The sequence below is a fragment of the Rutilus rutilus genome, assembly GCF_951802725.1.
Source record: "Rutilus rutilus genome assembly, chromosome: 1".
Classification (NCBI taxonomy): Eukaryota; Metazoa; Chordata; class Actinopteri; order Cypriniformes; family Leuciscidae; genus Rutilus; species Rutilus rutilus.
Genome location: NC_140209.1, coordinates 52,719,091 through 52,780,038, shown reverse-complemented (window position 1 = coordinate 52,780,038; position 60,948 = coordinate 52,719,091). Strand labels below are relative to the sequence as shown.

The 60,948-nt window shown below is 36.9% G+C and overlaps 4 protein-coding genes and 1 long non-coding RNA gene across 5 annotated transcripts; 4 read left to right on the top strand and 1 right to left on the bottom strand.

The window, feature by feature from the left end:
* The first annotated feature begins 270 nt into the window (after nt 1–270).
* On the top strand, nt 271–11,794 carry kri1 (KRI1 homolog). The gene is made up of 19 exons (XM_084434975.1): nt 271–655; nt 1,239–1,315; nt 1,407–1,512; nt 1,611–1,713; nt 1,904–1,964; nt 3,742–3,791; nt 5,982–6,072; nt 6,208–6,285; nt 6,406–6,518; nt 6,688–6,823; nt 6,952–7,047; nt 7,350–7,520; nt 7,660–7,735; nt 8,299–8,417; nt 8,507–8,681; nt 8,849–8,979; nt 9,881–9,945; nt 10,164–10,259; nt 11,078–11,794. The coding sequence occupies exons 1-19, from the start codon at nt 580–582 to the stop codon at nt 11,607–11,609; spliced, it is 2,352 nt and encodes a 783-aa protein (XP_084291101.1). The 5' UTR covers nt 271–579; the 3' UTR covers nt 11,610–11,794.
* Nucleotides 11,795–12,137: 343 nt separating this feature from the next.
* spc24 (SPC24 component of NDC80 kinetochore complex) lies at nt 12,138–16,733 on the top strand. Its single transcript, XM_084430530.1, has 6 exons — nt 12,138–12,303; nt 13,313–13,506; nt 14,086–14,230; nt 14,845–14,949; nt 16,129–16,205; nt 16,299–16,733. The coding sequence occupies exons 2-6, from the start codon at nt 13,332–13,334 to the stop codon at nt 16,403–16,405; spliced, it is 609 nt and encodes a 202-aa protein (XP_084286656.1). The 5' UTR covers nt 12,138–12,303; nt 13,313–13,331; the 3' UTR covers nt 16,406–16,733.
* Nucleotides 16,734–17,825: 1,092 nt separating this feature from the next.
* s1pr5a (sphingosine-1-phosphate receptor 5a) lies at nt 17,826–21,713 on the bottom strand. The gene is made up of 2 exons (XM_084386013.1): nt 21,559–21,713; nt 17,826–20,508 (listed from the first exon to the last, which is right to left on the bottom strand). Exon 2 carries the CDS (start codon nt 20,277–20,279, stop codon nt 19,080–19,082), a length of 1,200 nt encoding a protein of 399 aa, XP_084242139.1. The 5' UTR covers nt 20,280–20,508; nt 21,559–21,713; the 3' UTR covers nt 17,826–19,079.
* Nucleotides 21,630–43,216, top strand: LOC311276387. The gene is made up of 3 exons (XR_014625064.1): nt 21,630–21,755; nt 23,071–23,325; nt 39,665–43,216. It is a non-coding gene; the product is annotated as an uncharacterized lncRNA (long non-coding RNA).
* Nucleotides 43,217–58,182: 14,966 nt separating this feature from the next.
* On the top strand, nt 58,183–60,167 carry foxd7 (forkhead box D7). The gene has a single exon (XM_084425856.1). The coding sequence runs from the start codon at nt 58,991–58,993 to the stop codon at nt 59,900–59,902; it is 912 nt and encodes a 303-aa protein (XP_084281982.1). The 5' UTR covers nt 58,183–58,990; the 3' UTR covers nt 59,903–60,167.
* The last annotated feature ends 781 nt before the right edge of the window (nt 60,168–60,948 follow it).

Here is a 60,948-nt window from a genome sequence, read left to right as displayed (position 1 = left end):
TTATTCCACCCTCAATATAGGCTATATATGAGGATTACACAAAATCAGATTAAGATCACACAGATTATAGAAATTGATAAAACGAAACTTTAACGACATCGAAAAACTATTTCTGTCATAGACAAACATTTCTTTGTTAGACTGGTTAGTATTTCACACATAGACAGTAAGATTTCACATTATATACTGCCCTCTAGAGGTCTGAACGTTGTATTGGACATGGGCGTGGCTTCTGACATCACACTTGGATATGGGCGGAGTTGGATGTCCAGACCTATTTCCGCAACGAAGCCACCGGAAGAACAAAGACGCACGTTTTTAGCCAGAATCCAAAATGTACGTTCTAAATCTGTGACAAAATAGATGGTTTAATTTCTACGAAGAAATAAATTGCTAGTTTTAAAAAAAATCCACGATCGGAGAAGATATTTGATCCCTGAACTCTATGACGTTGGCGGGTCATAGGTCACGTGCCCATGCTGTTCAACAGAGGAACATGTTTAACGTGAGAATTACTCGACTTATTGAGATATTAATCTGATCTCAAAAAAGAAGATACTAATACAGGTGTAAACGATTATGTCGCACCTCAAGATTAATAAGAAGTTCGCAGAAAAATATGAGAAATATCGTCAGAAAGAAGAACTGCAGAGACGTAAGCTATCTAAAACTCCTACACTTGAAACACAAGCAAGGGCTGTTTACTAGACCTTCAGATATTAATAATCTGCATTATATGTATATTTTATGTGTTGAATATGGTGAACACTCCTTATATCAATCTTAAACCTTAAATGTGCAATCATTTATATTTTGTCTCCGTATTGTTGTCGAGTAGGTTAATATATGTTTATAACGATTAGTATTAACATTTGTTTATCTTCATAAAGATAATCTAAGTAGACAATTCTTTGACTTTTAAAATACGAAAATCCACCATGGTAACCATAAAGGTACAGTCAAACTGTGGTAAGTTATTACCCACGAATGTTAATAATCTAGAAAGTATATATTTTGAAAGCTTGTTTTATGTATTAAATATTTATTTACATATCATAATTTTACAGTAACAATGAACAATGTAGGTAGTATTTTCACAGACACTGAGAGACACAACTTAAACTTCCGCTACATATCTCCTTTTGTGTCATACAGGCAATCATACATTTCAATTTTGGAGTTAACTGTGCATTTGAATCTGTTGATTCAATAAAGTGTGTTTATTTTGAATGTTCCAGTGAAGGACCGTTACGGAGACCAGGATGAGGAGAATTCATCTGGCTCGTCCGACTCGGACTCTGATGAGAGCGAAGTGGTAAAATATTCAGCACTTTTTTGTTTGAAACCCCTTTGCCAACATCATACCCAGGTTTCCATGTCTAATACTCTGATAAATGATTATATAGGAGCTGGACCCAAAATTGGACAGGGATTTTTACAGAACGCTCTCGCTTCTGAAGAAGAAAGATCCAAAGATCTATCAGAAAGATGCAAAGTTCTACACCGAGGACAGTATGTAAAGTATCTTCACTTTATGATTTTCTACTCTGGTTAAAGGATACTGTACTGATTTCAGCACACTGTGATCTCATCTGTGTCTTAATAAACAGCATCTGGATTAGGCAGCGATGAGCAACCGTCCACTTCGAAAAAGTCAGAGAAACCCATGTTCTTGAAGGATTATGAGAGGAAGATCATCCTGGAGAGAGGAGGGTAAGAAATCATGTGTTTATAAATGATGAAAGCTGTGGCTGTATTTATATATCTTTCAATAATTAAATTAAAGTGCAAATGGTGGAAGCATTATGACAATCAATTATAGTATTTAGATAACAGATAGTCTTTTTCATGTTCTGATTGGGTGTATATATAATAAATATGATTGAAAATAATTAATTTTTAGAAAATATGATGATGATGAGGATGACAGTGCTGATGAAGAAGTCTCCAAACAGATGCAGGAGGTAATTATACTTTAGATATACTATGTTAAAAGCCAATGCAGAATGAAAATTGACCCTGTTTACTTTTTTTATATGAAAATGTTACTGGTCTTATTGAGCACAATTAATCTATGTACATTATGTCATGTGAAAAAAAAACAAAAAACTTAAGTCTATCATTTATTTTATTTTAATTTGCAGAAGCAAAATGGGTTGCAAATGTAGTTTCATGTTGACATTCAAATTTGTGTTTGGATGTCAAAGGGTCTGTGCAGATTTTAAGTGTGTTAGGATCTTGTAGAATGACAGATAAAATTAAAGCTGCAGTCCGTAACTTTTGGCGCGTCTTGCGGAAGAACATTGTAGCCGGAGCTACATCTCTCTGTTTATGTCTATGACGAGTCACGCAGGCACTGGGCTACTCCGCAGTAGTACGACCCGTACCAGTCTAAATAGTCTGAATATAAACACTTATTATAGGTGTACCCAGGGATGTAGTGGAGGCTAAACGCACGTAAACGCCGTTTACGCACCTCCCAAAATTTGGAAATAGCGTTTGCCCACCTCCAAAGTGTGTTTATCCACCTCTACATTGCGTTTATCCACCTCTAAATTTCACGTTATTTGAGCGGACTTTGCTTTTCCAGTGCGTGATCGCCGATCGGCACATGATTCGAGCATTTGGGCCGTTAACGACTGAGCAGAACGCGCAGCGCGCAAACACGGAGCAGAGAGCGCAGCGCACCGACACACACACACACACACACACACACACACACACACACACGGAACAAAGAGAACGGCGCACACACGTAGCAGAAAACACTCGCTCGTGAAGTTACTAAACAAGCTGCGCGAGAATGAAACTTGATCGCAGCCGCAACAGGAAATCATTAAAACGATGGGAAAAAAAGGTGATTTTTTTTTTTTTATTCATTACAGGCAGCTGGTTTAATGTAGGGAGCATGTCAAAACCCAACTGTACAAGAGATTCAGAGGGAATCAAGCCTGCACCAGGTTAAAGACTTTTCCCTCTACAGGGAAACACTGATCCACATTTTTCTGATAGAACAAACAACTAATCAATTAATCGAAGAAATATTCAACAGATTAATCAACTATGAAAATAATCCCAAATCCCTATCATTATGCACAAGTGCATTGCATTGGAAGCCCTGGATATAAGCCTCCCTCTCGATCTCTCGTAAATATTTTTGTTCTCTCTGTTTTGTCATTTAGTAAACTTTATAGATTTCAACCATATTATTCCTTTTTGAGTCTCTTTAACAAGAACTTAGATTAATGCATGAATTGAATAGTGATTGTGTGACCTATGATGAGGGAGCAACCAGTGATACCCTTGGTAGTACCATCAAATGATAGCCTATAGCGATGTCATCAGGATACACATACACCGGTAGGCAGTGGCCCACCTTATCGGGTGACCACGTCGTGGTCCACCAGAATTTATAGTTTACCCACCTCTTTTTTTACCACTACACCACTGTACCGTAGTGATTCAGGATAAGACAAAAACACCGTTTGGAAAATGGATGATGTCATGTCTATGTCAATGAATGAGTTATGATGTACTCTCTTATTATATACATTTTGTACATTTTTAACACAAATTTACGGACTGCAGCTTTAATTAAAATGGAAATTTGGACTTTTTAAAGGGATAATTCACTTAAAAATGAAAATTCTGTCATAATTTACTCACCCTCAAGTTGCTTCAAAACCTGCTTCATGTCTAACATATAATACATAAGTGAATGTGTTTGCGTTTGTATTACAGAGAGCTGCATCTCCCACCTATATCCAAGAACAGAAGGATCTGCAGGAAAGGTAGATTGGAGATTGTCTTTGCACCATTATCTGTTTGGTTCAAGTTGCTTAATGTATACAATATGCAATTACTATTGCCCTATCTTGCACCCAGCGCAATTGACTTTGTACACCGACGCATGTATCATTCCTATTCTGCACCCGCGCAAGGCGGACTTTTCCCTCCACAGACGCACGTCGGTAAACTAGGAAATACACTTGCGCTCCCCGGGGCGGTTCAGCGCAAAGAGGAGGCGTGTTCCGGCGCAAACGTTCCCTCATGCTATTTTACAGGTTTAGAAAACAATTCCGCCACTGACCGAAAAAACCTATTTTAAAGTCAGTCGCGCGTTGCGCATGTTATTCATATACTATTTTAAGGGCGCATGCTTGGCCATAATCAATGTAGCGTGTGCACAACGTGCATACACTTCGATTCTCTCATCTACACAGAAGCAGCAGTTATCATTTTTGCAAATCATACATTATTATGATAGATAGATAGATAGACAGTTTATTATAAAAGCATACATCTAGCTTACACATTAACCCAAATTATCATACGCCTGTTTAACCGAAGTTAATTTGGGTGTGTTTCTCCATCCCCAACATCCCTGACGAGAACGTCGGTCTCCTCGGCCTTGAACCGCTCCTGTCGTGCGCCTGGCAAATCCGCTGTTATAATAGGAATCCGCTATAGAACAAGCGCGCCTGCTCTTAAAGGGAATGTGAGATGACGCTCTGATTGGTTTATTTCACGTTACGCCCAAACCACACCTATGAATAATGAAGCTACTTCAGACCAACCCATTTTAGATTTGCGTCGGGCGCAAGAGTCATTTATCCCGCCGGTATAATAGCAACAGCGCCCAAGACCCGCCCACAAAGTTACTTGCGTTTCGCGCTTGATACTTGCGTTTCAGATCGCTAAAATACGGCCCTATGTGTCATTTATCAATTTTCAGAAAGAGGGGTTGTTCAGTCAAAGTGAAAATTCTGTCACCATCAGTGTTTTAGGGTAACGCATTACAAGTAACGTGGGTTACATAATCAGATTACTTTTTTCTAAGTAACTAGTAAAGTAACACATTACTTTTAAATTTACAACAAAATATATGAGTTACTTTTTAAAATAAGTAATGCAAGTTATCCCATTTATCGACTGACAGCTCTCCTGTCAGAAATCATGCAGAGGCGTTGTGTGTGCTGTGTGAACATGATGGTTATTGTAGATCTAGATTTTAGACTAAATGAGAGCATTTACTCATCTCACTTGTACAAAAACAGATTCAGTATTCCTCAAAATGAATAAAAACGGTGAAATGCAAACTCAGAATATTGTATTGTGTTAATTTAGTATTTTAAATCCCGCACAAAAAAAAAAAAAAAATTATAATTATATATAAATATATATGTATATATTTATTGCTCTGCCCTCTACTGTACAGATGTGCATTTCTTTCAGCCTGAGGCTTATTCATTTCACTTAAAGCTACACTGTGTAATTTTTTAAGTTTATTCTTAGCAAAAAACACTTTGTTCTTTCAAAATGATATGTGTTCATTAATGTGTAATCACTTCTACCAACTAATCAAGCATTCTCGTAAGCGAAGAATCTGCCATTTTGAATACATACGAGCGAGTCGCTCGAATGGCGGCAGCCATGTTGCGCCTCCATCTTGAAAATACATTAGGGACATACCTGGAAATTCAAGCTTTGCCTTTCGCGTTTTGACACTCATTGGCACCGTGACGAATGCGAGGGGGAGATTACTCGCGACTGCCGGCAGATTTGAAATAATACGGCCACCGTAGGAGTTAAAACGCCCTCGGAATGGGAGGGGCTAGAAAGTAATATTCAGTTAGTCATAAACGATGTCACCGCAAAAAAAAAAAAAAAAGCAAGCCCAGCCCTGGTTAGAAAAAGTTACAAACAAGTAACATACAGCATTACTTTTCATAATTAGTTACTTTTTTTTGGAAGTAACGCAATATTGTAACATTACTTTTTATAGTAACTTTCCCCAACACTGGTTAGCATTTACTTACCCTCAAGTTGTTCCAAACCTGTATGAAATATTTCCTATATGAGAATGGAGAAAAGAATGACATATTGATTGAAACTACATGAGAGTGAGTAAATAATGACAGATTCATTTCATTCATTCCATTACAATATGTTTTACTTGAGTCTTTACTTTCATTTGGCAGTTTGCGCAAGTTTGTGCAAGACAGTGATGAAGAGGACAGTGATGGTGACGGACAGCTGCTGACGCGGAGAACCAAAACACAAGATGAGAAGGTGCTGAAACTGAAATTCACTTAACATGCTGTAGCTGATTTTCTGGATGTTAAAGTCGGATGTTGGATAACTGTGTAAAATAAAACAGTATCCAATCATAAACTTTTCTTTGTGCTCGTCTTTTCCTGCTTTAAGGACAAAGAGGAAGCCGACTATGTGGAATGGCTGAAGGGTCAGGCGGAGCTGGAGGGGCCGGAGGACGTTAAGGACATGGTCAGTGTCTTGTTCTGGATTGAAGATGTTTTTAGGATGTAATGGTTGATAACTATAGGCTTCACTCACTCTTGCTCTGTTTCTGATTGGATGTTGCCCGGGCTAATTTCCAAAATCCAGAAATACCTGCGAGATTACTGGAACAACCCCCAGCTGGATGAGAAAGAGTCTTTCCTGCGAGACTACATGCTCAACAAGAGATACCTGGAGGAGGATGAAGAAGAAGAAGAGAGGTGGGTTTTGTTTGTAGTATTACAGAATTGAGTCAGTAAGTAATGCAAATACATGAACAAATAGATGTGTAATTCTATGTAAATGTACAGTACACTACTGTTCAAATGTTTGGGGTCGGTGCGATATATATACGGTAGTGTAAGTATCTCTATCTGTGAATGTTTTTAGGATCCCCACCTACAATGAGCTGATGCAGGATGATGATATGGAGGACTCGGAGGATGAAGGAGAATCATTCCTGCATAAACAGGAAGACTTTGAGAGGCAATACAACTTCCGCTTTGAGGAGCCTGATGCTGGAAAGGTAGCAGGATGTCAACATCAGCCTGATTTGTCTTTGTTATGTTAAATGCCTTCGTTAAAAGTGTCTTCGTGAAGAGCAAAGCTCTTTTTCTTATGGTCATTACCCATCAACCCTCTATCCCTCCACAGGTCAAAACATATCCACGCAACATTGCCACATCTGTCCGAAGCAAAGATGACAGAAGAAAGAGGAAGAGGGAGGAGGTTAAAGAGAGGAAGAAAAAGGTAAACTCATTTTTATTCAACTATCAAGAAAATGCACTACCATTTGAAACTTTGGGGTTTATTTTTAGTTTCAAGCTTACCAAGCCTGCGTTTATTTGATCAAAAACACATTAAAAACAGTAACATTGTGAAATATTATTATAATTTAAAATAACTGTTTTCTGTTTGATTATCTTTTAAAATGTCATTTATTCCTGTGATGGCAAAGCTGAATTATCTGCGTCATTACTCCAGTCATTTCATTTAAGTAGATTCAGAATCAGATTTAATTCCGTACAATTCCCATTCCTAACATCCTGTAGGAGAAGGAACAGAAGCAGCAACAGCTGAAGGAACTGAAGAACCTGAAGCGAGCAGAGATCATGGACAAACTGAAGCATCTGCAGGAACTGACAGGAAATGAGAAGCTGGCCTTCAATGACGTCGACCTGCAGGGAGACTTTGACCCCCAGAAACATGACCAACTGATGCAGGTGGGGCAGAAATTACCCATAACTGCATGTCAAGAGTCATCCAAAGTCACAGCTTATGATGAAAATAATTAGCATTTACTTGCAAGCTGCATGTACTTTCATGGACTTGATTTCTCACATTCTTCATTCTCATCTGCAGAAGTTCTTTGGGGATGAATACTATGGAGAGGAAGAGGAAGAGAAGCCACAGTTTGATGCCGATGATGATTTAGAAGGTAACATTGTGTCTCTTGGATGGATGTGTTCACATACATATTTCCTTTTTTGAAAGAAATTAATACTTTTATATACATTAAATTGATCTAAAATGACAGTAAAGACATTTATAACTTTTCATAAAGGTTTATGAACTTTCTATTTATTTAAGAATACTGAAAAAATGTATCACGGTTTCCACAGAAATATGAAGCAGCAAAACTGTTTTCAACATTGATAACAATAAGATATGTTTCTTGAGCATCAAATCATCATATTAGAATGATTTCTGAAGGATCATGTGACACTGAAGTGTAAAGTAATGATTCTGAAAATTCAGTGTTACCGTCTAAGGAATAAGTGACATTTTACATAATATTAAAATAGATAAGTCATTTTAAATCAATATTTCATATATTACTGTGATTACAGTATTTTGATTAAATAAATGCAGCATTGGTGAGCATAAAAGTCTTCTTTCAAAAATATAAAAAAAAATTACTGACCCCAAACTTTTGAAACCGGTTTTGATGACGTGTTTTTTTTTGTTTTTTTTTGTGATGTGAATGTTGTGTTTTGTTAGAAAATTGGAACTGGGATACATGGATGGGAAAAGAGGAGAATGAGGAAGAGTATTTGGAAGAGGAAGAGAATACTATGGAGGAAGATAATCAGCCCAACTGTGAAGATCCTGACTTTATAGTAAGATTGTTTCTCACTGAGGCACAAATGCAACAGCAAACTATTGTATGCCGTCCGCTTCCAATCACACTTGAATTTTTTTTTAATAGATGGATGCTGACTATGACCCAAGTCAACAGCCCGTTTCTAAAAAGAAGAGAAAGAAAGTGAGAGAAAGTGAGAAGAAAAAGAAGACCAAAGAGGACGCCCCTCTCATGGGAAAGAAGAGGAAGAAGTCCCTCTTTTCTGAGATCATCAACAAAAACAAGCCCGTCTTTGATCCAAGTGAGTGTTAGATGTTTAAAACTGATGTAATGTCTAGTTTTCAAACAGGACACTCTGTCATTGGTCGAACAAAAACAAAAAAATCCCGCCCAAAATTTACACACTTGTATTCATGCATAATCCAAGGTGTAATCCTAAAATCGTATTTGTCCTGGTCACGTTTCCAGAGGAGAAGACCTTTGAGCAGTATTTGGACGAGTACTATAAACTGGACTACGAGGACATCATTGATGACCTGCCATGCAGATTTCGCTACAGAGAAGTTGTACCGAATGACTTCGGCCTGTCCACTGATGAGGTGAGGAGCTACGAGCATCAGTAATGCCTGGATGATGATTGACTCTTGAGTTCTGTGCTGATGAGCTGCGATTGTGTCTGACCTGGTATTGCTGTTCCTTCGGGAATAACTCTGACCAGGGTCTGAGGACTGTAATCTTCTCTCTGAGCAGATCTGCATTAAAGACCACCAGTGTAGATTAGCGTTCGTCTCACATTTAGACCGTAGAGGATTTGAGAGCTGTATGTTTGAGCTTCAAGTAAATCTTTCAGTGCTGGTGCTGGAGCTTTATATGGATTTTGATGAAGGATGCACAATTTATCTGGACCAATTGACATTGCCAAAACTATTGATTTAATAATAATTCATAATTACTGTGTTGTATTACTTATTACTACTACCATTCAAACGTTTGGGGTCAGTACGATTTATTTATTTTTTTGATGAAGAAATATATATATATTTTTGATGAAGAAATCAAAGCAAGTAAAGTGACAGTAAAGATGTTGAAAATTTTACAAAAGGTTTCTATTTCAATTATAAATGCTTTTCTTCTGAACTTCCTATTAAACAAACACTCCTAAGAATGTATCACGTTTTAACATTGTTGATAAGAAATGTCTCTTGATCAAGTCATCATATTAGATTGATTTCTGAAGGATCATGTGGCACTGAAGACTGGAGTAACGATGCTGAAAATTAGTAGTAATGGATTTATTTTAATTTTTTTATCTCTCATCTATTGGTAAAAAACATGAAAATAATTATAATGAGGCACAGAATCGTGTCTGATTTAATATAGATAACTTATCATAAATTATTCTCTGTGACTTATTTACTAGTATCTTATTGAGGGGGGAAAAATATTTCTAATTTATTTCTAATATTTCCATGTTATTCTCACCTGAACCTCTTTCCATAGGTCCTGAAAGCAGATGAAAAGGAGTTGAACCGCTGGTGCTCGCTGAGGAAGACCTGCATGTACAGGTAGCGTACGGTAGTTTCTGTCATTGATATAAATAGCCAGGAACTGTTGTGAAGTTTTGAATATATTTATAGTGATAATAATTATGTGGGGGAAATACCTTCAGCGAAATAAATAGGTCATAAACATTTTGAGTGCACTTTCCAATTATTTTCTTGTGATTATTCTTCTGCCCTGGAATACATTTTAATGCGTTTCGCTTTATTTTTTCCTTGTTTAGGTCAGAGAGGGATGAACATTGTGACGTGAAGAACTTCCAGATCAAAGCACGGAATATCAAGAAGAAACAGCAAGTCTTTGTGTCTCTGTACAAAGAGTGAGTGTCCCTTTAAACATCATAGTAAAAAAACTGCTCGTATACGTCGCTCGGGACAGGTGACGCACCTGTGGCTTGCCCGATTGGGCCAGTGCTGCATCACGAAAGTTTATCTGTGGCGTGTGCACGAACTGTGATTGACAGTCAGATCTCACACAGCCCTGCGCTGATTGGACCAGAAGAACCGAGAGCGGTGGATTTTTGCAAAACAAATAACAGGCTCCAGGTGGAGGTGGAAGCGCAGGGGTTTTTCTCAAACCGGCTGATTTATGTTGTTCTGTCGGTTTCAGTGAATATGATCAAAAAAATCTTGCCGAGTGCAGCTTTAATTTATACAGTGAAGACTCTGTATGCAGTACTATTTTACATTTGATTATTCATTTTCTCTACCTGAAAATTACTGTTAGACTTACCTTAAAAACATGAAAAGCAGTGTTTATTCGCTATTGCTCGTAATTTGATTATTTGTTCTTATTTTATTATTGACAGTTTACTTGTCTTTAACAATATTTGACATTTATATAAGTTAGGCTAGTAGTTTTTGGTGTCACAACCTTATTTATTAAGGTTATGGGTCAAAAACAATGAAGACAATAACTATTTTATTAACAACTTTTTTTGTGTTGGGGCAAGTAAAAATTTTAACCACTGGCCCGACTGGGCCATTAGAAAAAATCCTTAGTCTAGAGCCCTGAACCTCATACAAATGATACTGGGCATTGCTCCAGTTTACATTTGAAAATGCTTTTCTGAGACCCATGTTCTCCTCCCATCAAATAAGCACTTGTGTTTTAGTGTATTTATGTTTTATTACCCAGGAACGCTGGTGAGGAGGAGCTGATGGAGTCTAAGGGGAAGGTGGGTAAGAAGACGAGGGATCGTCTAAAGCAGTCCGAGGTCACGATGGAGAAGAGAGATCTGACAGACGAGACATCTGAAAGCCTTCCAGAGCAAGCAGACATCAAGGACCTCAAAGAAGTCACTGCAAAGGATGAAGGGGAGGATGATGAGGAGTTCCTGGTTCCTAAGAAAAAGATGAAGCGGGAAGAGACTGCAGTTACCCCGAAAGAGACTGCAGTTACCCCGGAAGAGACTGCAGTTACCCCGGAAGAGGAGGTGGCCAGTAAAAGGACTGCGAAACCTAATTGGCCTAAAAAGAAAACAAGGCGGCCAGGCGGACGCCTGCTTTCCAGATCCATGACGGTGAAGATGGCTGGCCATGAGTTCAGCAGACAGAGACTCCAAGCCTACGGGCTGAATCCAAAGAGACTCTACTTTAGAGAGCTGTACCGACAGAAACGGAAAGAACGAGAAAAAAAGGAAAAGCAGCAGAAAAAGAGCAAACCATGAGGCTGACAATAAATGCCATTTTGAAAAAAATGTGTTAATGAGTGGGACCATAAACTGTCTTTCTAATTTTAACACAGCTTTAATCTGGAAAGTTTTCAGTTCATCATTGTTACCTGGATGTTTTATCTATATTATTAAAAATGTATAAAAGGGAGTTGTTGTGGAAATAAAGACAGTTCTTTTCACATTTGTTTTCTTCATGTTTTGCTTTGACCACTGTACTCTTGCAAATGGAAAAATATTGCACTTTAGTCTTCGTCCTTAGTTTGTAAGTTCTGAGTTATTTCAGACCCCCTTTTAAAATAAACAAAATAAAGCTTTTTTTGGGTACGTCAAATAATAGAAATAAAACAAGTTTGGTTAGGGAAAAACGAAACCATGACTTTGTTGCCGGTTATCCCTAAATCGCTTTGACAGAGAAGAGGCTTTGGTGGTTTTGACTCGACAAGCTATATTTAGGTGTCGCACACAGTTGCCTGACTGAAATTCTAGAGTCGCTTTAAAAAAATAACCTTAAACGGTTTAGATGGGCACATAATGAATTTTATATAGGATGTGCTATATTAAAACAATGATCATGATGAGGTGAAACAAATGCTTGAGGTTTTAAAGCTGGTTTTTATTCAGGCGCGGCTCGGGAAAGCGCGCCAAACAGCCACCAGTTTGAAATCCGGATAAACAGCGCGTGCACTGGGTGAGACTATTTACTCTGAAATGCATAGAAGAACATCGCTATATTGTACATTTTAATTGATATTTGTTATTTGGGTCCGTGTTTAAAACGCTAGACGGACTGAATAAAGAAAACATGTATTTTTGAAAGCGTCATTAATTGTGTGGTTGTTTTAAAAGCAGATTTGTTTTTGAGTTGTTGTTTGTGTTTGCTCAATAACAGTCTGTGATTTTAATATAAATTATACACCATTCGTATTAGACTATATATTTTTACACCTAACAGAGCTACTAACTAATGATTTGCCGTGTTATAACCATTCACTGATGTTGTACATCCATTATTAATGCCTTGCTAACTTAAATGTTTGGTTTTGTGTGATATAACGTTAGGCTATAGGCCTACTACGTTGTTTTTGTAAATTCTAACGTAACTTATTTATGAGCGTGGTTTTGATATATTTATATATAAAAAAATGACACTGAAAGCATCAATAAGAGTATTTTGAGAGCCCTGTATGCCGTTTAAATACAGTTAAGTTACATTACAACTGAAGAATTTCCAACTGTAGCCAATTTTACGAAGAAACCTCGACATTTAATGAAAAATAAATAAAATAATAATTTCCAGAAAACTTACATCGCTAAAAGTAAAAACATAAATTGTGTGGTAATGCCATGAACTGTAAAAAAACACACACACACACAAAAAAAACAACAACTAATCAATATTGTTGAGCCCCGAATAATACTGTAGCCTACACTTTACGAGTTTATTGGTTTGGTTAAAAATAAATTTACTATAACTCAAACTTAGTCATTTTTTATTAATAGTATAACAGAGATCTTTTTTTGTATGTCATCTCTGCTCTAGTGTTTTTTTTTTACATGACTAATTGCATTCTACGTATAGTTGACTCTATGGCAAGTTGCTTGTTTTGCTCCTCATTTGCTTTGGATGAAAGTGTCTGCTAAATAAATGAATGTTCTGTCATGGCATCCTATAGCTTCACCTCTTCTTTTATCTGCAGAAATATAATTAATGTAGACATGTCACAGAACGAAGAGATGCAAGATGACGTCCTTGAGAAATCCGGGGAAACATTGATTGAGTTCATCAAGAGCAGCAAGGCAGAGAACGTACTTCGAGGAGCAAGAGAAAAACTGCAGGAGTTCTTTGACCACCACATCAAGACCAAGAAGACTACAACCGAGATCTTAAATGGTATTACTTAAGTACTAATATTAACTTTTAACTTGCTAATCAATATTAACTGATACAATTAGCATTAAAAAGCAATTAATGACTATATTGTAGTCACTTGACCATGTTTGTCACATGTCCCAATCATGTTGCATATTTAATTCCACAGGTGACATCCAGTTATCAGAAATAAATATGGTTATTTTGTGTTTTTAAAGTCACCATGAAATCAGATGACTGCACATGAGATCGACCAATAGCAAACTATAACCATCCAATCGTTCCAGAAGCCGTTTCACTCGTATTTATGTAAAAATAAGGTGGAAAAGTGTGCTGCGTTTGTCTTTCCATGCTGACTTTAATCTAGTTTTGATCAAAATAAAATAATAAATCAAGGAAAAGATTAATATGCTGCTAATATTACACCTCACTGGAAATGGAAGGTTTAGGCATGTTGCATTGTGGGATACTGTATTGCGCAATCCCAGTACAGTGCTGAACATTTAGGCAAATGTAGGCATTCATCGTGGTTTTTAATGCGCCCTAAACATTTGGATATAAAAAAATGTTAAACTTGAAATGTTTCTCTCTGTGTTTAAGATCTTGTGCATACAGAGGAAGTGGTCGGCCACAAGCTTCTGGATTTAGAGCGGCAGAAGAGCCAGATGGTGCAGGAGATCGAGAGGATGGAGCAGGAAGTGCAGCGGAGTCTGTCCAAAAGCCAAATCCTGGACTCAGAGCAGGAGTATCCTTCCCAAGACCTGAACCAGAACCTGCTCTCAGTATAACCACTGGCCATATTTACTATACATGTCAGGTGACCAAGAAACATTATACATTTGATGCACACAGACTTTCTGGCTGCTGAATGTGTAATTCTAGCGCATCACCAATCACACGCTCTAACTATGAGTTTTTAGATAAAATAGGGGATAGTTCACCCAAAAATGAAAATTCTGTCATCATTTACTCTCCCTCAAGTTGTTTCAAACCTGTATTAAGTTCTTTCTTCTGCTGAACACAAAAGAAGATATTTTGAAGAATGCTCGTAAGCAGACAGTTGATGGACCCCATTGACTTCCATAGTATTATTTAATTCCATACTTTGGAAGTCAATGGACCCCTGGGTTATTTGGTTATCCATATTTTTCAAAATATCTTCATTTGTGTTCAACAGAAGAAAAAAACTCATACAGGTTTGGAACAACTTGAGGGCGAGTAAATGATGACATTCATTTTGGGGCGAACTATCCCTTTAATAAAGCATGAGTGTTGTTTCAGTTGCTTTTCCATCATGCACGTGGTTGGTTGTTTGTTTGGTTGTTTCGCTGTGGTTTTTCCCCTTAACTGTTGGGTCAGATTCTTACAGAAAGAGTTGGAAAAACTCAGAGATGCTGAGCAAGAAATTCAAACCCTGCAACAGGAAGTGGACGAGGACACAACTGAGGTCATTCCTTCAGCCATGTAAGCACTGGACTGGCTTTAGTTCACCTTGTGAGAGTGTATCTCTCAAGATCTTGGTATAGTCTTAAAGATGTGTGTTTATAATGACAAAGGACTAGATAGTACAGGCTCTACCTGCTGAAATTGTCCAGTTCTCAACCCTTCAAAAGTGTGGGGTCGGTAAGATTTCTAACATTCACGGAGACTGCATTTATTTGACCAAAAATACTGTAAAAAATTATAATGTTGTGAAATATTATTACTATTTAAAATATTTTGAAATATAATTTATTCCTGTGATCAAAGCTGAATTTTCAGCGTCACATGATCCTTCAGAAATCAGTCTAATATGATTTGATGCTCAAATCATTTTTGTATTATTATCAATATTGGAAATGCTTGTGCTGTTTATGAAATCAAAATTGAAAACTCCTATTTTTTAATGAAATATTACAGTATTTATTATATATGATTTATCTGTGCACATCATTCATTTTGATTAAATGCATGGCCCTTTTAATCTTTAATCAAAGTAACATCTCTTCTCTGATGATGTGTTTACTGGCGTGAGGGCGGGACAACCTGTCACTCACATAGATCCACCAATAGCAAACCGCAACCATCCAATCAATTCCTAATCGACAAAAACGTCAAAATTGTCTTTGTTCGAGAAGCCGTTTGTCTCGAATAGATGTCACAATAGGGAAGAAAAGACTATCACAACTTCCATTTCATGACGATTTTAATATTTTTGTGGAAACTGACCTTTTTTTCTTCAGCATTCTTTGATGAATATAACATTTTATTTAAAAAAAAATTTTTTTGAAACATTATAAATGTCTTTACTGTCACTTTTGATCAATGTAATGTATCCACCTTGCTAAAAAGATATACTTTTTTTGCAACAACAAAAAAATCTTACTGACCTCAAACTTTTGAACGGTAGTGTATATTATTATGATAGTTACCAGGTTCACATGGTCATTGGAATTTCCAGGCTCAGAAAAGTCAGACATTTTTCAATCTTTATTATTATTTTATCAAGTCACGACACGAACGAATGCAGAAGTCATGGAAAGTCATTGGTCCGATTGTGTGGTAGCCCTACAGTGATATGGTGAAGTCTGCTTTGCCTGACTGCTTTGAAATCATGTCCACTAAAAAAAAATCTGTTTTTTTTTTCCTGCCCATTTGATTTAGATATGTTGCTCAGCTCTATAATAAAGTAACCAAGATAAAGCTGGAGGTGGACCCAGAGCCACACATACTCAGGGGAGGTAATCCTGACACATTTACTATACATGATGCGGATGATGACCATAGAAGCTTTATATTCTAGACAGTATGAAATCCCTTTTGTCTCTTGGCAGTTCACTACGGTGCGGACGTGGCAACCCCCATCAATATAGACACCTCCACCCGTTCCCCCTGTGAGGTCAGCGATGACCTGTGGAGCCTGGTCAATACTGAATGGTAGACCTGGTGCACATGAACCGTGTTCGCTAATTTACTGTTTGTTTTTATATGCGTGTGTGTGTGTAACTGTGTATATATGTGCGTCTATAGATTTTAAGTCTGATAATAAATTGACCACAATCACTACCTTTTGTGTAACACACCACAAGATGTCACTATGCATTCACAATTTACCCCCCACAGACTGAAAATGCACTTTTTGCATACCCAGAATGGCATTTTATGTGTTTTTTTATTTTTTATTCATCCCTTGCTGTAATTCCATAGAGCAGAGAATCTGATCCTATGAAATAAAAAAATAAAAAATTGTTTTTGCAGATTGCACAGCACTAGTGGAAACATAACAGTGAAAATTATTACAAAGAGAAATTTTTGACAAAGAATGCTTGTCAAGGACATGCAGCATGTTTAAAATCACAGGTGTAGATGGGTTGTATCTGTCATTAACATGAGAGGGAGTGCTTTTTATTTTCTCTCTCGGTGTGAATAGGCATTTTGTTTATAATTCGAGCTGCCTTTTCATTTCAGTCTTGGTGTGCTCAATCCTTAAAAAGTGTTTTTATTGTACATTGTTTGTAGATAGTGTTGACATGTCAATAAAAAAGGGTTAGAACTTATTTTTCTTATTAAAATTACCGGTAGTCATTTTATAAAGCCCCTGCCTAAATATAATTTCAATATTTTAATTGATATTTTTTAAATGTATAATGTGTGAGAACGTAGGATATATAACATCTCTTCAGAGATGGTTTCGTTTTCATCCAGAATGATTTTATATAGTATTGCAGCGCTTTGTGCAAGTCATGTTTTTTCCTCATCATTTCTTTCTTTGCTTTCACAACACTACTTTCTCTGTATTTAATCTCACTACTTTTGGGATATTTGCTTTCTGTCAGTGCATATGGGTGGGCATTCTTTCAAAAGCCTAGTCATCCTACTCTGTTTGCGTGAGCAATCGAACCTTTACTTTGTCTTCAAAAATGAGTCACATAGTGCCCTTGAGGTGCAGAGACAAGGCTTTTCAGCTTCAGTAAACATCCGGACTGGCACGAGTTTAAGGTCTTTTTTCTGTAGGGGTTTTCTGCAAAGACAGAGCAGTGAGAAAATTGTGTGTGTGGCTCATGACTTGTGACAAGACAAAAACCACAATATAGTTTAGTTTATGCTTGGTTAACATGTGGTGTGGGTGTGATTGAGCAGCCAACTGGAAATCAGCTCAACTCGCTTTGAGAAACTTTTTTCATTGCACTTGAGCAGCATTTTTGTATTTACATACACCTACATATCTATATTTTGTCGCACTCTAGTTTTATTCTTCATGGGAAACAATGAAATATGTAGATGCAAATTCAAATCTATGTAGCGCAAGTCACATTTGCTAAAAAAATGTTTGTCACTAAACAAAAGACAAATTGCAAACATTCAAGAAAACACTAAGCTTTTAATGAATGCACTTATAAAAGATTTTTAAGGCTCATAATTTAGGATCCAGAAAAAAAAATACATTTAAACATACTAATGCATAGTTTTACGTACATAGACACATTTTTACAGAAATGCAATATTGCTTGAATGTCAGTGCTGTTTTTATCACTGCAGAGTCAGACTGCTACACATAAATGTTGGTATTCCATACAATAACATACAAAACTTTGATACAATATTTATAAAATATTCAATATTTATAGAGCTTGTTCCACATAATGCATTGTTCCAATTACTGTATAGGAAAGTATAGCACACTTGCACACTGGTTAAAGGGAGCTTTAACATGAAAACTTTCAGTGGGCTTCAATATAGAACAATTATGTCAAAAAGGTTCTAAATAAGGAGAAAACGATTGCATAATACTTTCATGTTCTACTAATGAAGTATTTTTGAGCTGTTGAATTCATAAAATTTAATAGAAGTTTAAAATGACTTTAATTACAGAAGTAATTCAAATTAGAACTCCTAAAAGGTTCTATATATGAAGCGCCTGACAGAACCCTTTAAAGTTCTATATAGAACCTTTTCTTCTAAGAGTGTATTTCCCCCAAAAAATACGGTTGTAAGAGGAAACATCTTACAGATTAAAAATAGTCACTTGCCAGTTTTTATTTGTGTGTATATGTATTCGTTAAGCTCCCGATGACTAACGTGCTTGTGCGTGGAGGCATCAACCCGTCATTTTCTTTGCGTCTTTTCACCACAAAGTCTATGAACATTTCATCTGTTATTTGGAGGTGAAAATGACTCGTTACCCAAGCTCATTATTTCTGGAAACGCACATACGAGAGACTTGTATAACATCACAAGAGTTCTTTTCAAAGCATTTTTGCGCTTTTGCTCAGTTCAGCTGTATAACTGTTTGTAATTTGCTGTTTAAAATCCTATTTTTAACAAGAGACCGAAGCTCTCGTCTGGCAGAACGTCCATTTTAAACATTGGTATTTGTCACAGTAAAAAAATTCCACTTGTCTGGTCTACCACGCTCTCGGGCAGCCTCACGGTTTGCTTTAATGCATGTGGAGGAATCCAAGTCCCAAACGTGATATTTTTGAGTTCCATCTCTTCGACTTCTCCTGCTTTCATGTCTAAGCACCTTAGTCTTGTTTACTTGTCAGTTTTATAAATATTCAAACTGAACCAGGAGAAGTTGGACTGTCCGATGGAACTTATTGCTTTCTTCTTCCTCAGCTCTTTAATATCCTGGGGTAGATGACTTTAATAGTGGATGGTGTGATGTTCCCCGAGGAGACTGTCGTCTCCAGACCCTCAAGTCTGTGTGACGGCACCTCTGCCTTACTGGTGCTACAGTCCAGGAAAGGCATGCCGAACTTCTTCACTTGTCCATCTTTTGTTAGCAGACAGTAGCTGCAGATAAGTCTCAGAATGGCTCTCCGCATGTCTTTACTAGTTAGGGTGTAAATGATGGGGTTTAGAAGCGAATTGATCATGGCAATGCCCAAAAAGTAGTCCGCCTTGAACAGCACGTCGCATCCTTGAGCGGGGCAGCAGAAGTCCAGCAGAAGGAGCACAAAGAGCGGCAGCCAACAGGCAATGAAGACGCCGAGAACGATGGTGACCGTCTTCAGAAGAGCCAGATACTTCTGGGACTTCTTCGCCATACCTTTGCGCTGAGGAGCGCAGCCTAAGCGCTGGGTGTTGGACTTCACTATGCGGAAGATGCGCACGTAGAGCACCACGATGGCCAGCAGCACCAGGGTAAACACGGTAATGCAGAAGAGGATGAAGCTCTTGGCGTAAAGAGGCAGGACGGTGGAGCATTCGGCCAGGTTTCCTATGCAATTCCAGCCCATGATGGGGAGAATGCCGAGGAGCACCGACAGGACCCAACTTGCACCAATCAAACCGAACATTCGGCCACGCTTGGCCCCTTGATACGGCTTCATCCGGACCATCGTGACATGCCGCTCGATAGCTATAGCCAGGAGACTGATGACAGACGCAGAAAGTGTGATAAACACACCGCCTTCTCTCAGAAACCACAGTACTGGAGTCATTTTGAGAGTGTTTGCCCCCGAAGTTATGATGTTCACCATGTAAGTGAAGCCTGCTAGCAAGTCAGACAGTGTCAAGTTGCCCAGCAAGTAGTACATGGGCATGTGGAATTTTTTGTTCTTCCATATTGCCACCAGAACGATGGCATTTTCCACCACAATGAGAAGACAAATGATGAGAAACACAATGGCCTCGGGTTTCAGTCCATCCCGGTATTTGTTCTCTTTCAGCTTTCCGGTGAAGTTGTAATGGGCCACGATGACGGCGTTGCTCTGATACTCCCGAAACCTTCGGAGCAGGAAACCTGGAGACGGGGTCATCGGCGGCAGAGTTGGAGCAACGGCAGCGCTGGCAGCGTATGAAGCTTCCATTCTTCCTACTTCTTTTGCTGTCCTTAAAAACTTTCCTTAAGGATCTCTGTTAAGCATGTAGTCCCTCTTATTGCCATATTCCACCAAAGCACATAAAACAACTCTCAGGAGGATTTAACATGGCAGTAATATATCCTGAAAGTGTGGCAGGTGTTGAAATATTCACTTCTTTTACTTCGTGATGTTCAAATCACAGCTTTGCTATATCTTACAAGGCCACCAGAGGGAACTGAAATAAAGCATTAGAAAATAATGTTAAATATGACATTAGAAAATAAAAATAAATATGGCAAACATAGTTTAATAGTAAAAACAAAACAGTCACAGATAAACCGAATATTTTGCATTTATCGTATTTCAAATTTTTATGATGCTTTCATAGCCAATACTTTATTTCAGTGTAGACAGTAGATACATTTTTATCTAAATTAATTTATTAGGACTCTAGAATAGGCAGAAAACAGAAATAATTGTATTAATAAAGTAAATTGTGCGTATCATGGGAATATGTGTTGGGAGTAGACAGTACAATTTCTGTTTTTAACAGTAGCCTACTGTAAAAAAAAAAAAAAACTAGCTGCTATAGCTGCCAAACTTTTACCATAAAACTAATACAGTGGCAATGTTACAAGTATTGTCTGCATACATCTCTATTGTATTGTTGCAAGTACAGACTTTATGTCAGTAAATATTTTTAAATGTTAATAAAGCCTACCAACATTTTTGTGCTAATAAAATCTGTTTTTAATTGTAAAATGTTGCCCTTCTGATTATTTTCAGAATTTTTACAGATAGAAAAACATCATTTTAATATTTTACTGTAGAATTTTGTCGAGTTAAATACACATTTCTAAAACATTTTCTCCATTTTTTCTGTGCATTTACGAGTTAATCTTTCATGGTAGCCTATACGACGTGGAAACCTTGTTAACGAATTAACACAGGTTTGCCGTAGCATTTTTCCACCGTTAAAATGATTTCCATATTTACAGCGCAGTAGCCTACAGGACAATCAAGCGACCGCAAACATTTTCTGCAATTCTATTCCGCGTATTGACCTCGTTTACGCAATCGTACACAGAAGCTTTACTCTAACTACTTATAATTATAGCTGCAGTTTTACAAACTGGATAAACTTGAGCAACAGTTCTGTGACTGCACGCAAAGTCCGCATCCATGCAAAACCATGCACGCGTGACCACATTAAACTCAGTTCTGCTAATAGCCTCGCTAATCTACATTCACATGTAACCTCGCGTATTCGTGTAAATAAACGTACCTGTTATGATCGTAGCTGTGTCTGTAAGTGACAAATCCTCTGCTCCCACTATCTCTCCCCCATGTCCTGCGCACCTCTGACAAGGCTGATGTGGGAGCTGAAGCTTGGATCAAGACTTGTCTTGCAGTGGGCTGGTCTTGGCATTCAACTCTTCTCTTCTTCTGTCTGCTGGGCTGCTGATGCAGCACTTATCATGGGTAATGAATTGTTCTGCTAACTTGGAGGTACTTTGACTTTATAAATGGGTCAATGACGTGACGCTTTTTTCTAGATCTTTATAAAAATACACAATTCGGCAACTGTGAATAGTTTCCTTTTTGTGAATTGGAAGCATTTATTTATACTTTTGTTGGGCTTAATGATCAATGTTATGTGGAAAGAAATATTGAAAATAATGATTCAAGATTTAAGTGCATTACTTTAGTACTTTTTACTTGGTGATGATTATATATATAATACACATCTAAAATGTTGAGTTCGTTTAAATTACAAATGTGATTTAATACAATGAAGGAGAATAAATCAATAAAATAGTTTTATTTAATATATAGAAACGCTAAATATTATGTTATCTGAACCACATTAAGTTGATTTGACAAAAGTCGTGGTAAATCATGAATATAATTTTTTACAATATATATATAGAGAGAGAGAGAGAGAGGCCTACATGTTTTTCAAGATTGCAGTCCTATTGTTTTATTAAAAAAGTTTTTTTGTGTGTGTGTGATCTGGGGCCAGCATCCTTACTTGTTACTGACCTATGGTTGCTGATAATAGTTCAAATGAATAATTCTTGTTTTGGTTTAATTTAAGAACTACTAAATTCTCAGAGTTTGTAATGCAGGATGCTGTATTGTCCAATTTAGTATTCCTTCCTTCACTCTGTCGTGCAAACAGGCACACAAACAAGTTGCATGACTAAATAAATAACCTTAGTCATTATAATTGTGATGCACACGCATGTAAAACATGAGCGGTCTTGCAATTGCATAGTAATTACATAAAGCAGCGGGGAGTGTGAGTAAGTCAGGAGCCGGATCCTGCTTTCTTAAACAGGAAACTCTGTCATTGTACCTCGAAGGGAGAGGGATTTCCTTGAGAACCACCTATGAGGTCATATTGGGCCGTGCCGAACAAAGCACTCAAGAGGAACACTGTGTCCCCTCTGTGCAAACCATGGAATAGGACAGCCACTCGTTTTCCAAACAGAATAACTTGAAGTATTTAGTATGCAACTATGCCTTTACACAGATGATGAAAACATATGGACGATGGATTCTTTGTTTTATGACATGAAATAGGAAAAAGTACCAAGCATTGCATTCTTTCATTTTTCCTGGCAGGAGTTAAGCATGTGGGAGAAGTCTGTCTCGTTCACCTGCTCACAGGGCAACAGGGGCACATATTTTCAGTGCTCTGCACATTCTGGTGCTTTCCAGTGGGTGGCCGGAGTGCCAGAAGTGAACGGTGACTTGCTTTATCAGTCTTTTTTTTTTTGCTTCTTGCCCTCAGGGTCCGCTAATGGCATTATCAGAAGGGCTCCACCTTCTCACGAGAAGCTCCAGCCAGCAGACAGACTCATCGCTCCTGCTGTGTCTGGATATCTTGGGCTCAGCATGTTACCTACATTTCCACACAAAGGCCTGATAATCAAGCACTCTACTCTGATACTCCCCACTGAGACTGTTGGCTCACCCTGATTCTTGGCTCCTGTTTCAGACACTCGAATGTCTGGTGCTCCTGTGATACAGATGTGATTGTGAAGAAGTAGGTGCAATTCCAGATGGAGGTTTATATGCATTTTTTTTTCCCCATTCATACTGTGGTCATTTCAGCAATTGCATTTCCCCTGTTGAGGCTACCAAACATTATGCATAACTCAGAAAGCATTTGCTTCAAGTAAAAACTTAAAACAATATATTTTTTAGTTTTTAGTTTTTATTAAAATAAAATAATAATAATAAATAATTCCCTCATTTTTAATTCCGCTTTGTTAGATTCCGCTGGCGAGACTGCAATGCTATAGTCAAACTACATAATCTTGTTTGTTTGTTGTGTTTTCTTTTGTCTTTATTCATCACTCAAGCATTGTCATGGACTTCAATGGGCCATTCAGTTCTTTATGACTCTCTTATTCAATTGACTGAAATTTCATCAGTTAAGTGTTCAAATCGTCAGTTAAGTGTTAAAAAGCTCGAAATCACAAGTTTTAACCCACATGATCCAAATGAACTGTCGGTCACTTACAGAGATGTTGCCAAATCAATCAATTTGAACTTCATTCTCTCTGGCAAAATCGCATTAGCTGAATACACAAACTTTAAACAGCTCAGCCTTCTCTTTCAATTCACTTTATTGTTGTTATTTGTGGTTGGGAGTGATGGAAAGAACCTCCCTTAATTAAATGCGGCTATGGTGGCGTGGGAAAAAGGCATTCAATTTCAGTAATTAAACTCGCTGTGATGTCGAACATTGGCCACTAAAAAATGATTAAACTTGTGTCAAACCAACAAACTTTTAGATGACCATCAAATAAATGCATTATTCCAGCTGCGCAGGCCTTATTTGACCCATACGTTTTTCCAACTAATGATGCACTTTATGTATTTGATACGCCCAGAAGAACAAGACTGTGCTCTCATCTGTGTATAATCAATGCTTATCATAGTTTCAATGAATAGGTGAAGTGTTTCCTTGGGTTTCCTAGTGGAGAGAGTTCAGTTCAGACGTTACATTCGTGTCGTCTTGTCCTCGACATGGTGGAAAGGCTGGACCTATGAGGTCATGAGACTTCCTGTGTCCTGTGAGGGGGTGGGTTTGACTCTTCCCAAATGTCTAAAGCCTAAGATACCAGAAATAACAACAGACCTGATCTATTATGTTCTCGCAAGTAAGCATAACTTGTTCTTTTAAAGCAATACATATGTGGATGAAACATTTGAATGTCTAGACTGAGTTTGAAAAGTTCCAAATGGAACGGAAGAGGTCATCTTTCTTTATTTAAAAAATGAGTTTCAGTGGGGTCGCAGAAGAACAGCGATTGACATTGGCACGTTATTATTGAAAAAAAAAATCTTGGATTAGTTTCTCTTCCGTTGCTTGTTGACTTTCTCTCTTTTGGGATTCATTTTGAGGCCAACGTTGTCTGTCGCCAAAGCGACTCAACCATGTTGTGTTCAGTAAACAGCCCTTGGCCAGAATGCTGGTTAAACACAGTGAGCCTATCATAGCCACAACAAACTTTGAATGATGGGTTCTTTGTTATTCAAATTTGCTCCCTATCGTGACACTCAACTGTCGTCTGGTGATGGGGGGATTTTGTTTGACAGACCGTAATGCAAAAAAACAAACCATGTATGGAAATATATCGGTTTAGTCTGTCATTTTAGTGTTTGCAGCTTTCTGAAGTATAGCTCGAATTGCCTTGCTTGCTTACTTTCTTGAGAAGTTTGCAGTCGAGAGAACGATGGCTTGTATTGACAGGTCTTAAGCTGTAAAAATTTTATTACAGTTGAATGCGTTTGAATGTGCCAAATCGGAATTTCCATTTATGCAAAACCGAGGGAGACTAAAGAGAGCGTTTTGTGGCAATGGATGCTGTTGTGGTCAGCAGGGATTTCTGGTACAAATAAACACAGGAAGTAACGGTCATTTGGGAACATTTTGATTATACTCAAAGCCAACATGTATACTATTCGACTTTATATAGTGCAACAAACCTCATAATTTCCTCATTTCCTGCGTGAACTTATTGACCAATTCTTCCAACTTGAGATTTGAAGTGAAACAACATTAACTTCCTGTTGTTGGTTACTGACTTTCATTGCGTTTCAATCAAGTTTTAAACACACAGTCAGATACAGTCTTGGACACAACAGTGATAGGAAAAATCCTGTCATCATTTGGTCATTCCCTTGTTTGGTATTCACTGTTACTCTCTGAAATGGACTATGTATGCATTACAAAAACAGTACAGATTCCAATGGCACACGCCATTGGTTCTCACATTTCTCAAGACCAAACGTAATTTTGGGGTTTTCCCTGTGAAAATAGTGTAAGTAAATGATGACAGGATTTTTTTTTGGGGTGAACTATTCCTTCAACACCTTCCCCCATGCTTTCTCTTTCTCCTCTTTTCTGCCTCGTTATATCTAACACATTCTCTGATAAGCCCTGGAAGTCACTAGAGATAATGCGTCATTCCTTTCCCATAAATGTACAATTGCCGCCCTCTCCATTGACAAATTGGTTTCCCATTCTCCAGTATTTCTCAACCACATTGTCATTTTGGATTTACATGCTTGTTGACTTCAACTACAACAGTAATGCAGTGGCCTATGACGCTGTGCAGTCCAGCAACCCCACAGCTCCACACATCTGAGGGCTGATATGAAGGGCTGTTTTTTGTATTTAGTCATTAGTGTGGGATTCAGTCCACTGAACGAAAGATGGAGGGAAATTTCGCTTTCCCACATTCAAAGCGGGGGATTACAGAAGTGGGATGGTTGTGACTCATGAGAAAGCTCTCTTTAAGAAGCCTATAAACCCCTCTGAAAAATCATGCCTGCCCTTGAAGTTGCAGTTTATGAAATTATAGTGTTTCTCTAGCTGTATTAAGTATTTGTTCCAGTTTGATGCTGTCACTGTATTTGTGTCATATAAATAGCATACTGTTTTATAAGAACATTTCAGTCTGTTTGGGAAAAAAGTAACATTTTGTCTGGGTTATGGTTCGAATAGGCCTTTGTTACCCACACAAACCTTTTCTTACAGTCTGTTAATCTTGACATTTAGACATTGTATGTTAAAATAATTAAAATTTTGTTGTGATTGAATATGCATCTTTAATTATACTGTCATATGAAAAACCAGCCAGGCGTGTCCTTTTACCCATAGAAAAATATCAACCCGCGGCTGTGGCAACAAATTAAAGTTATTTTGAAAATCAGTCAAAACTGAAAAATTACACGCGTTTCAATCAGGGAGTCAGTTTTGAACAGTATTGGCTTTGAACGATTCACTAAGTGAGTCTGATTCAAAACGTTAAATCGCGAGCAAGTAAGCAAATGCGTAAGACTAGAAACGCAAGCTCATGCGAACATTTTTGCATTTCGCTGCATTCCAAAGTTAGCCTGACTACGTCAGACTTCTTACTTCCGCTCAATTTCATTTCGCTTCTGTACTCAGTCTGAGACCGCGTAATAGCTTTTCGTTTTCCTCCGGCCTGAAAACAGCCGGCCAATCAACGAACAGAGGGCGGGCTGAGAGCCGTGACGTAGACGCTGATTGTACCGTGGATGCGTAGATTTACTTCACATAATCTGCAAAAGTCGTTCACAGCCATGTTCACTCCGGTATTTCGCTCGATGGTTTTGTTTTCGCATCATACATGTGTTTACAGTGGAAGTTAGATGCGGCTGAGCATGCGCATAACCAAACGTTATGTGATTGGCTTACGGGAACCAATGATTTTAAACTTCAGACAAGCACCTCCCCGCGAGAAAGAAAACGCTTTTCAATTATGCCATGCCAGACTCTGTCTACGAAGCAAAGCGAAGTAGCAGAGTTTGGTATTACCAGGCTATTCCAAAGTACAAGTTTGGTGAAATCTCACCTGCGAATTCGCATCACGACCAGTAGAACATTGGCTAGAAGACTCTTGGCTAAATTAAAAGAATGCATAATTTGCAGTCGAGTCGAGTAGATTGGATATTTTTACATTTTGAATGGATTACTATTTGTTTTATATTGAATTCATGTTTATAAAAAAAAAACGCTGCAAAGCATGAAGTCATATAATTCACGACTGTTGCAGATAGCCTGTTATGAGATAGCCGCAACTTTAGTTTAAAAGAATACGACGAATTCTTTTCAGTCATAACTTCTGGAGAAAAACAGCACAGACACTGGACAAAGATGAAACTTTCTAGAGCGCATGTGTGGATTCTACTTTGAAAGCCTGAAAAAATGAAGTAGGCTATGCTTTAGGATGCAGGCTTGTCATCTAGATTTAAAATTTGTGTCGGATATTTTAATTTTTTTGTCACGTTTGTGACACTTGTCGTGGTCTGTAGTCCTGATAATCTCTGAATTTCTCTTTACGGGGTTTCTTATGGAATAAAAGAAGACTCAAACTATGGGAAAAATCCATTCCGCAATGTTTTTTTTTTTTTTTTTTTTTTTTGGATATTAATGCCATCCACCCCCACAGAAGTGCTTGAAAGTTCACGTTCACACATGGTCCTTCTCGTTTTTTGAGTAATTTCCTCATAATCAGATCCAGACGCCAAATGATTTGGCACTTGAGGCTATTTCAGCTCCAATGACCAAGAATATCTCTAAAAAAATAGTTAATTCGAGAAGACAGCTAGGGGGGTCTGATGTAGTACAGAGATCAGATATAAACATTCTTGAGACGACTGGTATATACACATTGTGATCTAGAGTTTATGTGCTCAGAGAAACGAGAAATGAATCACAACAAAGATCCAAAATGACGTAGAAGACGTTCACAGCTTTAAGCACTGTGAAAATAAATTCACACAACATTAGGGGCCATAGATGGGGTTGAAATACAGTGTTTAGACTATTCTCATCCAAACATCCTGTTTTGTTTTAAAAAGATGGCAGCTCAAAGATGAAAACCTCTTCAAAGTGGTTATAAAGATTCTTGAGTGGGGCAGAAATGGGGTGGTTGGTAAGTTGTGGTTGGTTCAGAACACCCAGTGGTAACTGACTGCATGAATCAGTCAATATTAACAACTATAAACATTGCATTCATTATCTAACATAATCACATCACTAGAAACTAACAATGTCCACAGGCTAGGTTAAAGAATGGACTGGTGCAGATCCTCAATTTAATCGCTCCTTTCTCTAGTTTTGAAGTGTAGATGGTTATTAAAGAGGCATTCTACTCCAGTCATGGGTAGTATTACAAGATGAGCTTTAAGCAATTACACAAGAGAGTCTCAGGGTTTTGCTCTGAACCCCTTTCAAAGCGTTGGGTTCAATCAAGTCACATTTATTGGACTTCATGAAAGAAAGGTTGCAGACTGTGGCTTGATATTCCTACTTCTTTCCAATGCATTCTGATGGATCTTAAAATAGGCTATAACATTTTTGAGCTAAGCCTTCAAAATATTTTCAAAACTAAGCAGTCAAATCCCACAGTAATGCGAAAGTACAGACTTTTCTTTTCAACAGAACAGTTGCCGTTCCAAAATGAAAGTTTGGGAGGTCCGTGTTCAAGTATTCCCGCCTTAAACAACTGCTTACCTCACCCTCCATTACCCAGTTCTACATTTAATTTTGGGTGGAAGAGTGGATTTATACATAGCTTGTGTCCCGCTGATCTGTACGTCAAGCCTTTACCCTGTCATAGATTATATGAAATATACGAACTCTGTATAAGAAACCTCATGATCGCCCATGCGGACTTTGGACCAGGGCTCTATCCGGTCACAACAGCACTGCAGCAACAAGAAGTGAATCACTCTTCCATTGGTGGCATTGTTGTTATTGGCTGACTCTAGTGTGCCTCTGGAAATCATTAAAGCTTGTAGTCTGAGTGAACTGTTCATTAACAAAGAAAAAAATAACTCGGTTGGTTTACTATTTGGCAAATCTCTGCGGCGAGGATAATGTGGGGAATTTTGTAAAATACACAAAAGGTGTAGGCCTACTCTCTCTAAACTCCTTTTCGGGAATTCTTTGGCTTTAAAACTGGAATATTGCCCTACACTAGTGAGATCCAGCTTGGCTGTCTAAATCTCAGAAAAGTTTGTCTCATATTGTTCCACACTTTTTAAGACAATCCCAAGTCTTAATTTGTGCTAAATCCAGAGATTATGCTGATTGCAGGGATTTATTGTGGTGACATTGCTTAACTTAAAAATTTGTGTTTATCCTTTGATCATTAGGAAGAAACTTTAAATGTGGTCTCCCAGCAAACAAAAACATTGCTAACATTCCCATTAAGTTATGAACAATCAAAATTGCCAGTTTTTAAATGGTTTAAAAACATTTTTTCTTGGTTGCATGAACGTTAAGGAAACATTCTATTTTATAATTATGCAGACATTATGGGATTGTTACTTTTGAATGTTCTCTGCATATTCTGAAACAAGCAGTAACATTTAAAAAATGTAAGAGCTAAAACGTTTCAGAAAAAAACGTATGGAACGTATTTTGGGCGAACGTTTTGAGAACATTATTAAAGATAACTTTGAACAACCGGTCTATTAACTTTACTGGAAGAACATTTGTTTATAACTTTAAGAGAACCTTGCCAGAACGTTAGCTAAACTTATGAGAATGTTCCCTGTTAGCTGGGCTATAGCCGGTGTGGGCTAACACATGCTATAGTAGCTTAGCATACTTTGCCAAATAAAAAAGAATATATAGCCTAACCTGAAAAATACTGACCAAATTGAATTACATGCTAAATTAACATGCTTGATTCATAACATATACGTTACTTACAGTTTCATTGTAACCAATAAAGACGAAAAGAATATATAAAGATATTATTTCATAGTTCATTAGGAGCAGATGTGCTTTTCTGTGACTGCTGTGGGAGTGTTTACATTCGTATAGAGGCGAATTAGGAAATATACTCAGCTGGCAGACAGGACTGGAATGCTGAAGTCATTCACATAATGTCTTTATGTCAAACATGCTTTAAGATGGAATATAAACAAATTCCATTAGCTGAGAGGCTAACATTTCCATTAGTAGAACAACAGACCGGGGCTAGTTGTCACACGGGCAAATTGGGCTATATCTCTTTCATTGTACGGTTTTGAGTCAAAAGTCCAATTACACAAATGTATGTTTTTTAGAAGTTGTTTGATATGTATTTTAGTGAATGTCAGCTTGGGGTGGGTTGTCACACATTCCTAAATTAAAGTATTGATATTTTTTGTATTTTATGCTATTTCACTCATTGTTTTGTGCTGAAAATTGTGCCGAACAAAAATCAAATAAATAAAAAGCCAATAAAATGCTACTAAATTTCCTGGAGTGTAGTTTTGTAGCAAAGCTTTTGAGTTATGCCTACTGAAATTTAGTTTAAACACAGTACAGTTCCCATCAAAACGTCTCTGAATGTTGTCTTGGCGTTAGACTTCCTCTGTCCACATGCCATGTTTATCATTTCTTTTTAACGTTTTTTTCAGTGGTTTCCAAGCTGATCTGGACTGTGTTAAGTTAATTGACCAGCTGGCCTCTGCTTATGCACATGTGCATGGTGATGACGGGGGTCCTTATACAAAAATGTGAACCCAAGACTTTGGTCTTTTCTTTCTCTTCTTCCTCCAAAATTCTGGGTCTCTAAATAGATGACCTATTTTTCTTATGAACCACATCACTCAAACCCACTATATCTTCATATCAGTGGTTCTCAACTGGGGTGTCACATGTCTGTTCTCATGGGTTTGCAGACAGCAGGGTAAAAAATTATAATTTTAAAACAATTTAACTATAAGCATGCATAGATTGTACATTCATATAAACAGGCTTTAAAACGGAGGAGAAAATAATAATAATAATCCAGATATTTTGTTGTCGATGTCGAATGTCATGCATCCAGTCAAACTCTACAGCATGTTTATGTAAATTGATCTGTCAAACACAAGCAGGTCACCTGACGCCGATCTTCATCGTAATGTTTGACCAAAGACATTTTTTGTTTTGGGTTTCCACTTGATGTCCATTGGAACATCTGAGTCGTGAAGCAAAACCAGTTAGATCTAGATCATCCATACTCTCAAATTGTTCTTCACAGCTAACCACTATGACAAAGATAAACCTTCAATAAGCAATAATAGTAATGGACACATTGACACTAAAAATACTAGTTAGTCCATTCTGTGCATTACAGTCATAGTATGTAAGCAAATGTCATTTTTCCTTTCCCAAAATGTATTTGTCCTTGGGGATTTAAATGGCAGTCAGACATGTTTAAAGTGAACAGACAGAAGTGGCCCTGTAGGATTTCCTGAGGAAACAGAGAGAAATGGGGTCACTGAGTTTGTTGTTTTTCATTTTTGTGGACTGGCATCTGTTGACCGAATCTGTCAATTTCCAAAAAGAATAGACACTATTTACCTGAAACTTTACCTGAAACTTATGGTGTCTTTTCCAGCTTGTTTCTCAAATGAAAGTTTGTCTGTTGTCCTACTTTTTTATAAGATGTAAGTTTGGCTGTGAATTCTGGCCATTTTTTAGATGGCGCCTCGTTAAAAAAAAATCATAAACAATAAGATCTTTCTTCTCTCATCTCGGGTGTTATGACGTGAAATTGTGCAGGCAACTTCTATTATGTTAGTGTTGCCAATGGATGTACCAATTAATAGTTTGTATACGCATACTTGTTGCAGTGACCAATGAGCTCCAAGTGGAAACACAATTCTCAGGTGTAACAGGTGAACTTAGATGTGAAATCTATCACATATGTGAAAGTTAAGTGCTATGAAAGTATTCTAGTATGAATCTAGTTCATCCTCATTTCGTTAAAGAACATACATCTGGCAAAAGCTATACACCAATTTTTACCTATGGTGCTTGGTTAGATTTGCACAGTGTTCCTCTTCATATTTTGGTAAACCATATGCTTATAGGCTGCTAAGTGATCAAGAACTTCTATTACTCTCATGGTTTTTTATGTTGTTGTTTTTTTGATAATGACCAACTAACCGTACGTTATTCTGCTTCTATATAGCTACTTTCCGATAAATTAATTACTTAATGGACATGATTTGATTTTACATTATTGTATTTTGTTAGAAGAACAAGACCACATATTGATCAGAGAGACATGAAACGAGCACAGCTAAATATGTAATCAATGAAAATATTAAATGTTAAAAATATTGACTAGTGATTGACCAGTCAGATTTTAGTATGAACAGATTTGAATGATTTAAATAAACAGCATTGTGAGCTATATGGCAGTTATCCCCGAGAGTACAAAGCTTGGGCAAAACAGTTGTCCCCCCATATCGATTTTCTGAGAAATAATGACAGAAATAAATGCACTGTTGTTTAACAACTTCTGCAAAAGTGACACAAGTGCTATAGGTGTCACAGTGCCTTAGCTTTAGATGTTCAATGCGCTTGTGTTCCACTAAATGCAACCTGTTACTGAGCACAGTTCTCACGTTTGTGTTTGCGGCGCTAAACTGCGAGTACATGAATCTTTTGCTTCTTAAAACTGTGGTTTTCAGGGTGGAGTATCTGTGACTTTCAGCCCCCTTTGGCTAGCTATTTTAGGTGCTAGAAAAGTTACGATTCTCAGGAACTCTGACAATGTTGTCTACAGCAAAACTGGCATGATATGAAAAGCAAAAGCAGTGTTTTGTGTTTTAATATAACATATATTATATATAACATATATAATATATATGTTTATAATTATATATATATATATACATATATAATTATATATATATATTAATATAGCAATACCAATAAGATGTGGAAAACTACTCCTTACTGGACAGTATTAAAAAAAATTGCTAATCAGCATTTGGGAAACAGGGGGTCAGATGCTATCAGTCTCTGAGCTGATAGCGCTAACAGTGAGGATCTCCATACACCACTGTTATCAAGAACATCCTGTTATTTCTCAAGATTTTTTGTATTTCCTTTTTTATCTGTGGCTGATTGTGTTTTGACCTCTTGTTTAGGCTCCTGCGCATACAAGGCTATTTCCTCAAGACTTATTAGATGCTGTCCCATGGTTCCATGAGATTTCTACTGAAAGCAGTCAGTTTTGCATGGATATTGTATAATTGTGGTGTTTGCTAAGACCAAAAGATTTTAGGCATAGCAAACATGCTGGAATCATGTAGTACACTACAGCAACACCCTAACAACAACCCAAAACACTATATCAACTGCACAGCAACAGGCTAAAAATCACTCAGAACATCTTAGCAGCTGCATAGCAACACCCTAAAGCCCAATTTATAATTCTGCGTCGAACTCACGCCGTAGCTAGGTTGTAGGCTGTGTGTAGCGCGCGTAACCTTCGGCGTACCCTGATGTGCACCTCTCCAAAAATGTAACAACGCGTCAACTCTACGCAGATGCAAGCGCTGTGATTGGTCTGCTAGGACTGCTCCCTCGGGTTTCACATGCTCCCTCTGCAAGTGTAATTGCGCGTCAACGCGGACAACGACGCAGAAGTATAAATGAAACCCAACGCATTGCCTACAGCGTAGAGGCTCCGGCGTAGGTCCGACGCAGAAGTATAAATCAGCCTTAACAACCACCCAAAACACCATATCATACAGCAGCAGGCTACAAATCACTCAGAACACCTTAGCAGCAGTAGAGCAACACCCTAACAACCACCCAAAACACTATTTCAAATGCACAGCAACATGCTAGAAATCATTTAGAACACCTTAGCAGCTGCATAGCAACACCCTAACAACCACCCAAAACACTATATCAACTGCACAGCAACATGCTACAAATCACTTAGAACACCTTAGCAGCTGCATAGCAACACCCTAACAACCACCTAAAACACTATATCAACTGCACAGCGACACGCTACAAATCACTTAGAACACCTCAGCAGCTGCATAGCAACACCCTAACAACCACCCAAAACACTATATCAACTGCACAGTGACACGCTACAAATCACTTAGAACACCTTAGCAGCTGCATAGCAACACCCTAACAACCACCCAAAACACTATATCAACTGCACAGCGACACGCTAGAAATCACTTAGAACACATTAGCAGCTGCATAGCAACACCCTAACAACCACCCAAAACACTATATCAACTGCACAGCGACACGCTACAAATCACTTAGAACACCTTAGCAGCTGCATAGCAACACCCTAACAACCACCCAAAACACTATATCAACTGCACAGTGACACGCTACAAATCACTTAGAACACATTAGCAGCTGCATAGCAACACCCTAACAACCACCCAAAACACTATATCAACTGCACAGCGACATGCTACAAATCACTTAGAACACCTCAGCAGCTGCATAGCAACACCCTAACAACCACCCAAAACACTATATCAACTGCACAGTGACACGCTACAAATCACTTAGAACACCCTAGTAGCTGCATAGCAACACCCTAACAACCACCCAAAACACTATATCAACTGCACCGCAACACACACACTAAAAATCACTGAGAACACCATAGTAACCACCTAATAAAAAACCTATATTAATTGGAAAGAAACACACTAGAAATAATTTAAAACACTCTAGCATCATGGTGTTGGCAAATTTTCTTAAATTCATGTAAAATGTTCCTCACATTTTGGCATCATTCATGGTGTCTTTCAAAAATCTGAAGCATGGCACTAGATTTTATTAAGATGAGCGTAACCGCAAACCAAACTTTTCTCACAGCACTGAGATAAAAAAAAAAGAAAAAAGATTTGCATACTGTATGGTTGAATCAGCTTTGGAAACAGTCATGCACGAGCACGTATTTAGTGTAGGCAATCTCTGAGTGTAATAGAATAGATTTGCATTCTATGTATCATGTTTTACAGCCCCATTTGTCACATCGCCTGAAGTGCTTGTAAATGCACGCGCTCTTTAATGTGTCCACACCTGGAGTTATTTATAAAAACAAAATGCATTGTGAACTGCAGATGTGTTGGAGAAAGGCGTCGGCGCTTTCGCTATACTAAACACTAAATGTTGAAATTAGTGAGAACCACACATCGGTTCATTTCCTCTCAGCGTTATTCTGGCATTAACCTCTACGTAGCCAGTAATTTAGCAGACCCCAGGATCCACCAGAGATTCATCTCTGTCTTTAATGGGGCAATTTCCCAAACCTCTACACCCTTTCCATCTTTCTCACCCCTCTTTTGTTCTCTTCCCTTTTCTCGGCCTCTTGCTCTCTCCTCCTTTTTCTTGGCCTTGCGTCTGTTCTGTTGGTTTTGGGGGTTGGAGAATGAGGCCTGTCATTACATGATGTCTTACGGTCTCTAAGAACCCAATCCCTGCTGTGTCCTTTAAATTTGATACGACTTTGAAACATATGGAAGCCTGGTTTAGTTATTTGAAAATAACTATAGAAATATTGCTTTGATGTCTCTTTTGTATCGCAGCCTCGCAGGAAACATTTACTTACCAATGAGACTTATTCCATTACACACACACCAAAAAAACAGACGCTCCACATCACATACATTCCTGTACTTGCTTTGTTTGTTTCCAGAACCACAATCTGAAGGAGATCTTGACTGGCTCAAGAAGAGAGACTGTTTCTACTGTGCCATTTCTTTTTTTCTGCTGTTCAAAGTCTGTATATATCCTTATGTTTTACTACAGATTTTAAGTCTTAACACGTTATTGGAAATTATCATCAGCATTGCAATGTTTTTCCCCTTTATGAAGCTCTTGTCCATACAATGACCAAGAAATGGCGCCGTAAAAGTGGTCCATGCACTATATTCCAAGTCTTCTAAAGTCCCAAGACAGTTTTTTCTTTTTTTTGTAAAGTAAGAATAAACTTTAATGCTGAATGCCGTGATTTCAAGTGCAAAAATAATGTCTGTTCCCAAACAGGTTTCCCCAAACACTCCAATCGTCTGCCATTAGATGTTTTGATTTTTCAGTCAGCCATTTTTACATTTTTTGTAGCAATCAGCCGACAGTTTGTTTATTTACAGTTGTCTCTGCATGTTAAGGAGGTAAATGTCATTTTAAAATATTTTAACTTTGAAAAAAATATTCTTTATCACATTTCTACATTTGCGCATGTAATGTTAATTGTAGTTAAATGTAGTTGAATCTGTTAGGGAATTATTCATCATAAAAAGTTTTGGTCTGTTCATTCGCTGTTATAAAGACTTACAATACTTATGATGTTTTTTTTTTTTTAACCTTGACAGCAAATATCCCCATTCGCTTTCATTGTATGGAAAACCTTTAACGTCTCACTTCAAAGCTTTGTGAATTTCACTGACAACTTCCTCATCCTTTTGTTTAGTAGAAGTAACGTTGTAATTATCGAATCAGCCTATACTTTCAAAGGCCTTTGCTTGTTTCCAAAGATCCTAAGATACTCTTATCTAAATTGCTCCTTATCCTCAATTGACATAGCAAGAATCCAGAATGCATTGTGCTGTAGAAAAGATGAGTTAGCAGACTGATAAAATTCTTGTTTTGGTTATGAGCTGTGTGACCGTTCTGCCACAGGATACTGGGGGGTCGCGTGGATTGTTCTTGACTTGGGTTTACTTCCTTTGATCCGAGGCGAAAGGCAGCTGTTGTATCTTTAATCAGGTATTGCAGCTGTTTGAATTCAACCTGGCTTTCAAGCAGTTAAAAAAAAACTAAAAAAAACCGAACAATCCTTACATGTTACTTAATTTAGACGAAGCAAATATTGATGTATAGTGTAAATAATAATGCCAAATGTTGAACATCTAATGAAAAATCCTACAGTCTGAAGGAAACATCTTAATGTTGTTAATCCAGTTATTGTCTGTAGGGATAATAATGTAGGTCATATAATTATGTTGCTTTATGCTCTAAAGTCTTGTCTGGACAGCTCTCCTGTCAGCAATCGTGGACACGGCTATCATTAATAATCTCAGGCATGTCACAACATAGAGAGATATCCATAGCTGGGTTTTCAATATCTGATCACTCTCAACCAAACCCTTCCACCGGATCTTATCATGTCTTGTAATCAAAAACTCATATCCTCAAGTGGTCCCCACACGAAAAAGATAGATGTGTTCTGATGGTATAAGCAGGGTTTCATGCACCAAGTTGTTGTTTTTATATCAGTCCTGGCTCCACCCCAAGGCAAAATAAAACATGACTGAATCCAATCAAGTCACCAAAAATAAAACATGACTGACTGTACTATATATATACAGTATGTAATACTCAGGATGCAAAACAAAACTGTAGAGAGAACAATGAAAAATACATTATTTCCTTATACACAGAAGTTACAAACTTACTGTACCACCATACAGTAAGTTAGTAATAAAGTATATAGTGTGCACACTTAAAATAATATATAATCATAATTTTATGTAATTCTAAAATTCTATTATATAGTTTAATATCATTTTAAATTTCTATAAAATTATGTTTAATTTTATATATGTGTGTGAGTGGTGTTACGGTAAGTAGTAGACTTACCGTAGTAGACTTTTCTCTATAGTTTGGTGCACCCTGCATCCTGAGTAATTCAAATCACGAAGGGCCGGGGTAAAAAAAGAAACATACTATTCTGCATTTTACACAAATATACAATCTCATCCAATCTGTGGGAAGCAGCTGTGGTTGTAGGCGAGTGGTGGAGAGGTCATAGGGTCAGAGGTGGTGGTGTTAAGGGATGGGCGCAGCGCCAGCGCGCAGGAACGGACGCTCAAGTGCGTGTGGAGCGTCAGGATCTGACACAGCTGCTTTTCTGGAAATGAGCAGAGCACACTTGAGTTTCCCCGTCACGTCCTGCCATTTTGACATCACAGACCTTGTGGATCTTTAACCACTGTTTATATTTAATATTTTACATTTCACAGAAATTCCATAGATTAACCATTTTGGGTTCCGCAAAGAAACTTTCAATGATCAATTCTTACCAGAACAAGGGAGATTTAAGCGCTGTGTTTCACATAGTGACCGTATAGCATGATCTAATTTATGGAGATTAATAAGCTGTGGTGAAGAAGCAGCACACATAACCAAAGGGGATTATAATTACACAACAGAAACAGGCGGTGAGAAAGAATTTGGTGTGTGTGTGAATCACACACTTGAGATTTCTGACAGTCTTGAGTAAAGAAGGTGCTGCCACCCTCAGACCACTGGTCAAATCCTTCTGTGATGGCAAGTGATGCTGACTATGGCAATTTATTAGACAATTTTGGCCGTTTTGAAGTTTTCTGTATCAGCTGGTACTGTATGTTTGCCCACTTGGCCAATTAACAGAAGTAGTCAATGTACTTGTGAAGCAGTTCAGTGTTGAGTAAATATTGTAAATGCTATTTCAGAATGAATAAACTTCATCCAAACTTTATCCCCTCATTTATTATTATTAAATTATACGTCATTATATAATAGAACAGATTTCAGATATTGAAAACAAATGTCATAGACCACTCATTTTGAAAGAAGGCCTGGTTACTGTTTTTTGGTTACCACTCAGTTTTATTTCATACTTCTTTCCCCTCTGTGTTTTTATTCATTCTATGTCTGTCCATTTACACTAGCAAATGTTTGGGGTTGGTAAGTTTCTTATGCTCACCAAGGCTGCATTTATTTGATCAAAAATACAGTAAAAACTGTGGTATTGTGTAACAATTTTGAATAACGGTTTTCTATTGTAATATATTTTAAAATTTAATTTATTCCTGTGATCAAAGCTGAATTTTCAGCATCATTACTCTAGTCTTCAGTCTCACATGATCCTTCAGAAATCAATCAAAAAATGTTAAGGAATCTTTGATGAGTAGAAAGTTTAAAAGAACAGCATTTATTTAAACCGTTTTGTATAACATTATAAATGCCTTTACTGTCACCTTTCATCAATTTAATGCATTCTTGCAGAATAAAAGTATTAATTGCGTCAAACTTTTTGAATGGTAATGTACAACTGCTCTTAACTTAATATGTCTTAACACAAATTCAAAAAGATTTTTTTTTTTTTGACGTAAAGAGACTGTTAAGAAACATACTTGTAATATAATAAAAGAAAATATGATTGTCTTATCAATATCTAAGTTGGAAACTTTTCATGATGTGTAGTTACAGAATTTCCTGGCCAGTAAAACTGAAAGTGACGCTGTGGAAACAGTGTGGAGATTAATTAAAACGCACTTATCAGTTTCATCCATGGTATTATCGGAATTGTGTGTGGTTGCTATGCCATTGCTTCTGAGTGTTTTTTAGCTTGTTGCTATGTGGTTGCTAGGGCATTCTGGGTCGTCTCTAGGTGTTTTTGAGGCCTTGTGGTTGTAATCAATTCTGAACTCAAACTTTTTAAATGATTTAAACTCTTTAAAAAACTTTAGATTAGCCTATACTCATTTGAAGAACTGTGACTAACTTTTGTCTTTTGTTTACTTTTTAGTGTGAATGTGCAGTGTCCTTTTTAAAGCCTTGGATTGGCCCTTTGACCCCCTAAGCACCAGTTTGATTATAACCCGGACACATTTTAACGGCACTGTTGCGGTCAGCTGTTGGCTTCTGGGATTGCTCTGCGCAGAGCTGAAGGGAAGCAGCAAGATTTAACCAAGTGTGGTCAGGAGGAATGTGAGTGTAGTGCCTGGGGCCCCGCTCAGGAATGCTGACCACTAAGAAGAACACTTATAGAATAACTGTGGGGGAAAAAGAACAGTGTTTAACATCTTATTCTAACACCTCTTTATGCTGAAAGTGACAGTCTACACAATTATAGTGTTACAAAAGGCTTCTAATTCAAATAAATGTTCTTTTCATCAACAAATCTATCACTCCTTACACAAAAATATTAAGCAGCACAACCATTTTCAACATTGATAATAATCAGAAATGTTTTTTGAGCATCAAATCATCATATTAGAATGATTTCTGAAGGATCATGTGACACTAAAGACTGGATTAATGATGCTGAAAATACAGCTTTGATCACAGGAAATAAATTATATATAGTGTGTGTGTGTGTGTGTGTGTGTGTGTGTGTGTGTGTGTCTGCAAGTACAATGGCTATGGCTCCAACATCTTTTGACCTCTTCACTAATAATTTCTTATCAACTTATCGACAACCTATACCATTTTCATTATGTAACATGTTTCCAAGTGAAAGACTATATTCCATGAGAAAAGAAATGTACGACGGGGCTTAATTGTATTCACCTAAATTCGTTGGATCAGTGAAAAGTGGGCCAGACTGTGAGTTTGCTAAAACAATGCTAAATAGCTATATGGCTATTAATTAACATGCTTTTGTGTCTTTTTTTGTCCCCGTTAATGAGAAAGAGTATCTATCTTAAAAGCTCCATATGTGTTTTATGCATGAGAGAAAGTCATAAAGGTTTGGAGCGACATGAGAGTGAGTAAATGACAAAACTTTTAATTAAGTTTTTGTGTGAACTGTTCAATTCTTGTTATGCAGGTTCAGGAATTTTCTCGGATTTCTGAAAACCAACACGTCCAAAGACAAACAACTCAAATTCACAGAGCTCAAATATACTGTGTATCTTCTAGCATTTCAGTAACTAGACCACCATCATCGTGCACTACAGCAGACTTTACCACCGGCCAACCCTGGAGCAAAAGCTCAGTGGTATTTAAAATATTTTTGCAGCTCCTTGAGCGATATGGGCCTGAACCTCAGACATTCAACACAATAGAATTGAGTGTTTGTGTATCCGAGGCAGTTTTTCATCTGTCATTTTTCTGGAAATATGATTCCTACCTTACTGGTAGACAAACAGGCCCAGGCTGTTAGTTTTGAAGTGGTTGCTTTTTGCCAAGGCCTGGGAAGCCCGTGAAAGGATGTGTGGGCGGATGGAGAAAGAAAAAAGAAAGAGTAATAAAGAAAAAGAAGAAAAGAGACTCAGAAAAGGAGAGCGGAGCTGCCAAGGAAAGCTTCCAAACTCACTAGTCAACTTCAGTCTTTATTCTCAAGACTTTGATGTAATTTCTCCCTGTTTTCAGACTTTAGGACAGGCGCCCGTGTCCACATGAATCAGGCTTGGCTGTGTAAAATAATCCTCAAATCATTTGTCATACCAATCAATGATTGTTTTCAAAGATATAATCATAAGAACCAGCAGCAACAGCAAGAGTGACGAAAAGAGCTACTGGCTCTAAGAGCTACTTGTACCCTCTACAAGTTAAACTAACATCAGTAGATCTTAGATTGGTTTCACAGTTTTAAAATGAGTTATGAGTATATACACTCACCTAAAGGATTATTAGGAACACCATACTAATACTGTGTTTGACCCCCTTTCACCTTCAGAACTGCCTTAATTCTACGTGGCATTGATTCAACAAGGTGCTGAAAGCATACTTTAGAAATGTTGGCCCATATTGATAGGATAGCATCTTGCAGTTGATGGAGATTTGTGGGATGCACATCCAGGGCACGAAGCTCCCGTTCCACCACATCCCAAAGATGCTCTATTGGGTTGAGATCTGGTGACTGTGGGGGCCATTTTAGTACAGTGAACTCATTGTCATGTTCAAGAAACCAATTTGAAATGATTCGAGCTTTGTGACATGGTGCATTATCCTGCTGGAAGTAGCCATCAGAGGATGGGTACGTGGTGGTCATAAAGGTATGGACATGGTCAGAAACAATGCTCAGGTAGGCCGTGGCATTTAAACGATGCCCAATTGGCACTAAGGGGCCTAAAGTGTGCCAAGAAAACATCCCCCACACCATTACACCACAGTGGTAACAAGGCATGATGGATCCATGTTCTCATTCTGTTTACGCCAAATTCTGACTCTACCATCTGAATGTCTCAACAGAAATCGAGACTCATCAGACCAGGCAACATTTTTCCAGTCTTCAACTGTCCAATTTTGGTGAGCTCGTGCAAATTGTAGCCTCTTTTTCCTATTTGTAGTGGAGATGAGTGGTACCCGGTTGGGTCTTCTGCTGTTGTAGCCCATCCGCCTCAAGGTTGTGCGTGTTGTGGCTTCACAAATGCTTTGCTGCATACCTCGGTTGTAACGAGTGGTTATTTCAGTCAAAGTTGCTCTTCTATCAGCTTGAATCAGTCGGCCCATTCTCCTCTGACCTCTAGCATCAACAAGGCATTTTCGCCCACAGGACTGCCGCATACTGGATGTTTTTCCCTTTTCACACCATTCTTTGTAAACCCTAGAAATGGTTGTGCGTGAAAATCCCAGTAACTGAGCAGATTGTGAAATACTCAGACCGGCCCGTCTGGCACCAACAACCATGCCACGCTCAAAATTGCTTAAATCACCTTTCTTTCCCATTCTGACATTCAGTTTGGAGTTCAGGAGATTGTCTTGACCAGGACCACACCCCTAAATGCATTGAAGCAACTGCCATGTGATTGGTTGATTAGATAATTGCATTAATGAGAAATTGAACAGGTGTTCCTAATAATCCTTTAGGTGAGTGTGTATATATATATATTAGTTCAGTTTTATCAGAAAAAGATGAACGTGAATCTGGCAACGATTTCTTGCGTTGGTTGTTGTAGCTACGTATCGCGGTAGATTGGAAATGTTAGTGGCGCTAAAATATTATCGTTCTGTCGCGTTTGAAATGAACGTATCACCTACACTAAAACTAAACCTAACCGATAGTGTTAACCAAAGCAAACGTGAATTAATTTGCTGTTGCAACTATTAAATTTTAGCTCCTTCTACAAGTTTTAAGAGCTCTTTTATCGTGACTCGCGTTTCACGGGACTCGTTCACGAGCGCTCTGAATCTCAAATGCTACGCTGTGCCAGGTGAGCTAACGAATAAGTTTACTAGGCTATATGGAGCTGGTAATGTAATGCAAGTGTCAAAATGTATGAGTTTACAGAATATGAACTATAGTAAAAGTGTTTTGAGGTCATTTCGCAAGGAACTGTGCAAAAGTAAGTCTTTATTAATCGATAATCTGCCCCTGTAATTGTAATTTGCATGAAAAGGAATAAATGGGTATTTTACTGCCACTAGTGTTCATTTCAACTGGAAACTGCTGCACTGTAAGTATTACATTTTATAGCTTAGATCTCACCTTCAGTGGGAGACATTTTCTCCTGTTTTATCTCCAACCAAGCTAAGTCTACTATAAATATTGTCACTCAGAAAAGCAATAGTGCACCTCTTAATAAGCTGCACGATTTGAGGTTTCACTCATATCTGTGGTATTAATGGTGCAAGATGAATTGCTCAGCACCAATAGCATAGTTGTGGCTTAAAAACTGCATCATGCAAATTGTAGAGATTTCTTAGAGCTGATCACTCTTATTACTCATCAGTTTACAGTTTACTTATTTACAGTTATTCATCTGACTTAGAGATTCATCACATTTCTAGTATTTACTTAGAATCAAGTGTTGAAATACTTGACATCTGCCATTGTTTGATGGTAAATATCTCAACAGTCAACAAAATCTGTTTTGAAATGGCATTTGCTTTACATTTGCATTATATTTGAGCATTTTAGTTAAAATATAGGAATTTGAGTACAACATGACTAAAATGTGAAATGTAACATGGTGCGTGATGAGTTAAATGCTGAACTTTAACTTTACTTACTGTGCCATGTTCCTGTTTGAGCTTAAACAACATATGCAAAATGATGATGCTCAAAGTTCAATGCAAAGGGAGATATTTTAAACCCTAAAATTTACAAATTTACATGCGAGAACACGCAACAAAGGGGGTGAGGCCATGTTGGGCTGCTTTAGAGAAGAGGAAGGGTTGTTGTCACTGTTTTTTACACCCCGAACAAAGTTTGTCCAAGGCTGATGAACTTAGAGAGGTTAAAATTTATTTTTAATACTGTTCCTGAACATTATAACCTCAAAATGTTTCTGTTCGCTGCACATTTTACGGACAACAGCTTCCAGAAGAGAGTGCAATGCAGGCTATACGCACAAAAGCTTCTTCTGAAAGATGGAGCCATTCCCATTTTGTCGGGACTCCGGACAGTTTGTCTTATTATTTGAATAGTGTTTTCTTTTAACAGTTCCAATTATAAGCTATACACAAATCCGCTGCGAACTCTATGGGCGCCGCCATCTTGCCTGCCGCCATTACTGCGTGCCTGCGAAGTGTGAGGGTGTGACACTTGCCGGTGTCCTCTAATGACATTTCAATGAGAGCGGATCCTGGGGCTTAAATATTGTGATTGTCAAAACATTTTAGTTACTAAACTGAATTTTATTAGATTTAGTGACAACATGTTGCAATGTTTATATTATATGGTACAATTTCTGGTACGTTTTTTTTTTATTATTGCTTGAAACAATTTCAGGATTTCAATTCAGTTCAATTCTTGTGATTTGTTTTAATATTGACTAATTTGGGTAAATATTAGGTACACAAGATCTCAAGAAAAAAAATTCTCACCTAATGCTGTAAGTTAAACATACAGAGAGCCTTCAGCTGGCAGTATTATTTAAGGTTAAAAATAACTCAAATTAAATATAATGCGTTTTTTATTATTATAATAACAACTTTATTTAATGATATAAGAAAACATATAATAAATGTGTAATATAGTACACATATTTAGCAAAATACTATTTTTTTCTTTCCTGAGGTAAATGTTATGTGACATAATTGTTCTCCAGCTGTTTTGTTGACCCTTTCCGCGGTTAAAAAAAACACTGATTGATCGATATTATGTATGATGAATATACATTTCGGTAGGTTATGCTACTGTTTCTTTTAACATTGTTCATTCGTGTTTATTTACTATTAAGTTATGATCGGTTCACGTGCCATTGGGATCTGTCACGTCACATTTACAAACACCAAAATATTTATTGTTTGAATTTCATAATAAAATTGACAGAATCTGAGAGCTGAGCTTTTTTTAATATCATAACTAACCTGCTCTGTCTAGTCTGTCGGTCTCCGTGTCCTCTTTGCTTCTCGATTTTTATGTGCGTGAGAAAATGGATGTGTGGCGTGAGAGCGTGTGAAAAGTGTCAATTGCGTGTGTCTCACGGTGAAAGCGTGAGAGTTGTCAGCTTACAGGTATTCAACATTATTTTATTAATCATCTAGCTTGCGAGCTTCAGAACCTAAAGTACAGGGCATTGATTAAAGGTCAGAATTACATGAGCTCCGGATGGATTGGCCAGATACTTGCATACCTTCGCAGATGAGCTCACATTAAAAGGTGTCGTGCGGTTTTCACAGGCAGTGAACTCGTACCATAATGTGTCAGTAACAATATAGAGAGAAAACTGCAAAGTTCTCGAAGTAGTGTGTGACTGCATGGCCGGCCGAGGGAAGTGTTGTAGCCATACAGCAGGGCGACTGTACAAAATTAAAGATAATAAAAATAACATTTCGTACAGCTACATCTGCTACAGCCGCCTACGGGACCAACGCTACTTCCTTAGCAGCAAGGCACGCAGTAATGGCGGCGCTGCTTTACTTCCGTGTTTCGCCGGATTTGTCTGTATGTAGTTGCTATGTTAGCTATGCTGTAAATGTAGCTGCTCCGCTAGCCTGCTAAAGTATTAATATAGTGTTTACTTTAGCTTTTGTAAGCTCTTGGTTTTGTAAGACTGTTCACCGCCTCTTAGGAAATTATCCATGATGTTGTGATCAATTACTGTTACCATAGTTTTCCAACAATAATGATTAAATGGTAGATAACATCGTATAAGAAAATTACAAAAAAACATACCACTATGAAACATCCTGTGAAATATGTGCTTGCAAAGTCCGTGCTTGAAATCCATTCAGCACAATCATCGTGTTCATTAACATTGTCAGGGTCTGAATAGGGCTCGAAATGGTTAGAAATTAACGCCATCGTTAATAGTTAGTAGTTAGTAGAGCTTGCGGTTATGAAGGGGCGTGACATTTCCCGAACACACGCTACACGCTGCCAATCACAACACACTGGGACAGCTAACCAATCACAGCACAATCTCATATTACGTAAGGAGGGGCTTCATCGAAACCAATGTGTTCAACCAGACTGGGAAGAGAGGAGCTATAATATGTAAAATATGTGAAAAATAATGGGGTTTTTGAACAATCAAGCATGAAAATAAAGATTTTGTGAAAGAGCATAATGGGACCCCTTTAATAGCTACTTAAGGTTAGAGGTTTGTTCCAATTACTAACCAACCATATGATCAATAGCTTTAGCAAGAGTTGTTTCCATTTGCATGCTTTTCAACAAGTGTGTGAAAGTTATGGGTTTCATTTGTTCTTCTAGGGTGAACATGATGAAATTCTCCTCTAACCCAAGCTACCCAGAATACCTCAACACATGCTCAAAACACAATGAAGACACTGTGCGGTAAATCCTGCCCTCATAAATCTGCCATTTGGCACATTGCAAAGCTGCTGTGGACAGTTTAAGCCCATCTCAAAACTTCTAAACAAACTTTCTTTTTCTACTTCGCTGCCAGATCAATCCAAATGGATAAGCTTAAGACGCCATTGTCAGGAATGACTTTGAAATTATTGGGAATGCTTGGGAGTGAAGTGTTTTGGCATGTTCACTCTTCATTATTTACCTATAAAGAACTCCCTCATATCTGACAGCTCTACCCACAATCCTCAGGCTCTTCCAGGGAAATGTTTAAATGCTGTAAAGTGAATGTATGCAGTTTGCACCTCAAGGAGCCAATTTTGCCTCATTTGACCCTTAAAAAACTCTTCTTAATGCTGTGAGGTTTTATTCAGTCAGTTATATCTTTGACAAAAACAAAAAAAAACTAGTTAACCTACCAGACAAAGCAGAAGCATGCCGCTTCAGATGTCTAAAAAAATAAAAAAATAAATGTTTGTTCACTGTAAAAAATGTAATTTTAATTGTAAAAGCCTAAAAATGCGACAGGATAAACCTGTTAATTGGAAACTTTACATTTGTAACATTAAACGTGTTTACATTAAACTTGTAATTTTACAGTAAGATACTATTAAGTGTACCATTTTTGGAAGTAAAAAGAACAAATCATCTTATAATTTACAGTGAAAACCCGTTAACTGACATTCCCAGAATTCCCTGTGACACTTCACATTTGATGGTTTTTAAATGTAATAATTGTTTCTTAATAGTTTTTTTCTTATCAGTTATGTACAACAGGGTTTTATGGTCCATCTTCAGTTGTTTAATGAATGTTTCAGTCTCATGTGTTACATGATGGTGTTTTGTGTTTGTATGCATGACACTGTGTGCAGATTCTATATATTTACCTCAGCTTGTGGAAAAGTTGTGATGAACTTTGATTCATCATGTGGTTGTCTCTTTTCCTTCTGTTATTATGGTAGATGTCAGTATATGTAAAAAGAACATTATAGATTTTAGTGGCATTTTGGCCTTGCTAATTCAGCAGAAAAGGCTGTTGAATTTACCGGATTAAAATGTGTATATTTATTTTTTAATTTAAAGTTTTAAATTGTCAAATTTACCGGTTGTTCTGTAAATATATTTTTACATTTGTACTGTATTTTTTACAGAAATATTCTGGCAACCACTGCTTCCAGTTTTATTTTGTAAAAACAACGGAGTTTTTACATGCTTTTTTATTTTTTTAATAATCCATTAAAATGGAATCTAGAAAATGAAAATGGAAAACACAGAATTTGGGAAAAAAATGTAATGTATTTCATAGGGCCCTAAAAATGTTTTTTTTTTTGTTTTTTTGTCAGCTTAATAAATTATTATTATTATTATTTGATCATTTCAGTTAATTAGACATGCTTTTTAATTACTAACATTTAATTTAACCATAAAATTGGAGTCCAGGAAAATTAAAATGGGGGGAAAAAATGAATGTCAAAATGGAATTTAGAAAAAAAAAAAGGAATTTAGGAATAATTAAAACGTATATAATAGGGCTTTACATGAAGTACCTATTAGAAGGTTATCTAACAAAACATTTTTCCATGTGTACAATAAACCTTGATTTATATGACATGATTTTTTTGCTTTCTGGAGTTCACCATGTTGTTAACTTGTCAGAGCCGTCATGAAATTACAGGCTGGTGAAAATGCAACTGTAAAACACGTCTCTCCACGATTTCTCCTTCGCTGGAAGGCATGACTCAAGAGAAGCACTACAATGAGACGTGCCGGTCCACTGCATCTGTTTTTGCCAGTGAGGTGTTTTTGAGAGGCCAGATGCACCGAAAATGAATAGTAGTGGCCGTAGGAGGACAGCTACACGACTGATTCATTTCAACTCACTTACATGGGTGAAGCGTGTAACCACTTTCCCACATGCAGATATCAGCTGTGTCATTTCAAACCTGTTTTTAATTAGCATAACCATGAGCTGCTGCCAGGAGGTTTTGTGTGAATTCCCATGAATAGATAGAGAGTTGCTGGGCAAGTTGATTAAACAAAGCCTTGGTTGGGAGCTTTGCTTGTTCTGACCTGTCCCACGGTTCTGGGTAAAGATTAGATAAGTCAAATCTGTCATGTGTTGCCTTTTGTGGTTCAAATGACAACTGTATTAAAAGTAAGTTCTGCTTTGTGAAGAAGCTTGATATTTTAAGGTGCACAGCAGGCTGTAAGAACTGTGGCCAGCGTGCTTTTTACATAAACATTGAATCCATTCACTCGTAATAACTGTCTAAATGTGATTGATTCATCAGTGCACATTATTCTAAAGAAAAACCTGCTTGCCTTTCTAATCGTTAAGCAAATTCAACAACTCGTTCCACCTTTCTGTTGTGGCTGACATCATCTAGGCCACGCAAGCTATTGGACAATGTTAACCTGCAGCTGAATAATAAAACCTCACCTAAAGGTCCTGACCTATTATTTTCTATTTTTTTTTAAATCCTGTTTCAGCTGGAAATACATTACATTATGAAAGTGGTTGCATACAACATTTTGTTTTGGCATTCAAGACACAATCAAGATTGACTCCATTTACTTACGTAATAAATGTTCCCGTTCTTATTGTGCAGTTAATCAATATTATATTATATTATATTATATTATATTATATTATATTATATTATATTATATTATATTATATTATATTATATTATATTATGTTATATTATAATATATTATATTATATTATATTATATTATATTATATTATATTATATTATATTATATTATATTATATTATATTATATTATATTATATTATATTATAAAAAACAAAAAAGTGAACTTTTTTCACTTTATATTATTTATTAAGATATTATATTATATTATATTATATTATATTATATTATATTATATTATATTATATTATATTATATTATATTACATTACATTATATTATAAAAAACAAAAAAGTTAACTTTTTTCACTTTATTATTTATTAAGATATTTATATTATATCATATTATATTATATTATATTATATTATATTATATTATATTATATTATATTATAATATATTATATTATATTATATTATATTATATTATAAAAAACTAAAAAGTGAACTTTTTTTCACTTTATATTATTTATTAAGATATTTATATTATATTATATTATATTATATTATATTATATTATAAAAAACAAAAAAGTGAACTTTTTTTCACTTTATATTATTTATTAAGATATTATATTATATTATATTATATTATATTATATTACATTATAAAAAACAAAAAAGTTAACTTTTTTCACTTTATTATTTATTAAGATATTTATATTATATTATATTATATTATATTATATTATATTATATTATATTATATTATATTATATTATATTATATTATATTATATTATATTATATTATATTATATTATATTATATTTAAAAAATATATTTCCATAATAAGGAAGTTCACATTTTAGTTGCAAGAGCAAATTTACTTTTTGGTCTATTTTTCTCTCTCTAGAATGCATTAGCTGGGCCAATGAGACATAATGTACATTTGAGCTAAAAAAGCAATATTTATGAGACCATTGTATAAAATTTAATTGTTGAAATGAACCCATAATCTAGAAGAAAAAAAAACTGCTTTTGAGATTTCAGTCTTTCCTCATTAAAGCCGAATGCCGGTAAACATCATAAATCAAAAAATTTGAGGTATGAATCATGCCTGTGGCACAAGTGGCGGCGGTGAGTTGCATGGCAAAGTTTAATACTCACGGTTAGGAGTTTTTTTTCAAATCACCAACCTGAACTATGAGCAATAGTAATAGTAATGCTTGCCTTAGCCAAAAGTAAATGTAAAGGTCAATAAAGGTGGTTGCTTTTTCAAGCTTTTTCTGCTTGGTTCCCAGGCAGCATGAGAACAACTCTTCTGACTCATAAAGAAAAGCTGCAAAGTAAACTTTAATTAATCACACAGAAGCCAAACCGATTCATTTTCTCACACTGCAGAAGTGCCCGAAGGCCTCAAGACACTTTAATGCGTGAAGGTCATTTCAAGAGTTTGACGCCTATCTGCCTTCCCTGAATCAGACTGATTGCTTTCTAATTTGTGATTCCCCTGACTGCACAGATTGAGTGATGCACAAGTGATTTAAAGCGATGGACTGCTGAGTGGATCTTCTCGCAGGATAACAGTTGTGGGAAACGTTATGGAAGCACAGGTGAACGGGGGTCAGGAGCAGTTGTTTTTGGCCATGTGGAAACTATGCTGAGCCTAAGGAGAGAATCAACCAGACTCCGGTATCGGATACTGACCTCTGCACATCCACCCTGCCCTGGGGGTCGTGACCTTCGGCACACACTGATAGCAGCTGACACTTGTCCTTGTCAAGTGTTACACAGGCCACACTCACAATGACAATGATTGTTCCATAAGAAAATGTAAGTTTGTAAATGCATGTGGGACACTGTAAGTTTTTATTTTATTTTTATATTTGCTTACATAAATACGTTATTGTGGCTCTCTGGAATACTTAGTTTTGATTGGTCAATCGCTGCATTCTACAGTCAAATATTGTTTTATAATGATGCTAATCATTACATAATATAACATTATATTATATTAAACATTATTATATAATGTATACTATATAAATGAAAAATTATTTATATGGTATAATAATGTTATCATTAATGTATATACTAAATATATATATATATATATATATATCAGTTTAAAGCGTATAGTATATATATGAAGAGTTCAAATGCAAAAGCCTCTAAGTGCCGTCTGAAATTTTCTTCTAGAATGATCATTTTTATCAAGCTTGTATATTTAATTTCAGTAATTTCACCTAAATGGCAGTGAAAATGACCTATTAAATGTAATTTAAGTGAAATTACTGAAATTAAATATACAAGCTTGATAAAAATGATCATTCTAGAAGAAAATTTCAGATGGCACTTAGAGGCTTTTGCATCTGAACTCTTCATATATATAATAGTTTTTGTATAAATTAAGTTTTGATTAAATATATATATATACATATATAAATATAATTTAATAATGTTATGAAAAAAAATATATATATATATAATAACGAAGCTCACGTTTTAGATAAAAGAACAAATGATATTTTTTTATAGTGCCATTGTCTATTTAGCTGGACCAGCATGACAGATTTTTTAAAAAAATTTGCCTGATTTGACCCAAAAAGTTTGAAATGTATGATACCATTGTTCATATGTTATTGTTAGGAGAGATTTCAGTCTTTCCTCATTAAAGCAGGCATGGCTCAAGTTCCTCGGATTCAGTGTAAATTTATGCAGTGTTTTCACTATGGTCTCTTTCTCCTGAAAACAATATTTCATTTCCATCGATGCACAGCCAGATTCTCTTGTATTCCGATCCTGATCGCACTGATAGGGTTTATTGTGCAATAAAATCTGGTTCATTGTCGTATCTTTGTGGTTCATCAGCATCTGAGTGCGTGTCTGATCAAAGTTACCCACAACTGCTGTTATCACGTTTTCTCTCGCAGCCCTGATGTTTGAATTCTGCTCCACCAACGACGTTCTGAAGGATTATATGGATCAGGGTTTTATTTTTATGAACTCAGACTCCACATGAAAGAGACGGCAGCTCAGGCCTTGATGCCAGTGATTGTTTACTGGAATGATAGGACTCCACTGGATCTAGATTAAAGATAGAGCAAAGCTAGATTTGCATTTCTAGTAGAAGTATGACTTCTCCGAAGGCAAGACATTCACGAAGAGTTTGCGATATTATATTATATATTACAATATTATACAATCCAGTATTCAAATGTTTTGGACATTTTTATTGATGCATTGAAAGGTCAACCCCTTGAGCCTTTAGTTTCACAGAAAACTATCCATTCATCCATCCATCCATCCATCCATCCATCTATTTCATGCATGCATCGCTCTGTCCATCGACAGAGGTAACACTATCCTATAATCATTGCCCTGGACCTTCCTCTGGAACCAGGATCACAATTACACATTGTCACCGAAATACACCATTGTATCTCATTACTCAACAGTCCCTTGTCTTTTCACAATGACATCATACCACATTTTACTCCATTTTACCCCATTACAAAAATGAAGTACGTGTTTACGTAATTATTGTAGTGTTGGCTGCATTCAGGAATTTTCTTGAATTTATGTCATATAAAATTGATGGTCAGTTTAGATTGTCCATTAGATCGTTACATACAATATGTTAGTAATTAGCATGCTATTTAAAAGTGAATAAATGTACCTGATCTAATTTATTATACATGCATATATAAATGTACTGTATATATATTGATGTTTTATTGCAAGAACTAAACTATATAAAATATTTAGTATTAAGTTACTAAAAAAAAATGTATTTGTCCCCCTGAAGTGATTATCACAACCACTGCTTTGTTAAAAAAAAAAAAAAAAAAAAAAACCTGTAAATGACTTTTACCAGTTATTTTCCAGGCCCTATTTTCTACCAGTATACCATTATACCATTAAGTGCTTAGTTTTTATGTTAAATACAATCCTCTTCAAGGTGTGTCTCTTCAGTTATTATAGTTACTATATAATGTGTGTGTGTGTGTGTGTGTGTGTGTGTGTGTGTGTGTGTGTGTGTGTGTGTGTGTGTGTGTGTGTGTGTGTGTGTGTGTGTGTGTGTGTGTGTGTGTGTGTGTGTGTGTGTGTGTGTGTGTGTGTGTGTGTGTGTGTTTTTGTTTATATTACATTGTGGAAACCAAATGGCCCCACATGGATAGTAAAACCTGAGATCACCTCCATTGTGGGGACCAGCCAGCGGTCCCCATGAGGGAAATGGGTTAATAAACATACTAAATGATATTTTTTTGAAAATGTAAAAATGCAGAAAGTTTTCTGTGATGGGTAGGGTAAGGGGTAGGGTTAGTGTAAGGGGACAGAATATACAGTTTGTACTGTATAAAAACCATTACGTCTATGGAGAGTCCCCACAAAGATAGGTGCGCCTGTGTGAGTGTGTGTGTGTGTGCGTGTGTGTGTGTGTGTGTGTACCTGTGTGTGTAGAATAATGCATGTCCACACGTCATAGTGACTGATGTCTGATTAAACACTCTCTTCTTCCCAGGAGCGCTTTACAGGGAGCAACAGTGAGCAGCCTAAAGGAAGGTGAGTGTGAAAGTGTGTGGGCTGTTTACATGTGTCAGGTAAATGAGGAAAGCCTGAAGCAGCAAATCAAGAAGTGTGCAAAGAGTTTAACAAGAGGTGGGGTTAAAAATCCATCTGAAACTGTCACCTGTCCCACTTGAATGTGAGTGTGAAAAGCACAGCTGTGGGAGATGTGTCACCTTTTCAAAGATGAAAGCACCTGTTTCTCAATGCTGCTACGCTAGCATTGCACATTTTTGATGTCTTCCTCATCTAACACGCTCTTTGAATTGGGTGGGTCAGATTAATAAGTCATGTGAGTGTGAATGAGCAGTGCAAGATCCTCCAGGAGCAGAATTTACAAATGCTAGTCAGTTTTTTTTGGATAGATGACATGGAAACTGTTGCTCTAAAACTATTTAAGACCGAGGTCAAGGTTTGGCTAACAAGAATAGCCCAGCTCGCCTCTGCTGGTGGATGTCGGAAGAACCTGACGAAGACCTTCTTATATATTAAATAGTTCCCTGCGTATGTGTGTGTTTTATTATAAGTTTCATGGGAGCATATAAAGCAGTGTGCCAAAAAATGGAAGTAAAATACATCGTAAAATTAACACATGCCTACCATGTTGCAGCTAATGACTGACTGGGTTCATTTTCTAGCTTCAAAATAGCCTAATTCAATTATTCATTTGACTTCAAATAATAAGATAGCCTACTGTTTAACATATGATCATGCCATTTTGTTTTTAAACTCGATGATATTATCACACATGTCCTGGATTAGTTATTTGGTCGCAGACAAATCAGTCTGTAGGCTAATTAATCAGATCGAATGTCTTTACAACAGAGCCTTGAAATTGAATTGATTTTAGATGGAAAGCAAATAAGATAACATCATTGTCAGATCTTAAGTAAATTTTAAGCTTTGCTCATTTTGTCTTAACATAAGTTGTAACTGTAATTTATAAAAAGCCCTTCTAGGGACAAGTGTTGCAAATTAGCTTTAGCTACAAGCACTACAGGCATTGGATGGCTGTTGTCACAGTTTGATCTATGTTTATTTTATCTGTTCCTATATTATAAAACATTTTAAAAAATCATATAACGATGAAATGTGTATTAAAATAAAACAGGAGTTTATAAAAAAAAAGTCTTTGTTTCAGTTGGGTAGCTACAAAGTGTTTTAGCTGGAGCGGCATTATTGGATATTCATAATATATATATTTTTTTACATCAATTATACTTGTATAAATATTCAGTTATGTCCTAAACATTTTTAAGTACCCCAAATACAAAATTAAAAAAATTAAAAGTAAAGACTTTAGAAGATGACGTCGGCCAGTAGTTTCAACGGTGGTGTTTTGGTGACACCTACTGGTCATTTTATTGAACAACATGAAAGGCAATACATTATCAACTAGTCAGAAATGTTCTCAAGGAAATACCAGCATAAATAAATAAAAGAGTGACAATCTTTTTATGACAATGATCCAGAAAATGAAATGAACATGGAGAGAAGGAGGGCATACAAGTGACATTAGCAGACATCAGATATCCACATCACTAGATTTGAATGCACATCTTAAAATTGTGGTTTAGGAAAACCAAAGAAATAAATAGCATGCGTTACATCTTTATTTCAGTATTGGTATTTTAGCTGGAGCTGCATTAATGGATATTCATAATTCACATTCATTATACTTTAGTTATGTCCCAAACATTTTAAAGTAGGCTACTCCATAGAAAAAACCCAAGACATAATGGTGCATACAAAAAGGGCTTGTTTACATTATTTGTTATTATTTGGTCACATTATATGATGTTACACCCATTTCCTTGTCTTTAAAAAGGTGAATAAGCAGAATGAAAAAGCTGGACAGGTTTTTCTGCTGTCAGTATAGCCCAGAATGAGACATGATGTGACATGAATGACAAACAAGTAAGCAGCGGCTGCCTGTAATGTGGCATATATGAACATTTCTTCTTGCTTTTTATTAAAGGGATAGTTCACCCAAAAATGACAATTCTGTCATAATTGACTCGCCCTCAAGTTGTTCCAAACCTGTATGAATATCATTCTTCTGCTGAATAAAAAAGAGGGTATTTTGAGGAATGTGGGTAAACAAACAGTTGATGGACCCCATTGACTTCCATCGTATGAAATAAATAAATAAATAAATAAATAAATAAATAAATAAATACTAATGGAAGTCAACTGTTTGACATTCTTCAAAATATCCTCTTTTGTGTCCAGCAGAAGAAAGAAACTCATAAAGGTTTGGAACAACTTGAGTGTGAGTAATTGATGACAGAATTATTACTTTTGGGTGAACTATCCCTTTAAGAAATAAGACTCTTTTTGTCTCTATTCAGATCCATTTCTTTGAACAAATTTGAGGTAGGTTGTCACAGAGGGAACGTGCTGTTTATTGACGCTGATTTGAGAAGAATAACCTTCGTTTATAAATGAAATAACTCAAATTAAATAAAAATCATCTTCCACAGCAGCAGAACGCCTGAATTTTGTCACAAGGTGGCGCTGTGTGTTTAGTCTGTGTGGAGTTTTTCCTTCACAGACGAGCAGTGATCGTGCTCTGAGGTGAGGTCAGCACGAGTAGTCCAGTCATTATTCATACCATCTGCAAACAGCCATATCTTTGAGGGCAAGACTGGGCAACATGGCCTACGGTTAGTAGGCCTAAGTTGTTTTTAACACAAGTAGCCTATAAAAGAACACGGGCCGTCATTTCTGGCTAATCAAATTTAGGCTAGTAAAATTATTAGGCTAGAAAAAACGTTAAACGAATCTGCCAAACAGAAAGTAGGCTATAAACAAACAGGTAACGTTAACGTTAGGCCTATTGACCTTATTCGGGGAAGACGCCATACTTTTTTGTTGTTTGATGTTTTATCACGAATGCAAGCTTTTTCAGCAGGTTTTATTTTTGTAAAGATGTATTTACAATGTTTACGTCAGCTGATCAATGTTTCCGTCGACACCTTATATTTAATAAGCTTCCTTCAAGACTCGTTTTCATTTAGCGATAAATAAAATATGGTTCCCGCCACCCCGATACCGTGAAAGACTGAGGCTGTGTGAATTTAACGAATTAGCCTAAATAGGCCTATCTGTTTTTAAAGTGGGATCAATGCTAGCTGTCACACTTTCTACTCCAATGAACATTTATTTATGGTGTGTTTTTAAAAGTCATTTTCTTTCAGGTAGGCTTATTAAATCATGTTTTATCTTAGGCTGTAAATTTATAACGTGGTGACAACTTATAGGCCACGTAGCCTACATGTTCTGGAATTTAGTTTTGTTGTTTTTACCCAACAGATTTAAAAATATATATATTATGAAATTGTATAATTTTGGGGGACAAAATTATTATAATTAGGTTAATTAGAGTAAACACACATTCGTGTATATGACTTTTGTCTCTGACTTTAGAAAACATAGACTAACTTAGAAAACTAAAACTAAAAAAATATATAGGCTATATATATTAATCATATTAATATTCTAGAACATATCTTTTACAATCCCAACATATAGCATAAGTCGTAGCATTTGTAACCTAGGCTATTGTCGTCTTTATTTGTAGCCTACAGGAACACCACATCACCTCCCATGAATAGGCTACCACATTAAAACAGTTATCTGTGGAACTGCGCCGTCGGGTTTGTATTATCCCGTTTTCGCTTCCAAAACCATCCTTCATTCATCTCTCACTCTCTCGCTGGGCCTGTTTCCAATCCGAAGACATGCGTGATAGATTTGTGAAATCATGCCCACCCACCTCATCTCTACGCTCGGTGGGCTCCGGTATCAATAAGATTATATGGGCAGGAAATGTAGAAATCCTCAACAAAGAGCTTCATCATTGAACAAACGGCCTTCAGCAGCCAAATGCGAGCGAGAAAATGTTTCTCTTTCATCTGAACGACCCGACAGTTTTATATGATATAGGCCTACCAAATTTTCACTATGTCATTAAAGAAAACTACTTTAAGCGCAATGGGAAATGCGAGATATTATTTGTAAAGAGCAAACATATGTGCGAACATAATGATAACTGGCCTATTATAAATCTGTTTCTTATTTTAGCCTCGTTGCTTCAAAGCTGGACGACATTTATCTGTTTATTTATCTTTTGTATGCTCTCCATTAGTCACTTTCTTTTTAAAGTAGCCTAGTTTCAATTATTAGCTATTAGCCTATTATTGTTGATGTTGTTAAATCCAGACATTAAAATTGAATGATTAGCCTAAATACATTAATACATTACAATAATTAAACTACCAGTTACACTGTAAAAAAAATATGATCAATAAATTATAACAACATATGTTTACATTGCTTTAACTCATCAAAATAAGTTGAGCAATTTACAAAAAATGTAAGTTTTAAAAGATTCAACTCAATTGTTTTAAGTCAATTTAATGCAATTTAAGTTGAAATGACTTAAACATCCAAGTTGATTGTAGCTACTTACAAATGTAATACCTTATACCACATTGGGCATATGAATTTTATAAAGTCAACTGCTTGGCTAAAAAAATACACGTTAGTATAGCCTATGATGTCAGGGATACAAAATGACCATGTATAACTATTATGCAACGTTGTATTTCTAGTGTCCTATTCGGCATTTTTCATTAAACTCATTCGATTTACGTAAAAGCTATGTGAAGACTGAGATAAATAACCAGGCTAGACTATACTCTTTTTGTGTTGGTGAATTGTGGTCATTTATTTCTTGTAATTCCTAAAGGCTATAGTCTCTGTTAATGACAAAAAAAAGATACCTGATGTCGAGCATCAAAGGGGCATGGGGAGTCTGTCTTTTTTATACCGAGGTTAAGCATCATAATGCCCTTCAGTGACATGATATCAATCATGGTTCTTTCTGCGGGCAGAACCTGGTAGAGTTGCTTTGTTTTCATTGGAGTGGAGCTTCTTCCTGAGAACTTCGTCATGACATCATCGTCATCTGATTCCCGAACAGCTGCAGGAATCCAGTTGCGTTGGAGTGGACGATGGACATTGCATGTGTGCGCAGCTCTCCAGACCTCCTGCGCTCGAATATTGAAGATTCCTGTGTGGCCGGATTCAATCTTGAGTTGTTAGCGTGCTCGTCTTTTTATAATCCATCTTCCAGAGTGATCTGAGGAACCAGGAACAGACCTTTCCGAGTGAGAGAGAGAGAGAGAGAGAGTGTGTTTAAGACTCGCGCGTGGCATCTGTTTGTTTAGAACCAGTCTCGCGTCTCCAGCTTGTGGATTATGACCCTGGACACTGATTTAATGGATGACCTCTTTGTCGACGTGGTTGGAGAAGGTGGCAAGGAGTCTGGAGACGAACATCTTTCGACCTCCTCTCTTTCTGCATCCGACCAGGTGCATAACAAGGGAGATAAGGACCACGTCCCCTCTTCCATATGTCCCACGAGTTCGAGCAAAAGCCCTTCGGTGAAACCGCCCTATTCCTACATCGCTTTGATCACCATGGCCATCCTCCAGAGCCCAAAGAAGCGTCTCACCCTCAGCGAGATATGCGACTTCATCAGCCACCGGTTCGTGTACTACCGAGAGAAGTTCCCAGCCTGGCAGAACTCCATCCGACACAATCTCTCCCTAAACGACTGCTTCGTGAAAATGCCACGCGAGCCGGGTAATCCCGGGAAAGGGAATTACTGGACTCTGGATCCAAATTCATCGGATATGTTTGAGAACGGAAGTTTCCTGAGGAGGAGGAAGCGATTTAAACGGCAGCACTTCAAATTTGGGGTGTTCAGAGATCAAGCGCTGCAGCCGAGCGCTTTCCCGAACCTCAGCTACGGCGCGTACGGGCTCAGCGCGTCCTGCACGCACTTAGTACCGGGTCTGGATATCTACCCGTTTGGCTTCCATCAACCCATCGGGGTTCCACCTGTTGGCGGCATTTTACCGGCTCTATCCACGCTTTTCTCGAGGAACTCTGTCGCAGCCAAGTCTTTCCCGCAGTCCCAAACAGTGGCCATCGAGCCTGTCTCCCCTGGCCTCGCCTGCGCATTGCCCCCGTCTTCAGCACTGTTTAATCCAGTGGGCTTCCCTCGGGTCCTCAATTTTCAGTACGAGTACCAGAAGTTACAAAATGTGCACAGCCACGTGGATTTGTCCACTAAACACAGACACCTGGCTAGTGTCAATGACTAATTCAGCGCATATTTGGACACGAAACTATAGGCCTATTTTTTTTCTCAGGAATAACTTCATTTATGTTTGCGAACATTTTAACGAACTTTTGAGTTTATTTTCTGTCAGGAAACCATTCAGTGAATGTATTTCTGCTACATGCTGAAAATGATTATTGATGCATGTTATTATGTTGGAATGATTAAATATCGAATGATTCAACTAGCCTATTTAAATGACGAATTTCCCTTTCGCGTTTTGACGGAAATAAAACTGACATTTTTAAACGCACAATAAACGTCGTGATTCTTTATTTATTAAATTTGGCATGGACGATGTTTCTTTTCTTTATAAGCTACAACCAGAAAACGTCATATGTGTCTTTTTTTTCTCCTGATTAAAATAAATTGTAAATCCTGCAGGGCCATTTTTCACTATTTTGCAGGCGTGTCTCACGCAGGGTCAAACAATTAAATAAGCTGCCCCCCAAAAAGGTAAGATCAGGTAAGAAATCGATTGATAACATTTTGAATTTTTATTATGAATAATCTCATTCTCAGTAACATGAATTCTCATTCATAAAATAGGCAATCTATTATATTAATTCTGAGACGCATGGGCATACATTTAAACACACATTGTTTGTCAGAAATAAAACCAGGGCTTAGAAAGTGACAATGCCCCACTTATTTAAAAATATGAGGGTAAAGTGCCCTTAGTGCTTTCCTTTAAGTTTCGATACATAAAAATGATAATCAGGCCTTAAATATATAACAAAATTATCAAAAGTGAATAATAGGAATGATTTAAAATGGAAAAGTGAAGATGTTTTATGTATTATTTATTGGAGGGTTTTTGCTATGGTATATTTTGCATTATATAACACCTCCTGTATTTCATTTTGTAACGGCTATAATTATTTATATTTAGAATTTATTTCAATGAACTGATTTAATTTAGCGTTTGAAATAAATGGATGGCATGCTATGATTAAAACGATGACCTCATAGACGTAAAATTTCTCTGAAAATCATCTACAGGGGGAAATTTAGACATTTCTGACCGAC

Coding starts and splice junctions, on each gene's coding strand:
- foxd7 (XM_084425856.1), top strand. CDS start 58,991: ATGACCCTGGACACTGATTTAATGGATGACCTCTTTGTCGACGTGGTT.
- kri1 (XM_084434975.1), top strand. CDS start 580: ATGTCGCACCTCAAGATTAATAAGAAGTTCGCAGAAAAATATGAGAAA. Junction 8,682..8,848: donor CAAGCCCGTCTTTGATCCAA/GTGAGTGTTAGA, acceptor TCACGTTTCCAG/AGGAGAAGACCTTTGAGCAG. Junction 9,946..10,163: donor AGGAAGACCTGCATGTACAG/GTAGCGTACGGT, acceptor TTCCTTGTTTAG/GTCAGAGAGGGATGAACATT.
- spc24 (XM_084430530.1), top strand. CDS start 13,332: ATGTCACAGAACGAAGAGATGCAAGATGACGTCCTTGAGAAATCCGGG. Junction 13,507..14,085: donor TACAACCGAGATCTTAAATG/GTATTACTTAAG, acceptor TCTGTGTTTAAG/ATCTTGTGCATACAGAGGAA. Junction 14,950..16,128: donor GAGGTCATTCCTTCAGCCAT/GTAAGCACTGGA, acceptor CATTTGATTTAG/ATATGTTGCTCAGCTCTATA.
- s1pr5a (XM_084386013.1), bottom strand. CDS start 20,279: ATGGAAGCTTCATACGCTGCCAGCGCTGCCGTTGCTCCAACTCTGCCG.